The sequence below is a fragment of the Perna viridis genome, chromosome 7 (genome assembly GCF_037379345.1).
Source record: "Perna viridis isolate PV_CMFRI_1.1 ecotype Kerala chromosome 7, ASM3737934v1, whole genome shotgun sequence".
NCBI lineage: Eukaryota > Metazoa > Mollusca > Bivalvia > Mytilida > Mytilidae > Perna > Perna viridis.
The window spans coordinates 39,439,204-39,511,292 of record NC_142451.1 but is presented as its reverse complement, the minus strand read 5'-3'; the positions used below and the strand labels follow the sequence as shown (position 1 = coordinate 39,511,292).

Here is a 72,089-nt window from a genome sequence, read left to right as displayed (position 1 = left end):
ACAAAAGTCTGCGTAGTTACGGGAAGCTCTGGCATAACGTATGATTTGTGATGAAAACTCCATACACATGTACTAAGGGATGTTGCTACACATGAAAGGAAAGTTGACAATTCTGAATGAAAAGTCATCACATTTGTCGTAAGGTTTGGTCAATAGTTTTCCTTTACCATCGATCACTTAGTGTTGGTCAAGATATGAGTCTATGTCTATAGTATCCTTTATTTCAAGTTCTTTGGGGTAGATGCGATGTATCAAGCCTAGAAATTAGGATTGTTTAACGATAGTACGTCATTTATATATCGGAAACTGAGATTATAGGATCTAGCCAATGTTCTTTCTTTCGGATCAGATCAGCTATAAAGTCAGCCTCATTAGAGTGTAGGAATAGTAAATTGACCATTCGTATATCTAAGTTTTTATTTGTCAATTCAGTGCATTGTTGGTTCCAAAACAATGTCACGTTTGTGACGTCACAACAAAAACTTATATTCAGTCAGTGACCGTGAATCTATTGTAAATGTATGGTCCATTAGGAGGCCCCAGCGTAGGAAACTATCTAATCATAGGTGGTTCGTGAGGAAGCCAATATGGCAACGTTTTTGAAGAAACATTTGGACCCACCTTTTTCCAAATTTCCAGACTGCTACTGATTAGATAGAAAATCGAACCTGTCTCCTTGAAGATCATATAATGGTAATGCAACATCAATGAGCCACAACTAGGTCAGTATAAACTCTGCAACATAAGAATAATAATCGTTTAATATCTGAATCAAATGAAGTGCCAAAAAATTAGTAGTTTTTTTTACTTTTGTTTTTAAAAAATCGAAGCAACGATGTTTCGTGACTCTCACGAGGAGTATTCACAATGAAATCTTCTGATTTTAAAGATTTTAATGATTCCATTATCGCGTAAATCTCTGAGGTAACATTTTTTGTACCTATTTGAATTATCATCTTTTTTACGAATATACACGGGATTTTAGGCCCGTCATGTAAGTAACATTTATTTTCACCTTCTCGTAAGAATTACTTCCCTTAAATGTTGGGATTTTGTGAATGAGCGTCAGTATCTTCCTCACGGAACTAAATAACTTGATTGAACTGAGTCCATCAGTTTTGGGGTTTAAGTATTTAGCTAGTGGTAAACATTTTTGATACATTGCAACCAATTGTATTGGAACTACACAAATTTGACACGAGTAGTGTATACATAAAATTCCTTTGACTTTTCCAACTTAGGCCAAATCTTACACATTTGCATATTGAAAGAGTGACTGAGAAGTAAATAACAATCATATTATTCCAGCAACGGTGCATAGCTAGTTCGTTGTATAAAGCAAAAGACCTTATAATTCAAAATCTTATGAAAAATGTTCCAACAAATATATCAATGCAAAATCAGAAACTGCCAAATGTACATATTATATAGGGTGTATAGGAACCATTGAACAAACTATGACCTCTGTCTACATATGTATCTCTATTATTTTCTGTTTTTTATCTCGAAAGTAAAAAAGAAAGCATGATGAAAAACTTAGACTGGATATGCTGCATACTGCCTTATATGGTATATTTTCTAAGCGTGACCATTCACGCGTCTTTGTTAATATTTTGTGACTGTTTTCATTATACTGGTCACACAATGTCTGACCATGTACATACAAATAGCTGAACACAAGGTATCAAAACATGACGGACATATACGATGGATTAACTTGTCTTCTTTTTTTCCTCTATTTTGCGTTTTGTACCCCTGAGTACAAGTTTGCTCGACACAATCCTCTAAAACCAGTATTTTTCAAGCTCTGATATACTTTTCTAAGTTTATCTAAATTTTGAAGTATTTCTGCTCACTTACGATGCGTTATTCAGTGGGTCTAGATAAGAACATTTCTAAGAATCTAAACAACTGTATAGACTGCATATATTTACCTCTTTATTACGATGTTCAGATAATAGGATTCCTTTAATCGATATAGTTATATAATTAGCCTAAGCTTTGGCGAGCAAATTTATCATGTTAACTGTTAAATAATAATAATAATAATAAACAATGTAAGCGCCAAAGGGTGCAAAACAGAAAATGTTCACTTGTCCATTAAGAAGGTATTATTGCTATCCATCATTGGCGCATAAAGTCAGCCTATTCAGTTTGAACAGCTTTGTCGTTTTCATTCTCATTCTCATTCTTATCCTTGACCACAAATATTTGCGCCAGATTAACATTACCACAACACACCCTACAACAAATATATAAAAACAAAAAAGGAAACACAAAAGCTACCACTAATCCGATGAATGAAGATATCACACAAAGTACTACAATTAATATCATGTTCGTTTTGTAAAGTTTAAAGACATCTACAACTAAGTTTACTATATTGAGACAGATGTCTACTGAAGCTGCCACAGTTAAAAATATTGAAAAATACTTTGTAAGAAATAACAGTAAGTAAAAATAATATTTTCTAATCAGTTTAAGCCGTATTATAAGCTTTGACCTCAGTTCTGTGTTCTAAACACAAGTTTCCGTATTACCAGGATAAATCCGCCTGTCTGAAAAAACATCACTGATTTTTATATCACCACGACAAACACCAAAACAAACAAAGAAAAATAATAATGGGAACAGAAATGCTACCAATAAACCAATAAGTGCAGAAAGAACAAACCAAAATATAGCAAGTCCTATCCTTTGATAACCTAATATTTTGCAAATATAACTGTTTAAGTATGCAAAGTTCATTAAAAAGTCAACTGCGGAAAGGACAGTCACCACAATAGTGGCATCATTCATTTCATAATTAGACAATTCTAGTCCGTAGAAAAGTATGAAGAAATCAAAGTCGATTTCAAATAATCTGTAATACATCATTCGTGTTATATCATTTTGTTCCTCTTGCAGAATTCGCTGATATTGATTTGTTTGATCACAATTTTGTTGATCTCGATTTTGTTTATCTTGATTTGATAGATTTCGATTTCGTTGATCTAGATTTCCTTGATCTCGATTAGTTTGGTTTCGATTTTGTTGATCTCCATATTGTTGATATACATCTGGATTTATCGCTGCAATTAGTGTAGCTGCTACATAACCAAACGAGGTAAGCCAAACGAGAGAGATAAACAATCCTAAGAGTGTCGAATTTTCAACGAAGGTCTCTCTATTAGAAACACATAAATATATCAGAACTTCAGCATTCGTACAAAATCCGATTATAACTCTTATGACCAGGATTACACGTTTCGGTATTGGGCATGTCTCTATTAATTTTACAATAGTGGTACATGCTAAATCAATATAAAAATCCTCCATACTAGGAATCGGTTTGAAATAAGAATCTTTGTTGAATATGTTTATATATATCGAATCACAAATGCTTTGAGTTAACTGGTATTTGGCAGATCTTCTTAACTGTTATCTTGATAAAAGAAGGAGAAATACCAATTTAAAATGCACGGTAACATTGCATCTAGTTATACATGTAAAACATTATATTGCATGTTTTAATAAATCTTTAAATTAATGTTCAACTAATCTTACTCGACAACAAAACTATGTCACAATGTTCAATATAAGGAACGGATAACCCATCACTCAAACGAACTTTTGACTAACCATCATTTCGACGTATATGTCGTATATGTCTGCACGAAGTTTGTATCATTGGTTACCGTCTTTCCGGTTTAAACATTGATATTGCAACTTGTTTTATGGACATTCCTTTTTGACTTTACCCATTTTTACTATTGCACAAAGTTAATCAGTTCGGTAAATTTTATATTATTCTTCAGAAACCTGTCTAAATTGTTTATAAGAATCCTCAACCTCCTGGTACAGGAAATTTATAATGAATTATGCTAAAATATATAATAGATATAACAATGACCTGTTGATTTATTTGGCCTAATTGTTAATTGGCAATTTCACAACAAAATGTTCAGTTGCCGATAACCTCCCTAACTACAGTTTGTACATTTTTTACAGGAAAAGTTATATTATCAAAATAAGGAAAGTGCATATTATAATGAAAATTAAATGCCAAAATCTATTTCATGCGTCATATCAATCCAAAACACCAATATCAACCCAAAGTTCGTTTTAATTAGTAATGCCGACTTGAATCAGGTATATATGCATATCTGCATTTCATTGTTTGTTGTAAATTACATTGGCATAATATAACGAAAATAATACTTCTATAATTTTATAAATTTTACATAATACATTTGTTTTGTGCCTGATGTATTTGCAATTCACATAGTTAACATGCAAAAAACATTAAAGGTATGTTGTGTCCACACTAGCTGTATGCAACTGCAAACAATTTACCGGGTTTCTGGATTGTAACCAACAAATCAATAATATTAAGGATGAGAATAGATCCACAATAAATCAGATTGTAGTTGATTTTCATCATTTCATAAAATTTCAGAAGTTTGAATGAATTTTCGCCATTTTCATCTTTGTAAAGGTTGGATACATTTCAATGGATCGGTCGACTGTGTTCAACTAATTAGATAAAGGGTAAGGTGACAGCAATAAGCGAGCTCATTTAATTTTAAAGGAATCGTTCTCATGTTATGAAGACTGACATTACTAGTACCAATATAAACCTATTCCAGAAGCCTAATTGAAGGACGTCTAGTGTGGTACAAAAAGTCCGCGTAGCTCTAACGTACGGATTGTTCTATGGCAAAATCATACCCAGGTACTGAAGGTATGTTGACACAGATGAAAAAAAGTTGCCGACAGGGAATGATAATACATGACGTTTGATCATGAGTTTTCTTTTTGTACCACTGACTTCTAAGAGTATGTCAAAATATGAGGTTGACCTTATAGTGTATGTAGTATTCATGGGGGTATTAGCAATGTATAATATGGCCAAATCTAAGACTGTTTAAAGACATTTTCTCATGTATATAGATGATGACACTTATATGAAAGGATCTTGCAAAACTGTGTTCTCTTGTTTGGATAAGAACAGTTATGAAGTCAGCCTAGCAAAAGCGAATAAATAAGTAGCGACAATTTGTTCCATTGAAATGTCGAACGTCTGTTCAAAAAAACAAGACCATCACACTGGACAAGGACAAAAATGTTGGGAAAAGAAAATCCAACATTTTGACAATATTTTCGGTATATTTAGAAAATGATTAGTATTTTTTGTATTATGAATCATTTTTCGCAAAGCATGGGTAATCTCTACCACGTACTACTGTGAAAGTACTTTAAGTAGTGGATACCAAAATTCGTAAATTAGGGAAGAAACACAAGTTCGTGGATTCTTGAATTGTTTTCAGTATACATATCAATGGAATTCTCATTTTCGCCGCGAACAAAATTTCGTGGTTTGGCTTTTAAGCACGAAAACCACATAAAACTGATATCTCACAAATAATAGTACTTTCACAGTGTGTATTTGTATCTATGTGTTCTATTCTTTATATTAACATTTTAACATTCATAGATAAACAGAAACAGTCAACTTACATACATAATTAAAATGTAATATAACAGGTGAATGGTTTAGACAGTCCTATAAATTAATTGATAAATCACTTTCCATTCGGGCTTCCTTTTTTTCCAAAGATAATTCAAGTATTCGAACGACAAGTCAAAGAATATAATTCAAGAACAGTGACCAAACAAGGGAAACAAACACACACAACATGAAACGATACGCACAAGGAAATTAAAGTAAAAGAGCAGCCATTTAAATCATGGAGTATGGACTAGTATCACCGATAAGTTTAATGTCTTCTGCTATTAGAAAAAAAAACACCCGACAAGGTACTCCTAATGTGTAAAATTGATACATCAAGTGTAAATCGTTTTTTATATATAAAAATGAGGCACAATGTAAAAATCAGAAACATGCATGTCAAAACCCAATCGATCGGGTCAATAATTTCACTTAAGGATACTTTCTTTATTTGATAAGACCGTTATTTGATCTCTGCATCACTGAATTTGTTCATGGAATTTTTAAAAGCATGTTTCAAAAATGAGATTTTTGACAGTTACCTTCATTTGAAATGTTAATTTACGATTCATTTCAATGCAATTATAACTCATTTTACCAAAATTATATGATTTTGTCCTTGATTCTGATAGTGCAAATAATCAAATAGCACTTTCATAATGATATGTTTTTTTATCCTATGTTTTACTCACTGCCCGAATTTAACAAAGAGTGTCACTAAAATTGTATCTCTATCACTTAGAAAAAAATTAGAATCAACTACATTTCATTCGCAGTAGATTATAAATATAAATTTAAAAATATAAATTTTAAAACATTACATTAAAAGGAAAATGCTATGAGAAAACATGCTTATTAAACGATGTTTCGACTTCCTTGTATGAGATATGGTACATATATCGTTCGTGAAGTTTTAATGTAATTGGCAAAAAACAGAGAGATAATAATGCTTGATTGTTCAACGTGATCATACAGACGGATTTTATTTAAAAACAAGTTGACAACAAGGTAACCCCGGAAGTCATAATAATACCCATGCACTGATTTAAAGTCGAGTTTATGAAATGAATGATTAATAACCAATATCTGATTTGGCATGGTGAATATTGGCACACTTTAAAATCTATGTTCACGTTGCACGATTTAAGAGTGAGGAAGATGATTTAAACCTGTCCTCTGTATGTCTTTGTGAATTTAATGGTAATTACTCCGGCTAAACTTATTTCGCTTTTAATATCTATTATTAATTAACTAGAATATATTTGACTGAAAACGGGTAAAACTGTCAAATTAATCATTCAATCCTTAAAGGCCAGCACGGATGTCTTTCGTATTGACCCAATTTTTGCTAACCCATCATTAGCATATTCGAGTACCTATAGACTTTCCATCGAACTTTGCGATAACTCTAGAGAGTTCCGTGAGGTATCGTCTTTTGGCGTAAAAAGGGAAACAAAACGAAGGAGCAGTCGCATCATTAAATGTACTGAGGATACAATGGATGCTGTAGTCGAAGACTATTATTTCCGTCATGATGATTTTTCTGATACGGGGGCAGAGTACATTGGAGAGATCCGGCAGATTTGTAGAAATGGAACAAAATGTGATAAAAACGATACAATTTAAAAAAAAAACATTTTGAATGTTTCAGTTTCTGGCATAAGCGTAGGAAAAACGACTTAGCCTAATGGAGTAAAAGAAAACATTGACAAAAAGCTACGATACATTTTAATGCAAATGATTGGCTTTTCATATTACCATTATGATCATGAGCGGCACGTAATAAAATCTGTAGAACGTAAAGGTGACTTTGGGGGTTTTAACTATGGAACCTTACTCTCAAGTTAAACATGAGTATAGAGTAAATTACGTCGATGAAATTTTACATTTTTTTCTTCAAAGTGACCAAGGCAGTTTAGGCAACATCAAATCATATTTTAAACCAGTAATTAAACGAAAAAGGTATCACGACGTAGTGGCTGGCTGAGGTAAAGATCTTCGGTTAGTCATATTGGACTTCAAATGATATGTTTCGATTGTCTACTACTACTTGCATTGAGTTAGACAAATTTTGTCTTTATGAACATTTCAAGGGTAGACATGGACAATATATAACTGAGTAAAACAAAATGAGCCTTTCATTAGATCTATCTTTTCTATTTCTAAGAAAAGCGATATAACAGTAAGAAAACAATTTTGCATTAATTGATATAGCTCACATATATAGCATTTTAAAAATAATACAAAGTCAAGCAATGGAAATATATAAAGGCATTTTTAACTTGCTCATTTTATCAGTGGAACTTTCTATCTTATGTTTTTAAGATGTCGCGTGTACCTACAAGTGTGAAATTACAACGTGTTCAATTCATGCGAAGATTCAGTGACAGTTTTAGGGAAGACTTATTAAAAGTATACAGCCGGACGACGGATGGCAAATGAATTGAATAGCTCACATGAAACTTCTCAGTTGAGCTAAAACAACTTGCCGAATAGCCTGTATTTTGTCATTGTTTTCAGGTTTACATCACAGTCAGTAAAAGGAAGTCACAAAAACAGCTAAAGCATAGGAAAATTTAACATAGGAATTATGACCGCATGAAGTATCGAAGGCATGTTGAAAAAAATATTTAATTTCAGAAATAACACATAGTCGTAGCTCAAGAAATCGGTATAAATCATCTCAGAAATTTTTGGTTTTAAGATAAGCAGCTCCTTCACAACATACGGCAAATAAAAGAATACAGAGATATTATTGAATTTACAGTAAATGATAATAGAACACAAAAAACATAAACCGGTTTTAACTGATTAAAACTATATCACAACTAAGGTTACGAGCTATTTGTAGAAAAACAGACTGAAACGACGTATTGTTTAATAAAATCTCTGTATTATTCCATATCCGTGTTATACAATAAAAAGTAGTGCTGTTTTTATTTATTTTTTGTTTGTTTTGTTTTGTTTTTTGAAAATTTGATAAATATAGAAGGGTTTGATAAAACAAGAATAATAATGGCGTTTGATTTAAATTTTTCGGCTACCAAAATGATTCCTTAAATCAACAATACTGGTAGATCAGTAATGAATCAAAATTCCATCCCCCCAAAAAAATAAATAAATAAAATAAAAGTAAATACCTTCAAAATAAATTGACATTATGTTTATGATTACACGAACATGTAAACAAGCTCCATAGAAATGATAGAAATGTAAAAGGTTGGTGAAATTTGTGCGATGGAAAATTTCAAAACCCCAAAAAAGTTGTGACAAACAATTGATGTGTTCCCTAGCCGAAAAGGTTACAGAGGTGAATATTAAAAAAAATTAAAGTGCATACAAAATACATGTAGCTCCAATTAATGGGTGTTTTGAATGACGAAAATGTAATGCCATTAAAAGCAGCAAAAACATTGAATTTATCGGTTTACTCCCAAAATCCTCATTTAAATCTGAAGTACCAATGGCATATTTTGTGTACATCCACAAAGTAAAAAAAAAGTACCAAAAATAAGACCTATGACAATTACTATTAATTGGTTGTTCCAAATTGTAAATCTCATTTAAAGATCTCCGTACAAATTCAGTATATCAGACATCCTTGTAATTGAATGACCATTTTAATTTCGTCATTGATGTTGGTTTACATCTTGGTCATAGCAATCATTTAATTGACTTTAGTTTTTTAGTTTATTTTATTTTCCTTTGGGGTTAAATAAAAATATTCTAATACTAAGATATAACATTTAAAATATCCAGGTCAAGCGAAGTAAAAATTGCTTAACAATTTTGACCTCGTGTCTGTGTTCTAAACACAATTTTCCGTATTAGCAGTATTACCCTGGATGTTTGAAAAAAAAATCAGTGATATTATTTTTATCACAACAAACACAACAACAAACACAGAAAAATAGAAATGAGAACAGAAAGGCTATCAATAAACCAATAAGTGGGGAAAGAACAAACAAAAATACAACGAGTCCTATCCTTTGATAAGCCAACATTTTGCAAATATAACTGATTAAGTATACAAAGTTCGTTACAATGTCAACTGCGTAAAGGACAGTCACCACAACAGTGGCATCATTCATTTCATAGTTAGAAAGTTCGAGTCCGTAGAAAAGTATGAGTAGATCACAATCGATTTCAAATAATCTGTAATATATCATTCGTGTTATTTCATTTTTCTCCTTTTGAAGAATTTTCTGATTTTGATTTTGTTGACCTCGATTTTTTTAACTCGATTGTTTTGTTGAGTCCGATTAGTTTGATTTCGATTTTCGTAACTTCGATTTGCTTGATTTCGATTTTGTTGACCTTAATTTTGTTGATTTCGATTTTGATGAACTCGATTTTGTTGAATCCGATTAGATTTTCATTACCTTGATTTTCTTGATCTACCTTTGGACTTATCGCTGCAATAAGTGTAGCTACTACATAACCAAACAAGGTAAGCCGAATGAGAGAGATAAACAATCCTAAGAGTGTCGAATTTTCAATGAAGGTCTCTCTATTAGAAACACATAAATAGATGAGAACTGCAACATTCGTAAAAAATCCGGTTATAACTCTTATGACCAGGATTGCACGTCTCGATATTGGGCACGTCTCCGTTACTTTTATGAAAAAGGTTATGTTAAATCAATATAGAAGTCATCTATACTATACCCGTCAAGGATTGTACGAGTTTAGATATGAACACTTCATACGCAGTAGGTGAAGGAATGTTGCCACAGATGAAAGGAAAGTTGACAATTCTGAATGAAAAGTCATAACATTTGTCGTAAAGTTTGGTCAATAGTTTTCCTTTACCATCGATCACTAAGTGTATGTCAAGATATGAGGCTGACTTCACATTGTCTGTAATATACTTTATTTCAAGTTCTTTGCGGTAGATGTGATGTATCGAGTTTAGGAACTAGGATTGTTTAACGATAGTAGGTCATATAACGGAAACTTAGATTAACGGATCTAGCCTATGTTCTTTCTTTCGGATCAAATCAGCTATAAAGTCAGCCTCATTTCAGTGTAGGAATAGTAAATTGACCATTCGTATATCTAAGTTTTTATTTGTCAATTCAGTGCATTGTTGGTGATTTTATATAACAAGAAAACGAAAGTTTAAGCAAAACAAAACAACAATTATATTCAAAACGGACAAAATTCCGGCAATTCCAAAAACAATGACACATTTGTGACGTCACAACAAAAACGCATATTCAGTCAGTTACCGTTAATCTATTGTAAATATATGGTCCATTAGGAGGCCCCAGCGTAGGAAACTATCTAATCATAGGTGGTTGGTGGGGAAGCCAAAATGGCAGCGTTTTTGAAGAAACATTTTGGACCCACCTTTTTCCAAATTTCCAGACTGCTACTGATTAGATAGAAAATCGAACCTGTCTCCTTGAAAATCATATAATGGTAATGGGAAATCAATGAGCTACAACTAGGTCAGTATAAACTCAGCAACATAAGAATAATAATCGTTTAATAACTGAATCAAATAAAGTGCCAAAACATTAGTAATTTTTTTTACTTTTTAAAAAAAATATCGAAGCAACGATGTTTTGTGACTCTCACAAGGAGTATTCGCAATGAAATCTCCTAATTTCAAAAATTTAAATGATTCCATAATCGTGTAAGTCTCTGAGGTAACATTTTTTGTACCTATTTGAATTATCATCTTTTTTGCGAAAATATACGGGATTTTAGGCCCGTCATGTAAGTAATATTTATTTTCACCTCGTAAGAATTACTTCCCTTAAATGTTGGGATTTTGTCAGTGAGCGCCAGTACCTTCCTCACGGAACTAAACAACTTGATTGAACTGAGTCCATCAGTTTTGGGGTTTAAGTATTTAGCTAATGGTAAACATTTTTGATGCATTGCAAAAATTTGGATTGGAACTACACAAATTTGACACGAGTAGTGTATACATAAAATTCCTTTGACTTTTCCAACTTAGGCCAAATCTTACACATTTGCATATTGAAAAGTTTATAGCTCTGGGTTTTGTAAATTTGTTTTGTAAATTTTTATCACTGTCTTTTCAGGTAGAAGACTAAACTCTCTAGGAATGCCAGTTATTGACTTATCATGCATGAAATGGTTGTACATCTGACAAACCTTTATTTTTGATATGAACTGTATTGGTTTACAGTGTAGATGCGATTATAAGTATGAAATTCATAGAAAATGGAATGTTGTTATTGACCAATTTAATTATGTTAGTTTGTTTATTTTGTTGTGTTTAATTTAACTTTTCTTTTCATACTAATCACTTATGCATATATAGTTTGAAAGTGGATGGCACAGTGGCAAATTTTAAAAAAAAAATATTTTGGATGGAATTTACAGCTGATATTCTTATCCATGTAGTCTTGCTTTCACAACCATCAAATCATTATGAGGCTCAGAGGGAGCAACCATTTGACTTTAATGGAGGGGGGGGGATCAATGTATTTTTACTGCTAAAATAGAATGGTTACAAAATAAAGTGTATCTAAGATACAAAACAAAAGATGCATCAATGCCTAATAATTCTTTATCCACAAGTCAAGATTAAATGGCCTCTTCCTTTTAGTATTCTTAATACATTTTTTATCAACCATTTTCAAATAATGATGTGTACAACGTAAACAATAATTAAATACAAGTTACTGTGATTTCGATGGAGACTTAATAATGAATAGATTACCATGTTTAAAGACATTACAAGTATGGCTTTCAGTTTACAAATATCGTTCACGTTTTCTGAGATAGCATGGTTCTGAGGAGTAATTTATCAAGAACATGTAAGTGCACATAATATGATACAAATTCCTATAAACAAGCCGTTATTGTAATCCGTTAAATGCAACAACAAGTCAAATATTTATAAATCATTACTTTCAGTCGTTTGCGCTGTACTTTCGGTGATTTTCCCGGTGGGTTTATCTGTCGTTTTTGGCGTTGGCGGTATGATGGGAAGTCCAGCACCACAACAACACATCCGACAACAAACACAGAAAAACAAAAACGGGAACAAAAACACTACAACTAGTCCAATAAGTGCAGATGGCACAAATAAACATATAAATATCTTCAAACCATAATTTGCGTACAGATTCCAAACATATTTGACCAAAAACACAAAGTTGATGAAAATGTCTACCGAGGAATACACGGTTAAAACTTTGGCTACATCTGTCATCTCATAATCAGACAGTTCAAATCCGTAAAAAAGTATGAAAATGTCGTAGTCGATTTCAAACAATCTATAACAAATCAATCGCATGTTAACATTGTTTTCATCGTTTTTATCTGCCCTAAACATGTCATCATTTGGTTTATACAATGCAATAAAAGTAGCCGCTGAGTATCCAAAAGTTAAAAGCCAAATGAGAGTGCTAAACAATCCAATACGAGTTGAATTTTCGTAGAAGCTATCCGCATTACTTGCACACAAATAGATGAGAACTGCCAAATTTGTACAAAAACCAACAAATACTCTAAATTGTAATACATGATATTTTCTCTTTTCCACTGAGGTATTGCAATCACACGTCTGAAGTATCTGCAGAAGGCAAGAGCTTCCAGTATCAATGTAAAAGTCGATCATACTTTATCCGAAGTGGATTTGGTTTTGAAAAACCTCCAATGTTAAATTTAACTTTATACATAGTATCTTATTTGTTGGCGGTTACGAAAAGCAATTACTAAGAATCAGGCAGTTGTAATAACAGCAGAAGTACTTAAAAATATACACTTTCTGAGACGTTTGTATAATATTGATTTGTTGTGACATGCATCATTAATTTGATCCTCTATCCTACATAAAAACATATAAATGAACTGTCCCGTATTACCATACATCGTGTACTAAGTTACAGCCCTAGATTAATCCTACGAGGAGGAATGACCCAGCCAACAAAAGCTATATTTTTATATAGCCTAGCTGGCCGAGTGGTCTAGGGCGCTGGACTTTGTGCAGGCGGTGTTGCCATAGATATCACAGCGGTACGAGTTCTAGTCCCGCGGAGGGAACGACCAAAAATTTGCATCGCAAAACATCGTTGGGAATTTTTCAGACCTATATATATATGCAAATTCGAGATTTGGACATGCTCCATTTTCAACTCCTTAAAAAGCCTTGTCAAAGACTCTTCCATATATGGACCAAATTATTAGTGTATGATTTGCTAAGAATTTACATCTATAATGTCTTTACATTAGTCCTAGTTAAACAGTTCTCTAGCAAAAGAAAATAAAACTGCATACTGGAAACATTTCCCACTTACAGTCATGTACTCAACAAAAAAACGTTCGAAAATCTTATGAAACAAAAATAGAATTCCGGTATATAAAGCACTTTAAGACTAAATACTTCGGTGCTGACTCACAATTACACTTCAAAATCAATATTTCAACTAAATCTTGAATCTAATTCTAAATAGTCACATTCATTTGTAGCCTTGGACAAAAACTGTATACGTGTTATTTGCAGCTGTATTAAATATATCAAGAGGCACTGCAAATATCATTTGGTTTCAGAACAACAAAACTTGTATCTACATTCAACACTGTCATTAACTTTTCTTCAGAATCTGTATTTGTATATATATAGACAATTGGAATTCCGTTCTTTCATACCCCAAGCCAGAAAAAAAGCTTGCCAGACAATCCCTAGCACTACTGGAGTAATAAATAGACCATCCGTTTAGGCCTTAAAATGTTTCCTGTCACCTTACTGACCTTCCTTCAGACCCCCTACTCATAGGTTTTTATTTAAAATTTTGAAAAAAACAAATAACGTAAAAAAAGAAGACAATTGTAAACACACAGGCCATGAGTGTGTTTTTGGTCCTGGATTATCTCTTTTTTTACCACTTCCGTCAAAAAAAAAATACTCATGTGCCAAATCCCTAAAGGGATTAGGCTGTGGATTAGGTCTACTTCTTGTTTAGTCTTTGCACATTTGGTTTTCATTCTATCTTTATGACTTATTTAATTTCAAAAATATCAAATAAAAAAATCCCTACCTACCTACACTACAAAATTTTAGAATACATAAATACTCGAAAACTATTTAGCTCTCATCAATTTACTTGTATGCAACCAATATCTGTCTTACATGCACTGAAAAGTGTTGATTATATCCAAAAGAGTATTTTACTGAGTCAAAGATTCAGCAAATGCAGCTGTTGGCTATACAACGCTGTGTATACATTGTAGAATGCATATTACAAATTGAATCCCTAGGTCAAGATCGACATTAAATCACGTGATAATGCATTGATTTTAATGAATTTAAGGAGTGAACGTGGTCACATATGACAATTAATTTCCCCGAATACACAATGACCCACATTCACTGGTTTGACTGAGCCCGGGGACTGTGTAAACGATTTGATTCTTTACACCGTCCGTGAGAGACCCCAAACGATAGCCAAGGACGTTTAGAAACACCTAAGTCCGTCATGTATTACACATATGAGTGCAAACCGGGTCTATCAGTATTGAGTATATATGTTAGCAGGAAAACGAAAATTAAACCAAGTATAAAAACAGTCAGCTGATTGTCAGCCTCACTCGTATCTTGCAAATGATTGGCTGACACTGTGTTACGAAAGATATTTGGGGATTTTAGTGGTTTATATCCACAAAGACAGTCGAATTATCTCCTAGAAGCAACGATGTTCTAGCTTTATAATGCACTAAATAAAGGATATAACGGATATACAGTAAGTGCTATCCTTTTCAACTTTATTGTTATAGTGTTATTTAACAACTCATTACAGTTATAGCTAACAAATCTGTATAAATTATTTCAGAAATTTTTACGTTTAAGGCAAGCAGTATATTCATAAAATTAGGCCCAAAAATGAATATAAAAATATTATGAAATTTACACTAAATGATGAACTTTTACGGGTTTTAACTGTTTAAAACTACGTCACAACTTAGGTTTACGAGCGTGTTTGTTAATAAGATTCTTTTATTGTTTAGTGTCCGTGTTTTACAATGTAATTGTGAAGTAAAGCAATATTTAGATAATATGATTCCCGTTTTCCTAGGAAGACGGCAACTAAAACTGATCGCTTCTGATTTGTTACCAAAAACGGAAGTCGACAATAGTGTATAGCAATTGGATAAAAGGTTTCATTGGATAACACTTTCGGTCAGGTAATTTCTATTGGATACCATTTTTTCGGACTAGGCAAGGTAAGGAAAAAAAACACCAACAGGTGTTTGCTTTTCGGGGTATAATATTTTTTTTTTTTTAATTTTATTTAGTATATTTTTTCCACCCGTCCACTGTGGGAGTGGGCACAGAGTGGGTAAAACTTCTAAAATGATTTGCATGCTCACCATATGGAGTGGACATATCCATTTTCAGGTTTTGATTAAAGACTACCATTTACTATGACTTAAAATAATTGGACCTGAATTCTGTGAGCACAGCTCACTATAAGACACCCCCAGCCCCCTAAATGAGTAAAGGTGCACAGCTACATTGTGTAATTAAGATCCTGGGAAAGTTTCACTTAATTCCATCCAGCGGTCTAGGAGGAGATGAGGATATAAGGTGCAGACAGATGGACGGACAACGGAATGAAGTGAAAAACACTATTTACTTCCAGCTCCAAGAAGGTGAGGTATAATAATTCATTAGGTTCTTTTATTCAATAATTTTACAAGAAAAATAAAAGTTTTTATTCGAGTGGGAATTGACTGTCCACCGAGGGCTGGTCGAAAAGGCAAAATCCACCTGAGCTGTAGTGTATGTAAATGGCAGTTGTCATGTTTTTTTTTTGTCATTTAAAGTTTGGGCCTTGAAATGTTTCATATTTTTTGGAAAATCCACTTAATTGTTAGGTGGATCATGGCAAGGAAGGAATATGAAAAAAATCAGGCTCCAAAATTTGGTGCAAAAATTAGAACCAGAATGAATTAACTCTAGGACTGAATATTACAATTTACAAAAATTGGTCTTGGTTGTGGGAAAATTGACACATGTAAAAGCATGAAAAAATTAAGGCTAGGAAAAATAAATTCAGGATCTGAGATCACTTCCTTGCCACCAAAAATCAAACCGTTGCTCTTTCTTACAAGGTATGCTTATTGTTGGAAGATTTATTATGACCATTTATTTGTCTAACATGCATAGTTGTCAAATAAGGACAATCAAATCTCGTTATCTTATGTTCAGCATAGGTTTTGCGCTGATTTCTCTCACCACCTAGGTACTGATGAAGTTTGTAATCCCCCCTTTTCCCATTTACCCTATTTCAACTGTAAATAGGACCTACCAAGACTATTCAAATTTTACTTGTTACGTTTATAAGACAACAGTAGAAGTACTCAATTTTCAATTTTATAAGATCAAATATTTCATTATTTGTCGCAAGTCAAGTGTTCCAATTTCTGTTGTCGAATTTGTTCTGCAAGCATTCAAATGAAATAAAAGTTTTCTCTCTACCATGACACCTGAACAGACGACATAATGTAAATATTTATGCAAATCTCAGGTAAATCATATTATCGATTTTTCAGTTTACCTGTATCTGTGAACATAGCAGTGAACTCCCCGGAAGTTTGCCGCAGAACGTAAAAACCGGACCTTATGCGAAATTGTGCCCGGAATCGCTAATGCGGAACCGAGCTATTATGGCATCATCGACTGCAGAAACTATGGCACCCTTGACAACTGCGACAGCTAGGCTCTATCAGAATATAGCTTACACTGGCCGGGTTTTTTCTCCTCATATGTTTAATCCAGGTTATAACTTAGTACTCCGTGGACGGTAGTACATGACAGTTCATTTATATGGTGTTGATGTAAGGGATGAGGATCAAATTAACGATACAAAGACAATATCATTTTGCAATAAGCTTCTTCTGCAAACCATCGACGGTGTTTCTAGGTCAGATTCTTAAGTTTTTACAGCCTTGTCATTTACATTACCCATCTCTACATCGACGTTCAGTATTTTCTAGATATTGACATCACTACACCACAACTGACAACAAACACAAAAAAAAACACAAAAACACACACGCTACCAGTAATCAAAGCAGTGCAGATATCACATAGAATACTGCGACTATTATCTTGTTCGCATGGATAAGTATGGAAACATTTATATCTAAGTTTATAACATTTAGCAAGATGTCAAGATGCAACGGTCAAAAATATAAGAGCTCTGTCATTCCAAATCAAACAACTCGAGTCTGTAAAAAGTATCAGCAGGTCATAGTCGATTAAACAACTTGTAGGATATCATACGTTTGATACATCATTATCCAACCTGTGTTTCCGTGTTGTATAGCCTCCTATGATGGTAGCAGTTGTACATCCAAACCCAGTTAGTCAAAGAATAATCAAAGGAACTAAGGTTACAGCGGTAATCAAAAGAATGTAATACAGGGACAAAGACCAGGCATGAAAAATTGACATACAAAACAAAGAACATAAAGTACTCAAATCATATACAAAGTAACCAAAGCAAATGAGAAACTCGGAGACTAAAAACTGTGAACATGGACCAGGTGCATCGGTAGGGTAAGCGTCCTCTGCTTTTCTACGACAGAAATAAACAAGCTAAGACGAGTCGCATTGGTAAAAAATATTATCTCTATTTACCGCACAAATAAGGACGAGATATCTTACATTGAATACAAATCCGATAAGCACTCTTAGTAGCAATATATATCATATCACACGCATAGTACGCATTCATTTAAATTTATTTAACAGAAAAGAACTTGCAAGATATATGTAGTAGTCCACCATATTTTATTGGTTCGAGGAGAATTGAAGGACACAGCTCCTATATGGAACATTGTTCTGTAAATTGATATCTTTTATATTTAATGTAATATAATAAGGAATAGACTTGACATTTGAATGGGTTTTTTTTGTTGCATAAACTGCAAATTAACAGTTATATTAAATTGCACACCAATAACATTTTATGATAATATTACGCTCCTTTGCAGGTCAATTGTATTTTAGAATGCATTAACTGTTTCTATTTGTACAAACCTAATACAGAAATAAGCACACATTTATTAGAGGGATTAACGATTTTCTGTTAATTAACTCGTATTGATTACAAGACAAACTTAAACTTTCTCTGTTAGAAGTTCTTGTTCACTTATTATGAAGCCTTTAGTACATCTGTACCTTGAGAACAAATCATGTCGTTCGACTTTCCAACTCGTCTTACAAGGGTTATGTATATCTTACCAGTATACCTGGTTTGTGCTATGCAATTTGTTTTGTATATAATGCTTGATGTTGTTTGTGTTTAGTTTTTATTTCTACATCATTTACTTTTGTTACTTTGTTTGTATGATTTTAGTTACTGTATGTTCTTTGTTGTGTATGTCTGTTCTCCATGTCTGGTCTTTGTCCCTAGATTACATTCTTTTGATTACCGCTATAACCTTGGTCCCTTTGATAACATTTTCATGTTTTCAGTTTTTTTTTTTCGTTTAAGACAAAAGTTGACAAAATTTCTTTAGATAACCACCAAACAGTGGGAAAACAACGTTATTCATGAACTATACATAAACTACTTCACAACATTTATTTGCTAAATTCAGGTAATAATCGTGTGAAGTTTTTTTCCTGTGTATAACCAACTATAAAAATAAAGAAACCAATGTGTATTAAACTGTTAATCTTAACTATCTCTATTTAATACGGATTTCATTACTTTGATTCCGCTACTAATTAGAGATTACTCCTTGAAACACACTAATTAGAGATTACTCCTTGAACTACTTATTAGAGATTAATTCCTTGAAACACTAATTAGAGATTACACCTTGAAACACTAATTAGAGATTACTCCTTGAAACACATGTACAAACAGTATATCAAAGTTTTCAATTGTGTTACTAGATTTTTATTTTCTGTATTTTGGAAACCACGTAATTGGTACCACAGCCGGTCCAATTGGCCATCCATTTGGTCAGATTTTTCTGACTACAATTAGAAAGGACATGGAAAATTCACAACAAAGAACATAAAGTTATTAAATTCTTACATACAAAGTAACAAAAACAAATGAGCAACTCTGATTCCACTAAAAAATAGGAGCATGGACCAGATGCAACGGCAGGGTAAGCGTCCTCTGCTTTCCTAGAAACACCCGCCGAGTTGTTCTTAAAAAGTCATGTCCGGGGTAGACGAAAGAGGAAAGGAAAACTATGACACGTTGAACAAACCAGTTGTTATGGCGCACATGGATACTCCGTAGCGATCCACGAGTTCATGATGACGACCATAACACTTCTGTAGTGATGACTTGAACCTTGTAGCAACATAACCCTGTTCCAGAAGCCTATTTGTTAGAAGTCTAGCGTGATACAAAAAGTCTGCGTAGTTTCGGCAAGCTCTGGCATAACGTATGAGTTGTGATGTGAACACTCCATACGCAGGTGCTGAAGTGTTGTTGCCACAGATGACAGAAAAATTGACATTTAAATAAAATGTCATCACGTTTGTCGTAATGGTTGGTCAATATTTTTTCTCTACCATCGATTTCTAAGTGTAGGTCAAAATATGTAGGAGATTGATATAAGCTAAATGCCCTCTGACATATGTTAAAGAGAAACTCAACGTGCAGATTTTTTTGCAATTGAAGACTCAGACTCAGCAGTTTATACATAATTGAAACTTTGTTGAACTACTTATGGTTTTGAAAACAAAAGTACCAATTATATATATTGCACAGGACCCTAGTTTTGGGTTTGCTGCTGCCTTCTTTTCTTTTATTTCAGTGTATATGTTTTTTTTATTTCCTACACTGTGAATAAGGATTGCATCTTTTTTCAACGTATGAGCCGTGCCTATCAACGATGTTATCCGGTGATAGCCCTTTTTTTATCCATTTATATTCTCTATTTCCTTCAATTCAACAGATGATTTTTTTTAAAAAAGATGATAGCTATCGAACTTGGAACAAATTAGATACTTCATAATGGTATTCATAGTGATTAAATAAAAGAGCGGGTATTGTGTAAATGACACTGTTTCTGTAGCTTTGAAATCGAAGGTTGTATTCTGGAGCTGCATAAAATGTTACCGCGTCATTAATATCAATATGAGAGTTATAGTCGATAGCTATAGTCTCTTTAACTACTAACCTTACTAACACTAATAAAGCAAGCTATTTATTTATAGATTAATATCGGAATTATTTATTCCTCAACAATTTCCTTCATTTTCTGTAGACAAAAAAATAACCATGTGTCATGGGTTGCATGCTTATAAAATATAAATGATCTTAATATCATTAAACCTGGTACATAAAGTTTTACATTCATAGATAAACAGTAACAGTCAACTTACATACATAATTAAAATGTAATATAACAGCTAAATGATTTAGACAGTCCTATAAGTTAATTGATAAGTCACTTCCCATTCGGGCTTCCTTTTTTCAAAGATAATTCAAGGGAACCAGTATTCGAACGACAAGTCAAAGAATATAATTCAAGGACAGTGACCAAGTATGGACTAGTATCACCGATAAGGTTAGTATCTTACACTAATAATTTCACTTAAGGATGCTTTCTTTATTTGATAAGACCATTATTTGATCTCTGCATCACTGAATTTGTTCATGCAATTATTACTCATTTTACCAAAATTATATGATATTTTCCCTTGATTCAGATAGTGCAAATAATCAAATAACACTTTCAGAATGATATGTCTTTTTGATCGTATGTTTTACTCACTGCCCGAATTTAACAAAGACTGACACTAAAATTTTATCTCTATCACTTAGAAAAAAACTAGAATCAACTACATTTCATTCGCAGTAGATTATAAATATAAATTTAAAATATAAATTTTAAAACATTAAATTAAAAGGAAAATGCTATTAGCTAACATGCTTATTAAATAACGTTTCGACTTCCTTGTATGAGATATGGTACATATATCGTTCGTGAAGTTTTAATGTAATTGGCAAAAAACAAAGAGATAAAAATGCTTGATTGTTCAACGTGATCATACGGACGGATTTTATTTAAAAACAAGTTGACAACAAGGTAACCCCGGAAGTCATAATAATACCATGAACTGATTTAAATGAATGATCAATAACCAATATCTGATTTGTCATGGTGAATATTGGCACATTTTAAGATGTATGTTCACGTTGCACGACTTAAGAGTAAGGACGACGATTTAAACCTGTCCTCTGTATGTCTTTGTGACATTTAATGGTAATAACTCCGGCTAAACTTACATCGCTTTTAATATCTATTATTAATTAACTAGAATATATTTAACTGAAAACGGGTAAAACTGTCAAATTAATCATTCAATCCTTAAAGGCCAGCACGGATGTCTTTCGTATTGACCCAAGTTTTGTTAACGCCAACATTAGCATATTCAAGTACATATAGACTTACCATCGAACTTTGCAAGAGTTCCGCGAGGTGTCGTCTTTTGACGTAAAAATGGCACTATCAGAATCAACGGAAAAAATCATATAAGTTTGGTAAAATGAGTAATAATTGTATTAAAATGCATTGTAATCAAAACGAAGCAGTCGCATCATTAAATGTACAGAGGATGCAATGGATGCTGTAGTCGAAGACTATTTCCGTTATGATGATTTTTCTGATACGGGGGGAGAGTACATTGGAGAAATCTAGCAGATTTGTAGAAATGAAAAAAAAATTATACAATTTAAAAAAATACATTTTGAATGTTTTAGTTTATAGCATAAGCGTAAGAAAAACGAGGTAAGGATCTTCGGTTAGTCATATTGGACTTCAAATGATATGTTTCGATTGTCTACTACTACTTGTATTGAGTTACACAAATTTCTTCTTTATGAACATTTCAAGGGTAGATATGGATAATATATAACTGAGTAAAACGAAATGAGAGTTTCATTAGATTTATCTTTTCTAATTTTCAAGAAAAGCGATATAACAGTAAGAAAACAATTTTGCATTAATTGTTATAGCTCACATCAATAGTATTTCATATTTAAAAGTAATACAAAGTCCAGCAATGGAAAGGCATAATTAACTTGCTCATTTATCAGTGGAACTTTCTATCTTATGTGTACCTAAAAGTGTAAATTTACCATGTGTTCAATTCATGCGAAGATTCGGTAACAGTTTAAGGGATGATTTTTATTAAAAGTATACAGTACAGCCGGACGACGGATGCAAATGAATTGAATAGCTCACATGAAACTTCTCAGTTGAGCTAAAACAACTTGCCGAATAGCCTGTATTTTGTCATTGTTTTTAGGTTTACATCACAGTCAATAAAACAAAGTCACAAAAACAGCTAAGGCATAGGAAAATTTAACATAGGAATTATGACCGCATGAAGTATCAAAGGCGTATTAAAAAAATATTTTATTTCAGAAATAATACATTATAGTCATGGCTCAAGAAATCGGTATAAATCATCTCAGAAATTTTTGGTTTTAAGATAAGCAGCTCCTTCACAACATATGGCAAATAAAAGAACACAGACGTATTATTGAATTTACAGTAAATGATAATAGTACAAAAAAAAAAAAAAAAAAAAAAAAAAAAATAAGCCGGTTTTAACGGAAATATAACTACATCACAACATAAGGTTACGAGCTATTTGTAGAAAAACAGACTGAAACGACGTATTGCTTAATAAAATTTCTTTATTATTCCATATCCGTGTTATACAATATAAAGTAGTGCTGTTTGAAATTTGTGCGATGGAAAATTTCAAAACACCCAAAAAGTTATGGCAAACAATCGATGTGTACCCTAGTCGGAAAGGTTACAGAGGTTAATATTTCTTTGTTTGTTGGGGTTTAACGTCCGAGCAGCAATATTTCAGCTATATTCAGACAATGATTATGAAATGGATGATATAATGAACATGAAATGAAAAAAAGGATGGGTCACAAGGATATTAGGGTCGACAAATTTTGATTGCCACTGGAAAAAGGTGGGATGGGTAAGATCGGGCAATTTAGCCTCCTGTGGCGGAGCGCAAAGGTTCCTACTCCTATCGAATACCACAGCAGGGTTCTTTAATGTGCGAGGAACGTGGCATCTTTCCCAAAACGGTGCACCACTATGGTTTGCGGTCAGGTTTTCCGTATTATAGCCTGACAACCCCAGCATGTAACACGCCAGAGGTACCCCATTCCACCACCTGGGGCACACATCCCAGTTGCTCTGTGGGCAGAGCGCCTAGCCCCCGACTAGGTTTCTGAGAACTATTTAGTCGCCCTATACGACAAGCTTAGCACTGCTGCAGGCCTATTCTTTTATCACCCGGACCTGCACGGGGGCAGAGGTTAATATTAAAGAAAATCAAAGTACATACATAATACTTGTATCTCCAATTAATGGGTGTTTTGAACGACGAAAACGTAATGTCAATAAAAGCAGCACAAACATTGAATTTTATCAGTTTACTCCAAAAATTCTCATTTAAACTTAGTACCAATGGCATATTTTGTGTACATCCATCAAGTAAGGTAAAAAAAGTACTAAAATAAGACCTATGATAATTACTATTAATTTGTTGTTCCAAATTGTAAATCTCATCTAAAGATCTCCAAACAAATGAAAGATCAGCTTCTTCAAACGTATTCAGACATCCTTGTAATTGAATGACCGTTTTAGTTTCGTCATTGATGTCGGTTTACATCTTGGTCATACCAATCATTTAATTGACTTAAAGTTTTTTAATTGTTTTTATTTTCCTTTGGGGTTGCATAAATATATTCTAATAATAAGATATAACATTTAAAATATCCAGGTCAAACGAAGTAAAATTGCTTAACAAGTTTGATCTCATGTCTGTGTTCTAAACACTATTTTCCGTATTAGCAGTATTACCCTGGATGTTTGAAAAAAAATCAATGATATTATTTTTACCACAACAAACACACAAAAATGGAAATGGGAACAGAAAGGCTACCAATAAACTAATAAGTGCGGAAAGAACAAACAAAAATACAGCAAGTCCTATCCTTTGATAAACCAACATTTAGCTGATTTTGATTTGTTTGATTTCGATTTTGTTGACCTCGATTTTGTTGATCTCGATTCTATTGAGACCGATTGGTTTTATTTCAATTTTGTTGACCTCGATTCTGTTGCGACCGATTAGTTTTATTTCGATTTTGTTGACCTTGATTTATTGATCTCGATTTGTTTGATTTCGATTTCGTTGACCTTGATTTTGTTGATTTCGATTTTGATGAACTCGATTTTGTTGAATCCGATTAGATTTTCATTGCCTTGATTTTGTTGATCTACCTTTGGATTTATCGCTGCAAAAAGTGTAACTGCTACATAATCAAACGAGGTAAGCCAAATGAGAAAGATAAACAATCCCAAGCGTGTCGATTTTTCAGTAAAGGTCTCTCTATGAGAAGCACATAAATAGATGAGAACTGCAACACTAGTAATAAATCCGATTGCAACTCTTGTTACAAGGATTGCACGTCTCGATATTGGGCACGTCTCCGTTACTTTTATAATAAAGGTACATGCTAAATCAATATAGAAGTCATCTATACTATACCCGTCAATGATCGGTTTGGAATGAAAAAAAAACTTTATTTAATATGTTTTAATATATCCAATCACAATTGTTTTGAGTTAACTGGTTATTGGCAGACAAATCTTCTAAAGTTTCACCTTGATAAATAAAGAAAAATACCAATTAAAAACGCACTTAAACAATGTTATATAGATATACTTGCATTTAATGGAACCTTAAATTATGATAATTTAAATATTTTGGGCATTTTAGAAACCCCTTTTAAGAGTCAAAGAAAGTTATAATATATGAAACGTCTCCATGAATTTCTTCAGTGAAGAGTACATTTTCAGGATTACAAACATATAACATATGATCCAATAAAATTTTCAAAAAAAATAGGGGGATAGAGTTTTTTGTGGGCAGAGAACCCTAGTACTAGGCTGAGGTTCTAAGCCTATTTAATCGCCTTTTACGACGACCTCCGCGCTGCTGCTGGTTTATTCATTTGACACACACTTGGTTATAAAATCTCTCATCAAAATGAAGAAAACTTTCATCATGATAAAGAAAATTCTCATCATGATAAAGAAAAACTGTATCATCATAGGGAAAACTGTCAACATAATAAATAAATAATACCCTCAGCATGAGAAAGAAAAACCTCATTATCATAAAGAAACGTTCATCATAGTAAAGAAGTGAACCTGGTCCATGCTCCCAGTTTTAGTGGAATCCGAGTTACCTTTGTTACTTTGTATGTGTTATTTTAGTTACTTTATGTTCTTTGTTGTGCTTCTCTATTTACCATGTCTGGTCTTTGTCCCTGGTAACATTCTTTTGATTTCCGCTAGCATCTTGGTTCCCTTTATTATTCTACCAAAAGAGAGTTCCATACACTGGCATTAAAATCTTGTTATTGCCAACCAATCGTCGAAAATCTTTATAGTCCATCTTTAGAGCAATAAATCATGATTCGTTTTAGATAGGTTTCACAGTATGTACCTGTTAATTGTTAGAAGTAGATCAAACGCTTGGTGATGTCTATTTTTAACCATTTTCAACAACGATGCCATGTCTTTGAATTACATCTCCTTTTCCCAATGAAAGTAATTCAAACTAATGTATTAGATGGTCGAAAATGTTCACCAAGCAAATCGCGACACATAAGTTTAAAACGGTTTATGCAATATCAAACCATGATTTCATAGTCATAGTTCCTGCGTTTGTCGGATTTGTGATGATGTTGTTCTATGAAACTTGGTTAGCCAGAATGGTTGTTTTTTAACACTTATATGCATTCAATTCTATACATATTTAACGTTTCAATCCTAATGTTATAAAATCCCCGTTCTCAAAGATTTAAAAAAGGAGCAACATTAATTAAAACAATTCAATTCAAATTTCAAATAAGACAAATAAGTGTATATCACTCCGCGACATATTGATTCGTAATTGGGAGGCAGAAATGTAAAAATATAAAACCATACTGGATTTAATGAGTGGAAGACGTGCATGGGAATATCTAAGACCACATACTTTCAAGGAAATTTTCTGAATTTTTTTGTTCAGATGATAACGAGTATAAACATTTTTATTTATTTTCTTATTAAAACATTACTGCCTTGTTTTTATAAGGCTTTAAAAAACTATTCAACTAATCTTAGCCGACAACAAAAATAAGTCACAATTTCTTATATAATTTCGCATGACACCTCATTCAAAATAACTTTTGACTAACCACCATTTGGTCGTTAATGTCTGCACCAAGTCAGTACCAACTTTCCGGTTTTAAGTTCCAGTTCATATAAATTGAAGAAAGACCGAAGAAACAAAATATGCTTTTTCAGTCAATATATGCTATACTTTCACATAACCATGATCATTTCTACATTCGAACCCTAGCCGGGGGCTAGGGCGCTCTGCCCACAGAGCAACTGGGTTGTGTGCCCCAGGTGGTGGAATGGGGTACCCCTGGTGTGTTACATGCTGGGGTTGTCAGGCTATAATACGGAAAACCTGACCGCAAACCATAATGGTGCACCGTGTTGGGAAAGATGCCACGTTCCTCGCACGTTAAAGAACCCTACTGTGGTATTCGATAGGAGTAGGAACCATAGGCCTCCGCCACAGGAGGCTAAATTGCCCGACCCTACTCACCTCTCCCTATTTCCAGTGGCAATCAAAATTTGTCGACCCCATTATTCTTGTGTCCCATCCCTTTTTTCATTTCATCATCATTTCATGTTCATTTTATCATCCATTTCATGTTCATCGTCTGAATATAGTTGAAATATTGCTGCTCGGACGTTAAATCCCAACAAACAAACATTTCTGCATTCAGATCTGCATTTGTAGAAATCATACATTCATCTCCCACTAAAACCAACCCAATGAAACCCAATCAATAACGATAAATCTTGCAAAGTACCATTTTCATGTACAAGCTATATATTTTTTTATCTCGTAAGCGCAACAACAAAATGGAAAATTAAGATTAGTTATGTGATTTGTTACTGTTTCTGACCAAGAAATAAAACTAAATTCGGTGTTTTTTTGACATGCATGAATCACCTACCGTCTAATTTTTAAAAAGACCGCTACTAAAACATGATATTACAATTTGTTTTATGGACATTTCTTCTTGACTAGTCATTTTTCTGTTGCCTTACGATGATCTGTTTGGTAATTTTCATATCATCCTTCAGAAACCTGTCTTAATTGTTTGATAACAACCCTCAACTTCCTGGTACAGCAAATTCATAATGAATCATACTGAAATATATAATAGATATAATAATGACGTGTTGCTTAATTTAGCCTATTTGTTTGTTGGCAATTTCTCAACAAAAATGTATATTTGCCGATAACCTGCATAACTACAGTTTGTATGTGTTTGAAAGGAAATTATATATTATCAATATTAGAAACGGTGCATTTGTTTTTACTGAATAATAAATCTGTTTAATATGCCGTATCAATCACCTCCAATCGAGACTACAATACCAACCCAAAGTGCGTTTTAAGTAGCACTCCAGCTAAGAATCATGGAAAAAATGTGATACATAGTTAGAAGGCCTACATATTTTTTTTTTATTATTGACAGAAGTTGACATGTGGTTTTTAATATAACTCATGATCTTTAGAGATGAAATTTATGAAGAATGTACTGTAGAATTCAAACCTAAGGGAGATAACTGTAAATTACACTAAAATATAATAGAAATTGTTCGATTTTCAAAGTGCATTATCTCCAAAGAGCAGGCAGACCGGAATGAATAAGTGTACATTTCATCATATAGACCTTAATAACAAAAATAAAAAAGTAGCCTTTTTTAGGTGTATCACATTTTATCGAATTAGCATGATTCTTACAAAGACTGCCACTTAATTAGTGATTCAGGCACGAATCAGGTATATATGCATATCATTGTTTGTAGTTAATGTCATTGTCATGATATAACGAAAATAATTCATCTATTATTTAATGTATTTACATAATGCATTTGTTTTGTACCTGATGTATTTGCAATTCATATAGTTATTATGCAGAAAACATTTACGATGTGTTTTGTGGGTTGTATATGCTTCTTTTCTCATTAACTATATTCAACGCCAAATAAATCACCGGATTTCTGGATAGTAACCAATCAAAAAATTCATAGTATTAAAGATGGGAATAGATTCACAATAAATCGAAAATCATATATTTTAGTTGATTTCGTAATTCGAAAAAATCTGAATTTTGAATAAACATTCGCCCTTTTCTTATTCTTAGAGGTTGGATACAAATCAATGGATCGGTCCACCTTTTCAATTTATTAGAATGAGGGTAAGTTGACATCTACTTCCATTGTTTTAGAGAACTCATTCAATTTTAAAGAAATCGACCATTTGTAATGATGACTTTGATATCACTATTAGCAATATTAACCTATTCCAGACACCTAAGTGAAGAAAGTCTAGTGCGGTACAAAATGTGTGCGTAGCTCTAGCATAACGCATGGGTTGTGATGAAAAAATCATACCCAGGTGCACAGATGAAAGGAAAGTTGCCGATTGGGAACGGTAATTTAGCACGTTTGATCATGAGTTTCTTTTACCACTGAATTCCAAAAGTATGTCAAAATATAATGATGCCTTATAGTATCTGTAGTGTCCTTAATCTAAATTTGTGTGGGGGTAGATGTGATGTATAATATGGTCAAATCTAAGATTGTTTAAAGACATAATGTCATCCATATAGAAGACATTTACATGAAAGGATCTGGTAAAACTCTGTTATTTTATTTTTTATTGGATTAGAACAGTCATGAAGTCAGCCTCACAAAAGTGAATAAAAAGGTCAGCGACAGCGGAGCACAATTTGTTCCATTGAAATGCCGAATATCTGTTCATAAACACGGCCATCACACTGAAAAAAGTCAAACATCAAGCATTTTGACAACATCGTCTTTGGTATATTTAGATTATGATTGGATTTGTTTTTGTATTTAGAATCGTTTTTCACAAGCATGAATAATTTGAACTAAGTTATACTGTGATTCATTGATTGATTGTGGGGATGAAAGCCCGAGCAGCAATATTTCAGCTATAATAGGCGATGAACATGAAATGGAAGATAAAATGAACATGAAGCGATGATGACATGAAAAATGGGATGGGACACAAGGATAATGGGATCAACAAATTTAGATTGCAGCTGAAAATAGGCAGAGGTGGGTAGGGTTGAGCAATTTCTATGTCGGAGCCGAAAGGTTCATACTCCGAGAATACCACAGCAGGATTTTTTAACATGCGAGAAACGTGGCATCTTCCCCAACACAGGGCACCACTATGGTTTGCGGTCAGGTTTTCCGTATTAGGACCTGGCTACCGCAGAATGAAGCATGCCAGGGGTACCCCATTCCACAACCTGGGAAACACAAGTTTTTTAATTCGTGATTTTGAAGTTTTCAATATATATATATATCAATAAGATTCTCTTTTTCGTTGGGAACCAAATTTCGTGGTTTGGCTTATGCATGAAAACCACATAGAATTGAAACCCCACGAACGAAAGCACTTTCACGGTGTGTATTTCTGTTGTGTTCCATTTTTGTATAGTAACATTAATGTCTAATTATTTTGAGTCGGGATATCAATTGGGTATTGGGAATAGCAGTTCATAGAGTTATATTATATCATATATATATATGTTATAATCCGACAAAACCCTTGAATTGAGGGTTTCAAGAAGATCTTCGAATTTGTCAGCATCCAAAATCATGCACAGTTCTTGGATGCTTTCTTTGACGCTTGGATTTATTTCATTTTTTAGTCTTGGAAAAAAATACACAGATATGAATTCAATTACAAATATTAAGCTTTAATTAGCACCAAGATTAGGGAAATTTAAGATTTCAATCGATTTAAAAAGGATGTAAAAATGTTGCCTGTCGTCATCGTCATTAGAATGCTGCGGTTGTTAAAAACTGGTCAAAACTTAGCATCAGCCATTCATCTTGCTACAAATCAGACATGATCATATCACCGCTTCCGACAACCCAGACAAGACTGTGTACAATACTAAAATAGATTGATTATAATTTAAACAGTGATAATTTTATTTGAGTCCACAAGTCGTCTTATTTGGCCGTTATCGATGTCGATTTTCCCGTCATTTGTTGGTTATAGATATAAACAGGAAGTTTAATGCTAAAATTATTGTGAAGTGTAGTGGCTCATTTGCTTTTGTTACTTTGTATGTATGATTTTAGTTACTTTATGTTCTTTGTTATGTATGTCTGTTTTCCATGTCTGGTCTTTGTCCCTGGATCACATTCTTTTGATTACCTCTATAACCTTGGTTCCCTTGATTACTCTTTCTAATGCACGCATGTATGTGAAGATCTATAGACTTAAGGTTGTTTAGACAGTTGTCAAACTTTTCCTACTTATAACCCTTTTTCCATCTTCATGATTCTTATCTGAAGTTGTACTTACTTTTTTTTGAGGCAATCGGAATATTGTATATTCAGATGATTAAGAAAAGAATATAGATGTTTGTTGGGGTTTAACGTCCGAGCAGCAATATTTCAGCTATATTCAGACGATGAACATGAAATTGATGATAAAATGAACATGAAATGATGATGAAATGAAAAAGGGATGGGACACAAGAATAATGGGGTCGACAAATTTTGATTGCCACTGGAAATAGGGAGAGGTGAGTAGGGTCGGGCAATTTAGGCTCTGTGGCGGAGAACTATGGTTCCTACTCCTATCGAATACCACAGTACAGTTCTTTAACGTGTGAGGAACGTGGCATCTTTCCCAACACGGTGCACCACTATGGTTTGCGGTCAGGTTTTCCGTATTATAGCCTGACAACCCCAGCATGTAACACACCAGGGGTACCCCATTCCACCACCTGGGGCACACATCCCAGTTGCTCTGTGGGCAGAGCGCTCTAGCCCCCGGCTAAGGTTCTGAGCACCATTTAGTCGCCTTTTACGACAAGCTTAGCGCTGCTGCAGGCCTATTCTTTTAACACCGACCTGCACGGGGCAAAAGAATATAGACCACGAACATGGGAACATGATATAGTTTCTAAACTTAAAAATAATGGTTAACTAATTTGTCAAAACATCATTCATTTTGTACAGATAATATTAAATTTTATGTCATTAATGCGCTAAATCTGTAATTAAGAGCAACAAATCTGTCTTCCTTAAGCCTCCTAATTAAATAATTCTTTTGCATAGTTTTACAATGACTGATATTCTCTTAAATCTAAAATTCCTATTCACCAACAGGTTTTATTTATGGCCAAATATATATTTAAAAGTGCTGTTAAAAACTCAATGCATGTAGGTGAAAGTGCTTTGTCAGTCATGGTTAATTTGTCGTGTTTCTTGCCATCATTTTCGACAGATATAACGCCTTTGTCAGGTCACATGGGTATCATTTAACTTTCATGCACTTTAACAACACTTTTATATTTGCCATAAATAAAAGTCTACGCGAGAATATAAATTTTCAGTTTTAAGAAGCAATGTTTTTTGCAAAGGCATATCAGTGATTTTAATATAACGTACGATAACTATGGGTCAACTTTCGTGTTGGTAGCTCAGTATCGACAGATAAGACGCCAATGCATCGCTTAAGCACTGCGGGAAATGATTCGAAATTTCTCTCATGTACTTAGAAATAAAAGCAAATTTACTGCCAAATTCACAATTTATTGCTAAAATAACCTAACAAAAATGTGCGCAATGCTCACTGACTTGATACTCCCACTTCTCCATTTGATAACATGCATATTTTAATCTCCATAAATCTAAAATAAGAGGTGCAACATGTGAACATGTAATGATAATTATATGAAAGTTTCATCCAATGCCGTTCAGTGTTGGAGGAGCACTGGCGGATAGAAGACCCCCCTTACCCCATGTCCTTAAATTCACAAATGACTAAGTCAATGTTTTGCACTGGGCAATCCCAACAATTGATTTATACCAAAATCTAAAATGGAAGGTGCACAAAAAGAACATGCAATAATGATTCTGTGAAATTTTCATTCAATTCCATTCAGTGGTGCAGAATCAATTCATTCAGTAGTGCAGAAGGAGTAGCGGATAAGAGATAGATCACCCATGTCCCAATATTCATAAATGATAAAGTATGTGTTTTGTTTTGCAAAACTCCCAAATTGAATTTGATCAAGATCTAAAACAAGCGATGCACAATGGGAGCACGTCATAATAATTCTGTGAAAGTTTAATTCATATCATTCCATTCAGTGGTGTAGGAGGAGAATCTAATAAGAAATGGGTCCTCCCTGTACAACGTAAGAAAAGAAGACGGGCGGACCGACGGATGGACACACCTCTTTCACTATATACCCTACTTTGAAAGTGGGTGTAGAATAAACATCCTTCCAAATACAACATTTGGTAGAAAATATAAGAACACCTTCAAATATTTCGGCCCGTGCAAGTCCAGGTGTTAAAAGCACTAAGCTTGTCGTAAAAGGCGACTAAATAGTGCTCTGAGACCTAGCCGGGGACTAGGCGCTCTGCCCAGAGAGCAACTGGGATGTGTGCCCCAGGTGGTGGAATGGGGTACCCCTGGTGTGTTACATGCTGGGGTTGTCAGGCTATAATACGGAAAACCTGACCGCAAATCCTAGTGGTGCACCGTTTTGGGAAAGATGCCACGTTCCTTGCACGTTAATGAACCCTGCTGTGGTATTCGATAGGAGTAGGAATCTTTGCGCTCCGCCACAGGAGGCTAAATTGCCCGACCTTACCCATCCCTCCCTTTTTTCTAGTGGCAATCTAAATTTGTCGACCCTATTATCCTTGTGTCCCATCCCTTCATTTCATTTCATCACCATTCATGTACATCGTCTGAATAAAGCTGAAATATTACTGCTCGGGCGTTAAACCCCAAAAATCAATCAATCAAATATTTCGATGATATACTTATACTAAAGATATATTTCCTGCACAACATTTTTTTTAATAGAGCAAATCTTGATAAAAAAGAATGTCCGTTTCTTGACCTTAGTATTCATATCAATATTATGGTAAACTATTCCTGAAAAGAGGGGATACACACAATGGACAAAAAAATCAGTTTTCACTGTAAGTGTATTCCCTCTCAAAACCAAGAATTGGAGGGCCGCAACAAGATATCAAAAGAAGAGCTAACCAATACTTAAGGAATAATAGATCTATATTTTTGATAGTGAATTTAAAATAAATGTTACGAAAATTACCTTAAATGTTTGTGCTTGAAATCTCACAATATATAATGGCTAAATGCATTATGAATCATTCAAAGTTTCAAATTATGATGCATTGAAACAACGGTTACAGTGAATTCCCACTAAAATTCTACTGCAAGTCGTTGTTACGTTTTGTCTACATATTGTTTGTTTATAGTTTACACACTGTTCTTTAGATGAATTCAGATATAAACTATGTGCAAATTCAATGATTAAATATACATTCACACGAAAGTCACAATAGAGAACGATAATTTGGGGCGTAAAATTTTTTTTCTGTGACCCGATATATCGTAAAACAAATTACTTGCTCTTCTTGACGTATTTTATTTCTACTCGTTTAGGCCATGTTTGTAGATTTTGACTTTTGTGAATTACTCCTGACGCTTTCGTATTTTTCCCAACATTAAGATTTCTGTCTTGGAGATCTGAAAAGGGCACCCAAATTGACAGTCGTATGCATTGCTTCTGCATGTCATGTCTTTCTTTTAAAAAAATCTTTACGTCTTATTTCGTTTGAATGAATCATGCTTGAAAATGTTTTCGCAAACACTTTTAATGTAATTAAACTTATAGTTTTCAAATTTTAACTTTCCATTCTTCATTTTTTAAATTTTTTATCGGGTCCGGAATAACAAAAAAAAACTTTTTAAATATGCAACTGAAAGCTTGGTATGACAGCATGTTTGTCAATTAGGAAAATAAAGTAGAAAAATTCCTTTGTTAAAAGATTGTCCAGAAGTATCAGTACCAAACCGACTTAGTGTTGTCATGAACTAATAATAAATTATCGGTAATAAGCAAATAAATACGTTTATTGTAACATTTTCGAATTATCCATAGCCGTTTGTATTTTACGGTAAGTAACTTTACATCAAATTTTGTTTTCATATTGGTATGCTTTTCATTAGATTTTAATTCAACGGTGGTCTTTTCCTTAGTATGACTTAGTCGAGCGTCAGTTCGTCTCCTTTGATCAGATAACATACAGCACAACCTGTCTAAAGAGAACACTGAATATTCCAAAGACCTACTAAACCAGACTCTTTTAAAGGCCGGTTTTACCAGGTCAATTGTATTTTGAATCTCCGAAAACAAAAAAAAGGCGTAAGGTTTAGACAGGTTCCACTGTATAATTGAGTGTAAGTGTTTGTAAAAATCAGGCAAAATTGAAAAAAATCAGAAATATGTACGTAAAAACCCTACCGATCTGACAATATGATTTCACTCAAGGATGCTTTCTTTAGTTGAAAAGACCAATATTTGATTTCTGCATCGCTGGATTCACTCGGCAATTTTTCAATATAATCGTAAAGTTTTTGACAGAGTTTGTTTCAGCTGTATTCAGACGATGAACATGAAATGGATGATAAAATGAACATGAAATGAAAAAAAAAGGATGGGTCACAAGGATAATAGGGTCGACAAATTTTGATTGCCACTGGAAAAAGGGGGATGGGTAAGGTCGGGCAATTTAGCCTCCTGTGGCGGAGCGCAAAGGTTCCTACTCCTATCGAATACCACAGCAGAGTTCTTTAACGTGCGTGGTACGTGGCATCTTTCCCAACACGGTGCACCACTATGGTTTGCGGTCAGGTTTTCCGTATTATAGCCTGACAACCCTAGCATATAACACGTCAGAGGTACCCCATTCCACCACCTGGGCACACATCCCAGTTGCTCTGTGGGCAGAGCGCCTAGCCCCCGGCTAGGTTTCTGAGCACTATTTAGTCGCCTTATACGACAAGCTTATTCTTTTAACCCCCGGATCTGCAAGGGGATTTGACAGAGTTATCTGACCTTGAAATCTTTATTTTCAGTGCATTTCTAGGAAATTGTAACTCAACGATCCAGTATGATATGGAAAATCTTGTCTGCTTTTCTTGATTCTGATGGTGCTAATGTTAAATTACACTATTAAAATTATGTTTTTTTTCATACCATGTTTCTCCGACTGCCTAATTCTTACATGGACTGATACTTGATACAGAAATAAATAATATGCACAAATTAATAACAACATTGTTCTCTTCTTGTTGTTTTGCTTTTTATCTCCTTTTACTGGACTTTGTCAGCCATGTGTTTTGTTCTCTGGATTTATCAATCCACGAATCAAATTACCCAGTTTAATGTAATCCTCCTCCGTGTTGAAAACATTTCCACTCAAACGTATATAGATCTGTCCATCAACGAATGTATATAAAGGAGTTATGTTGTGTTGTTCCATGTGATTAACCATCAGAGGAGCAACATGAAGCTGGAAAAGTTTAGAAGACAAATAAATGCATTAGTAAATTATTGTTACCCATTCTATTCCAATACAAAAGTGCAAATTGCATAATTATGAACTTCGAGGATCCTAATAGATTAAAAATAAAGTGAAGAGAAATAAAAAAAGTTAAATATTAAATTAAAATTCTCAAGCTATACTATCTCATTTTAGAGTCATCCGACAAGAACTATATTCTTTTATGTAAATCTACATTTAATACTAAAGAATTTTTTAAAAAAATATCATATAAGTGACTGGTTCATGAGAAGTTGCGACTTCGAAATTATTTACATGTAATATTAACTCTTTAGTGCAATTACCTCATTTTTAGAAACCTTTGAATGTAATTATGAGTCTTCATATTTTTCATTTCACATCTACATATGATGTCTAACCTTTCCAAGCAATTCAACGAAATACTTTGAGCAGTGAAGGAAGAATTGTGCTAAAGAAGTTTAAACGCTTCAAAGTAATTTTAAATACATATGGCCTTCTTCCTATAAATTATCTGAAAATTCATTGAGCGGTTCAAGAAATGGAATAAGACACGTGTAAAGACAGACTGGTTCCAGTATACCCTTATAACTTTCTATGTTATGTCGACAGGTTGTTAAACTCTTTGTTTCCAGTCGACAAAAAAAATAGATAAAATTAGAAAAAAAAGATAAAAAAAGTACTAATAAATAGACACGGTGGTCAATTTCTTCCGACCAATATAACCGACATTATATCTTAAGTTAATAACGAAGGACCGATACTGTCAAAATTTGGTTATAATTGAGTAAATATTTTTAGAGGAAAAGATTTGTATAGAAATGTCAACGATGACTACAACGGACGCCAAGCAACAACAGCAACTCGCAAGTATATTTTGTCTAGATGAACTGACACGTATATTGGAATAGAACTCTGGACGTTCCCATTATAACACTTACATAATCTTTTCGTCCTTCGAAAACACCTACTGAAGGTAAGCGAATCATTCGCATGTATGGCACCTCCATGGATTTTGGAATCGGAAGCGTGTTAGTTCCGCAAATTTGTGTCAAGTATTTAACAGCATTGTTCAAAAGTGGCTCCACATATTCTCTTATTTTTGCCTATTGAGTAAAAAATCAATCGCTGATATAGTCAGAAAAAAATTTAAACTGATACGAGATGATCCTATTTAAGATAGTAAATACCATGAAGATGCAATCGTTGTATTGCTAAATATCAACTAACCATACCCCACCTAGTATAGTGAGATGATATCGAATAGCACCACAATAAACTACTTACAAAGTACGCATTACCTATACAAAGCCTACACACCTTATTTAAAATTAATCCATCTACTGGGACACGAGATTTGTGGCTTAATTCGGAAGGACAGACAAGGTGATTAAAATATACCATACCGTCATTAAGTTGGGGTATACAAATGTAAAACAAAACATCTCTATTTCCCTCGTTTCACAATCCGCTAATAAAATATAAAGTAAAATGTAATTAAAGGATAAAAAATCAGACGCTTGTCTACATTCAATTTTTTTTATCAGAAGAACAAGAAAGGCATCCACTTTTACAAAATAAATGCATTGCAGTATAATATGTTGAAGCTTAAACGGATTCCTGAAAAACTGTAAACCTATCTTAACTTGACACTTTCAGAAATCCCCTTCATGTAAGTCTTAATGTATTTCCAACCTGAATAAAACCACACCCTTATCTTACCCAAACATAATAAACAATTAAAAAGACCATTACAAATCTGGACCTGCGCCACCGCCATATATTTGTTAACACACAAGTGTCTTCAAATGGTCAATAAACACCAAGCAAGTTAAAAATCTAGTGTTGGTTACAAAATCTTTACAGGTAATAACATAATGATAAAATATACTGCTGAAAAAAATTGCGAAGTTCAACGTGCTAAACATCAACGAAATACTTATTAAATTCCTCCATAATAGAAGGTGCACATCTTTAATATATATATAATCATCATGCAAAGTACAGAGTTGTTAATTTTCGTTTATAGATAACACTAAGTAGGTACCATTTATAACATACAGTGACAGAAAGGGTACCCTTAAGCGTGAAATCTAGCACCGGTGACGCAGAAAAAAAAGTCCGATTTATAAGGGTTTCAATGTATTTCAGTTTGCTTACTTGACCCCCAATACTATTGTAGAATTCAATCGCATCTTTTGCCACGATGAATGGACTTTCATCTCTTGTTCCTTGGTAGAAGAAATTCTTTTGGAAATCTTGTTTGTGGCCGTACGACACAACTACGGGTTTGATAAGTTTCTGGTATTTTTTATCGATGTATAGTATGGCACAACCTCTTGGTGAATACAACCATTTATGTAGCGTCCCTGTGTAACAAAATAATAGTTAAAATACAGCAGTGTTGGACCTTGGGCTAACATTTTGCGGTTCGATAATCCTAAAATAAAACTAAAATCCATTGCCGACCCTCGACGATTTGACATAAACACAATACCTATTCTCGTTATTTTATATGTAAATAAAGAAGACGTTGTCAAAACACAACCGAGACCATCCAACTGACTATTAACATACAACTAGTCATAAATGTACAAGTAAACACAAGTAGGGAAATATTAGAATATAAATACAAACAGAAAAAAAGAAAAGAACTTTAGTATTCACGCTTACAATACCCAACGTGCAATCTGGCCAAGTAAACACTAACAAGCTATTAAAGGCCACCAATCGGTTTTTAAAATCAGCAAATAGAACACTCCTTTAACATTTCTACGGTTGGCTCCTATTGGAATCTATTCTGTAAAACTAATCAAATAGAATGCAAGAAATAGTGTGATGAAATCATCATTTCCTACTGTGACGTACTACAAACGTTTGTTTGTTTGTTTGTTGGGGTTTAACGTCAGAGCAGCAATATTTCAGCTATATTCAGACGATGAACATGAAATTGATGATAAAATGAACATGAAATGATGATGAAATGAAAAAGGGATGGGACACAAGGACAATGGGGTTGACAAATTTTGATTGCCACTGGAAACAGGGATAGGTGGGTATGGTCGGGCAATTTAGCCTCCTGTGGCGGATCCCTATGGTTCCTACTCCGGGAGAATACCACAGCAGGGTTCTTTAACGTGCAAGGAACGTGGCATCTTTTCCAACACGGTGCACCACTATGGTTTGCGGTCAGGTTTTAGGTATTATAGCCTGACAACCCCAGCATGTAACACGCCGGGGGTACCCCGTTCCACCACCTGGGGCACACAACCCAGTTGCTCTGTGGGCAAAGTGTCCTAGCCACAGGCCAGGGTTCTGAGCACTATTTAGTCGCCTTTTACGACAAGCTTAGCGCTGCTGCCGGTCTATTCTTTTGACACCCGGACTTGCACGGGCAACAACACAATTTAAGATGATGCCATCATCAAAGAAAAGGATTTATTTTAGAAGCTGTCCATGAATAATTAGGCAGATCCTTTGATAAAGGGTGGCACAGGGTAATTTTATCCCATTGATATTTTTTTCCAATGTGATTGATATGTCATATGTATGTCAAATAAGATATGGTTTGTTTTAAATCGAGAATGAATTGCTTTGAAAATGATTTTAAAGTTCCCGAGCAAAGCAACCAAATTAGAGTGAGCAGTTATCTTCCTTCCTTCAATCAATTCCAATGCTTTCCATACAAAATATTTCTCTCTAATCATTTCAGTTAATAAAACACCGAATTTCAACTTCGAGAAAGGATACATTAGTGATACAAAATGGATGAAAATATTTTGAAAATAAAATTTGACATGTGCCACCCACTCCCTTGTTTGCATGGACTCCCTCTGAAATGATAAAAATGAGTAGGCCCTTCACTGACAATTAACAAAATTGTACAAAACTAAGACTCAAGCAAGTCGTTATATAAAGCAAAATAAACATGATATAATTTGTCCTTTGGGAAAGGGTATTTCGAGTTGGTACTTTAGGCTCTGGTTTTTCTTTCTTTCTTAAACTTTGAAATACTGACGTAATTGATAAAACATTATGTTGCACGATACATTCACACACTCAACCATTTCTGCAAAATTCAGTTGTACAGTAAACTAGAAGCAGATGAGCGAGGAACCTTGAAAAGAGAGACGCAGTTAAAGTCATCCTGCAAAAGCAATGTACTAAATATTTAAGTACTCCCCAAAAATATATGATGAGAAATCTGAAAATATGTATCGTATGGAGTGATTGCAATATTGCTCTTGAAGAATTAATAGAGAAATGTGCCAAAAAAAAAGATGACACTTAAAAACTACTTCATTAGATACTTTTACCGGAGTAAAAATCAGGTTTCAGTGTTTTGAGATCAATAGGAATCTGTCCCATGGCATGAGCACCGTCGATGAAACTTAATACTCCTTCTTGCTTACATAAAGCTACCAGTTTATCAACCGGCATTTTTACTGTGGTCTGGGTAATGTGATCTGAAACGTTTAATGCTTAAGATTACCAAACGCCTGTCTTCCTTGTTTTTTTGTTTTTTTTTTTTTATATTTCTTAAGGTATTTCGCAACTCGAATTAAAACATCCATTTGAAGAAAGTATAAAGTTTAGTTTAAGACATATTTATAAAAGCACTCTTTATGTTTTCGTTTTAAATGAAAAGAGTTGAAAAATTCAACCTAACAAGGACATTTTCATATCTTAATTTGAAAGAAACACTTTTATAGATGTGTTTTCAATATAGATGACTTTATAAAAAAGAGAAAAAAGAACAAATTTGATTTGAATAATTCGTGAAAGCCTTATTCTCAAAATGCTGCATACTGTAAAAGAAATGCATTACCAATAACAGCTACTTTAATCTGTTGGTATTCCTTTAAGTAGTTTCTGTACAATTCAATTATGTCATCTTCACTGATAATTGGAAATTTGAGTTTCATATGTACCACTTTAACTTCTGAGGAAAGTGTAAAAAAAACGAATATGATACACAGTCCATTCAAACATAAAATTGAGAGAAAGAGTATAAAATAACATAAATGAAAAAATATAAAAACACAACATCACAAGTAGAAATAAACTAAAAGATTATTTATTCAATAAAATTATATCCTAAATTAATACATTCACATATCATGAATCGACTAACATAAACAAATTCATTTTAACCCTAAACCACCATTCCAAGTTTAGTTTTAACATACTAGTATTTTATTGTTCAAGCAGGAACAAAAAGGCTAAGACACAAGTTTCAAAACTTAGAAGAGCCATCTCCGTGACACATATATATATTACACAAACATTGAACAAAAAGAAAAAAAAAAGATGATACTAATATTTACATCATTTACACATGCACGTTGTGTGTGGAAGGTGTTTCAATAAAATGAATTATTGTTGGGGTTTAACGCTCGGGCAGCAATATTTCAGCTTTATTCAGACGATGAACATGAAATGATGAAATAAAAAAAGGATGGGGCACAAGGATAATAGGGTCGACAAATTTTGATTGCCACAAGATAAAAGGAGGGATGGGCAGGATCGGGCAATTTAGCCTCCTGTGGTGGAGCGCAAAGGTTCCTACTCCTATCAAATACCACAGCAGGGTTCTTTAACAAGCAAAGAACGTGGCATCTTTCTCAACGCGGTGCACCACTATGGTTTGCGGTCAGGTTTTCCGTATTATAGCCTGACAACCCCAGCATGCAACATGACAAGGGTACCCCATTCCACCACCTGGAGCACACATCCCAGTTGCTCTGTGGGCAGAGCACCTAGCCCCCGACTAGATTCTGATCACTATTTAGTCGCCTTTTACGATAAGCTTAGCGCTGCTGCAGGCCTATTCGTTTAACACCCGGACCTGCACGGGGCTCTATAAAATGAAAACCTTTTTGTGCTGTAGCAAAATATTCGTAAATTTAATTACAATAATATCTAAAATTTACTCTAATTTCATTTATAGCTCAAATACTGACCTTGACTATTCAGGGATTCTGATACCTCGTTACAAACGTGCTTAACAGGAAGATAAGTGTATTCTGTGCATAATATTATGTCTCCATTCGAAAAGTCTAAGGCTTTCAGTACAGTAGCTACGGCTAAAATATCAAAGAAGCGTCAGGTGTAGAAAACTGTAATGACAAGTCATTTAGAACGTTCCACTGCTTACAGGGTACAATTTACCACCAAACATGAGGTAATAACTCAAAAAAAAACGATGCATTTCAAATAACACTAGTAATTGTTTTATGCCTTTTATATCTGTACAGGAATTATTTTAATTATCATTATGATTGTTAACAAAATATATTTTAAAAAGTACAGCGTTTTTTAACAATATTTTAAACAAATTAAAATACTTTCATAAATAATTTTACAGTGCAGGCTTGAAATTAAATGTTCAGCATTTCTTTGTTTTTCGGCATCCCATGACACAGCAGAATATCAATAATCTTTATATCATAACCTTTTATTGTAAAACCAGTAGTTAGTTTCATAGTACTTTATACGTTTACTTTTATGCCTTTAAAGATTTTAATAAATATATCAATAAAGTTTTTTTTGTACTTTTAAACATATAGATAAATTTATAATAACAGGTAAGGTAACAAATTACATCGTTTCACAAAAAAAAATCTTAAATGTGTGTCAAGGTAAAATAAAACCTTTCATCCTTAACAATTAGGTCTACACTTGGATTTCTATAACACTTCTAAGGATAATGTGACTATGTAAACCTAATACTTCTTTACCTGTTGTCACGTTTGGTACAAACACGACATCTTCTTTGTCGGCCTTGATAAAATTTGCAACAACTCCCTTTGAATCGTCTACTTTACTTCGTAGGTTGTGCCATGATAGATCAGGGAAGTCAAAAGACTCGCGAATACATCTGCATTTTTAATTATAAAACATAGTTACATGTGTAATCGTGAAAGTAGAGCCCTATCGTACAGCAAATTGATTTTTAATACCATTCAAAATCGCTAAAACTAATGCCCACCCATATAAAGCTGCATACCTTATTTGATTGATATACTGATGGTGTTTAACGCCCAAGCAGCCATATTTCAGCTATATCTAGATGACACCATATTTGAAACCTGTACGGCGAAAGATAAGATTTGTTTTTTTAATTTTTTTAAAAATAATTCTACATTATAAATTTGTACATGAAGTACTACGTGCAGTACATCTATTGACAATTGTAGGTAAAATTCACCGTGCATTTTTATAAATTGTTTAAATAAACACCTGAATCTTAAGTCAATTTCACTTCAAAAAGAATAAAATATAAGATTTAACATGAAATTTATGTTCAAGTTACGTTGCAGAAGAGCTACTTGGCTTTTATTTAACTAAAATAACAAAATGAGGACAATTTTTATCTATTTGCCCATATAAAAACCTCTAATATACAAAAAATCCCCAATGCATTTTCGTACAAAACTAATATCATGCGACATACACATTTTAAAATCTTTAACCAAAATTTCAGAGAATTTCACCGTGTAGTTTTTTTTTAATGTTTAAATGATCTTGAGGTAAGGCATTGGATATTTTTACATCAATGGTTTAGATCATGTAAATATTCAAAAAGGTTACTAAATATAAAATTATGATGACTTGTATTGAAGAAACAGCATTGCTGGGTACATCATGGAAACAAGTATTACATCTACAAGATGAAAACAAAAACCTTGAAATCTTATCAGGAATTAAAAAAGGTTTCATTTTCAACACTAAAAGATAAAGTATTTATAAAACTGGCATGAGCAATCAAGGGACCAAAATGAACATGAAATGATGAAAGGAAAAATTTGATGGGACACAGGGAAAATGGGGGTCGAAATTTTTATTGCCACTGGAAATAAGGAGAGATGTGTAGGATCGGACAATTTAGCCTCCTCTGGCGGAACCCTATGGTTCCTACTCCGGCACAATACCACAGTAGGGTTCTTTAACGTGCGAGGAACATGGCATCTTTCCCAACACGGTGCACCACAATGGTTTGCGGTCAGGTTTTCCGTATTATAGCCTGACAACCCCAGCATGTAATACGCCAGAGGTACCCCATTCCACCGCCTGGGGCACACAACCCAGTTGCTCTGTGGGCAGAGCGCCCTAGCCCCGGCTAGGGTTTTGAGCACTATTAACTCGCCTTTTACGACCAACTTAGCGCTGGTGCAGGCCTATTCTTTTGACACCCTAACCCGCAGGGGGCTGAGCGATTTGCTTTAAAAAAAAAGTCAAGTCAAGGGTAGACGAAAGAGGAAAAACAATTATGACACGTTGAACAAATCAGTTTTCATGGTGCAGATTGAACACCGTAACGATCAACGAGTTCATTATGACGACAAGAAAACTTCTGTAGTGACGACTTCAATCTTGTATCAACATAACCCCGTTCCAGAAGCCTATTTGTTAGAATTCCAACGCGATACAAAAAGTCTGCGTAATTTCGGTAAGCTCTGGCATAACGTATGAGTTGTGATATGAACACTCCATACGCAGGTTATAGGTTGGCCGTACTGTCTCATGACAGAGAATTTTGTTTTTTAATTATAATATTTTATCTAAAGGAATCTTGCTTTGCAAAAGAAAGGGTCATTTCAAACATTTTCCCAAGATAAATATATCCATGTAATCAATAATTTCCCAGTTTACATAAAGCAGAGTTGTTGGAGGCAGAAGTTTAACCCTTGCTTGGAATTATTTCCCTTTAACATCAGTAGCACATGGAAGCTTAAGTATAAGGAATTATGCGAACGTTCTAGTGATTAAAACCTTTAAATTTAGATTATTTCCCATACCCTAGGTCTACTACCTTAACGCAATACATGATTTCAAACCAAAGTAATATAACGCGCAAAAAACAAAACATTGTTTAACAAAGTATAGGGACTGTATCATTCCCCTGGATTATCTGATGAATATATGAATAACAGGTATAATAGAATATTCCAGCAATTGAAACATATCACTACTTCAGTTTTTAAAATTTCAGCACATTTTGGTAAATGGCGAAATGACAATTCCTCATATTTGAAAGGGAGTAACTTCAAGAATGAGTGTCTTAGTAGGCATCTGATTTATTTGTATAGCTTCTAATTAGGTTTTCCTAACCAATTGACAGTTTTTATCGAATTACCTGTTTTATTTTATCGAAACAAAACTTCAAAAGCATATTTATTGTCTCAAGATATGTTAACAACTAATGCGTTTGTAAGCTTTATCATCATATATATATATATTATGACACTACAAAAACATTATTTATGTTTTTTGGGGAAATTACTCGAATAAGGCCATTCAACTATGACAAAAGGAAACTTTTATAGGTCTATCTGTACAGATTATATTATCAATGAAAGGTTCTTCCATCAATAATCGTTTTCAAGATATTGGCTAGAAGCAGCAAAAACTTGATTTTTTTGCGTTTCAAGGGTTAAACACCTAACAAAGAGTCGTTCTAAAACTTTGATCTAATGGCGATGTTTCTGGGCTGCATCATATGAACCGAATATCTTCGTTTTGAAACAGTTTTTCAAGATTCTGTCGATTGATTAATTGATTGTAGAGGTTTAGGGTCGACAAATTTTGATTGCCACAAGATAAAAGGAGGGATGGGCAGGGTCGAGCAATTTAGCCTCCTGTGGCGGAGCGCAAAGGTTCCTACTCCTATCGATTACCACAGCAGGGCTTTTTAACGTGCGAGGAACGTGACATTTTTCCCAACACGGTGCACCACTATGGTTTGCGGTCAGGTTTTCCGTATTATAGCCTGACAATCCCAGCACGTAACACGCCAGAGGTACCCCATTCCACCACCTGGGACACACATTCCAGTTGCTCTGTGGGCAGAGCGCCTAGCCCCCGGCTAGGTTTCTGAGCACGATTTAGTCGCCTTTTACGACTAGCTTAGCGCTTTTGCAGGCCTGAAGATTCTGTCGAAAAACTGCAAAAAAATGTTATTAACGCCTTGCGTTACACACTAAATTTGGTTAAAATCTGTTGAGTGGTTTCAGAAAAGATTTTATATGACTTTTAACAACACGACGGACGCAAGATCGACAAAGCATCAAAAATAAAAGGGAAAGTGATAACACAAGCTCAGGAGCACCTGAAGATCTAGGCGTTTTTATAAAAGAGTTTTTCTGTTTAACAGACACTAAATTTTCACTTGCAATAATTTTTCTTCATCAAACATTAACAGTGCAAGAAACCAAAAATTTAAACATTTTCGTACGAACGTTTACCGTCAACTGTTTCTACGATTTTAATCTAATATCTAATGAACGACCAAATTGTGTTTGTTTGTTTGGGTTTAACGTCCGAGCAGCAATATTTCAGCCATATTCAGACAATGAATATGAAATGATGATGAAATGAAAAAAAAGGATGGGACACAAGGAAAATAGGGTCGACAAACCTTGTGAGGTATGCGATACCTTATTTGCGCATCCTGGACTCTCTTTGGTACAACTCCAAAAGATCCTTGGTTTATAAATGTTACACCATCTTTCAGAGTGAATTCCTTTTCTCTTATATCTTTTCCAAAATTTGTACCCACCTCCATGTTTTTCTTAATCTACAATGATTGGAAACTATTGAATTACACAGATCAAGTTTTTGCAGCTAGTCTTTACACAATAATTAGAGCATTAAGGTGCACCGAATCTGTACCGTGAAGAGCTTTAAAAATATACACTACAAATTTGTAGTTGTAGCCAAACTTGACCAGTAGTAACCCAAGTTCAATAAGAAAACAACCGCATTCTGACATTACTCTACGTATCTCTACCGATCAAAGTAAGACTACAAATAACGCATTCAAGCATGACGCAAAGGGATCGCTCGTTGTCGTTATCACAGTTAGTTAGCATTTCTAAACTAAAAGATTATTTTTCAATGGATTATCGTGAAATGGTTATTTCAAAATAATCCCTACATGTACATATATAATTTTTAGGTGTGCCGATGGAAACAAATAATTGCGCTCCGAAATAGACTTGTTTAGACCAATGTTGAAAGGGTAAATATTTCACTTTACAATGAGTCAATACATCCTAAGTATAACTTTTCGGAATTATATTTCTTCTAATCTTGGTGGCATTGAGAGGCATAGATGAGAATATACATTTAAAACAAAATGCGCGTGATGTATAGAGAATATCTCCGTACGCTTAAGAGTAGCAATTTAAAAGTACACAATTGTTTATTCAACATAACTTCAGAGAAATGTCTAAATTATCGGAGCCTTTATTTCGAGGATTTTCTTCAATATTACACTAACAAGCTATTTTGTTGAAATTAATTGTCGCATAAGAAAATTAGTAGTAGAAGCTTATTTAAAAGAGTATACCATGTATTCATCAGAACAGAACCATACATGGACGTTCCTTTCCTTAATCTTTATAAAAAGAAAAATCCCATGGAATGCAGTCCATGTAAGATTCATGCAAAACTAGGAAAAAGTGATTCGTTTATTTGGGTCCAGAAACTTATCCTACAGTGATAAAAGCTTAAATTGATCTGGGTCACGGGAGTTATAAATTGACTGGTTATAAAAGAATAAAGTATGGGAAAATTTTAGTGCCAAAATTAACCCTATATAACACGTTAAAATATATCTCCCATAAACAGGTGCCACTCAAGTTGTTAACATTGAAGGATTTGGTTTTTTTTAACACCAAACTGAACAGATTATAAAAATAAACCACCGTAGTGCTTTAATGTTTGAATTGCCCTTTGCATCGTCCTTACCTGGACTGCTATTTCTTATTATCTGTCTACATGTTACAATGTTTGAAGAGTTCTGCCACTGAACATATTTTTCCAACATTTTTTTTAAATATACAGAGACCTTTACCATTTTCGACTCGAGAATAAGGACTAAGGTGCTAAAAAAGGGTGACCACGAAAATCTAACTGTTGTTGACATGTACAATTCAGTTAATAGAAGACAATTTGACTTTTGGATTATGTCTGGTGAAACGCCGTAATCTTTCCTAGATTTGCGCGGATTAATTTATGAGCAAATGCCGATCCATAGAAATAATATTTCAATGAACAATAGGTTATTAATTACTTTAATTTGGTTAAAGCTGCACTAGCTGCAAAATTTCTTCAGTTCTGACTCTAATGAACTTTACTGGTTCAATGATTGATTGATTGTTGGGGTTTAGGCTAAAAACCACTAATTCCACTTCCCATAGGCTTCTATGCTAATGTCACAATATTCAATGGCTTCTCTGGACTTTACCTTAACTTTAACCTGCAGAGGACTATATATCAGCATGATTCTACATATGTCAGCTCACAATCCTCAGAATGGCATGTGGGGTTAGCAGACTTGCAGTGCAATACTGGTCACCGGAAGTGAAGGGTCTATAAATAGCATGGGAAATCCCAGTGTTTTCACAAGATAGGGGTATATTTAAAAATCAGTATGGAGATTAGGCTTCACATCACAAGAAGCAAAATGCACCTATAAAATGTACAGAAATGTTTTTCCTTTCAGAAACTGTTTAAATTTTTTAAATAAGATGAGAACTTTTTTCACAGCACTATGAGGAACAGGGGTAATTTCTGCGTAGGACTATTTTTGCGTACGTTCCAAATGCTCATTGGTTGAATTGGTTGTCTGTAACCTTTAACGCCCGAGCAGCATTATTTCAGCTATATTTAGGTGATGAACATGAAATGGATGGTAAAATGGGCACAGGGCAAAATGAAATAAGTTTGTAGTAATGAAATTAAAGCAATAAATGCCGTTAATACCTACAGAATATTGTGAAAACGTTTTTTTAATCAAAGAAGATCGATAGCTCTGATCTATTTTTTTTCGCCATTACTTCCGACGATTATTAGCAGGCCATTCACCTGGGTTAAAAATTCTTTCACCTTGGTAAAACAAATAACAATAACGGATACAAAGGTAAGCACGTATCTTGTTTAAATTTAATTTCATCAGTTTTCAAATAAAAAATGACAACTACTAACCATATTTGTGCCACATTTGATCACAATACGTAAATTACAAAAGGATCTATGCGTTATTTTCGAACTTTTTTCTTTTACGGCTGGAGTCCGTCGGTCTTCCTTGTCGTTGATTAAACACTTTCACTTTGCAATCCGACTTTCTTTTAAAAATCTACCCTTACATCACATGCGCGGATTAAGGTCACCATGAAGTTACATGCATATGCGTTTATCTAGGTCGACTTTTTGTCTAGCAAGACAATACATGTATCGACACCCATTTCATGTATTTAATTCATTTTATCGATGAATATCAAATGAAATTATACAGGAAAAGTACAATTTTGTAGAAATAATTAAAAGTTAAAGCATATTTCAACAGAAACAAAAATAAGTAATTCGTTTTGTGGGAGAAGTTCTATAGCGTAATGAAGTTAAATATATGAAGAAATAAAGTAATTGCGTCAATCGAGAAATCCAATTTGTCAAACGCTAGTTCTATCATGAATTTATTATTAAATAATAACCGGTCCCTTTATGTCTACATCCTGATATATGGAGTAAAGTCAAAATGCGGTTCTATAATACTGCTGTAATATGACATGCAGGCTTTTGTGCATCTGATACTATCAATTTACAGTGGTGCATAACTAGTATGTTATATTGTGCAAGAGTCCTTATCATTTCGATTGTTTTGTAATAAATATACATGTACTTGATTTTCAAAAATTGATTTTAAAATTAGCGAAGCAATAATATATAATGGAAAATTGGTCAATAAAGAATGACAACAAAAATTGTTTGTTTACTTAACAGACTTATTTGAAGATGGTAAGAGTTAGGGAACAATTGGTTTTTGCTATCTCTTTTTAAAGGGAATATGTAGATTTTATAGAATTCGAAAATAAACTAGGTCAAATCAGCAGTAAAACTGCATGCAAATTATGTATGTAAATTTGTGATGCATATCTCCTTTTCTTAAAAAGTGGGTATGCTGATTATTTGAAATTCAAAAATAAACATGATCAAACCAAAAGGAAAATTGCATGCATATTAGGTAAGTAAATCTGTAATGCATATCATCTTTTGAAAGTGGGTATGCTGATTGTATGAAATTCGAACATAAACTCGGTCAAATCAACAGGGATATTGCATGCACATTATGTAAGCAGATCTAACCAATAAAACATTTCGTGTTTCCCAAGCATTACATGGGACCTTCGTGCCAAATGGACCTCAAATGTATCATTTCTGCAAAACTGGGGAACATTTAACTTCATCACATTTGTCATTTTAGGCGATATTAGCCACATGGGTCGACAACTAAAATATTTCAATGATGATAGCCGAGGGTTCGTACGGGTCCTTGAATCCTTGAAAAGTCATGGAATTTCATTTTAAAAATTAAAGGCCTTGAAACATCATTGAATCCTGTATTTTTTGCCAAAAGTCCTTGAAAAGTCATGGAATTTTATTCAAATAACATTGTTTTATTAAGTGTTGAAATAAGCAATCTACAGTCTTCTTTATCTCACGTTCAGGAAGGTAAGTCAAGGGAGGATAATTTGTAAGTGTTCAGGGACCTGTTTTCGGTTGGGAATGTCATAAAAGGAACAATATTTAACCGATGTCAAAACATCATGACCTTATAAAAAAAATGCCAGGCACCCCCCCAAGTGGGTTGAAAAAGAAAAATACAAGCCTTGGCTTCGAAGGGGAGGTAGTGCAGGATGGCCTGGTGCACAATCTGTGCAAGACATTGACATTTCAAACATGGGTGAATCTGCGCTAAAAAAGCCACATTGAAAGTTAAAAACATAAGGAACTGTTCTAAGGTAAATTCAAATTTGTCTTTCAAGGATTGGTCCAAAGAAATATAGATGTCTACACCTTCCAATGGAGCTATTCAAAATATTGAAGATTATGCTACCATTAGCAGTGATGTAGTAAAGGCAGAAATTACGTGGGCCTTACATTCAGTGAGAGGTCACTTTTCATTTAAAAGCTATGCTTACAATAATTTGGACTAATAAGTATTCATCTTACCGTAGATAATGTAGACTTGACAAATATTTGATACAGACTACAAGGCACTATTTCTATACGGTAAAATCTCGTAAATTAAACGAGAATTGCATTCACATGTTGGTATTTAAATAAAGGTACCGGTTTCGTTTAGTTTTTCCGGTGTGTTCAGATTCGACTATGCATATTTTAAAATGATTTTTGAAAGTCATGCATTTTATTCAGTATCATTTATCACCATTCAGTTTCATGATTTGGACTAATAAGTATTCATCTTACCGTAGATAATGTAGACTTGACAAATATTTGATACAGACTACAAGGCACTATTTCTATACGGTAAAATCTCGTAAATTAAACGAGAATTGCATTCACATGTTGGTATTTAAATAAAGGTACCGGTTTCTTTTAGTTTTTCCGGTGTGTTCAATAATCCATAAGTCCGTATGGCAATCTACATCGTCATTCAGGTTAGTTAAACTGATTGATTGATTGTTGGGGTTTAACGCCCGAGCAGCAATATTTCAGCTATATTCAGACGATGAACATGAAAAGTATAATAAAATGAACATGAAATGATGATGAAACGAAAAAAGGATGGGAGACAAGGCTACTAGGGTCGACAAATTTTTATTGCCACTAGAAAAAGGCAGGGACGGGTAAGGTTGGGCAATTTAGCCTCCTGTGATGGAGCGCAAAGGTTCCTACTCCTATCGAATACCACAGCAGGGTTCTTTAACGTGCGAGGAACGTGGCGTCTTTCCCAACACGGTGCCCCACTATGGTTTGCAGTCAGGTTTTCCGTATTATAGCCTGACAACCCCAGCTAGACCTAGGTCTTATCACTGCTATTATTTTCTACGTCTACCTCTGATAATAAACATTGGATGTGAAACATTTTGCAACAAAAACAATGTTGGGCTGGTACGACAACATACTTGTCATGTATAGTAGAAAATGTTTTTGCTACATTGGGGTCTTTGAAAACTGATGTTGCCTTGGCACTCATTGACCTACTTTTCATTGAAAATTTTCATTCATTTCAAAATTAAAGACCTCACGGCTTTTAACCACTTTGACAGAGAATCAATGTCTTCTTGTCGTTTTATCCATTTTCTTGCATAGCCCTCCACGGCATCCATAAGAACTTTAAAGCTATAATTCAAATTATGGAGCGTAGTTCACGGTACTTGAGACCTTCAGAAAGGATATTACGCAGAGATTCGTTTTCGATGATGGTTAAATCTCCCGTAACGACGTGACCAGAAGGACCATATTTGAATGGAGAGTTTTTGCAAGAACAGTCAGGTAGTTTAGCCTTGAAGTCCTCAATCTCCAGGTTCTGCAATAGCCTTTTATAATTGAAAATTTTGGATGCAGTGGGTGAAGTATAGGAATATGAAATACTTGGTATGGATTTGTCTTTGAATTATGGGGGAATTTTGTTGGTAACGTCTTTGTGATGAAGGATGTTAGCCAAATTAATTGCATCTAAAAGAGGAACCAGTCTATTTTGAGTTAAGAAGATAGATCTAGGATAAGAGACGAAACTCTTTAAAATCATTGGAACGTTCGTGTTCAGCACTTAATCTAAATAACTTGGATTAATTTTATTCTGCTTCAAACAAAAGCTTGAGAGGCTTTGGTGAAATGAAATATAATACAAACATATCACTGATTTCATGAGTTATGTCTGTTACCCAAGGTCTACCTCCTTAAAGGACTTTAATTAAATAACTGTTAGAAAATCTAGTAAGGATGCAGTTGATAATGTAGTATAAAAGAACTGAATAGAATGAAATTGGTTTTATGAAGTTATAGCAATGTCCACCCTTTGTCCTTCCGTTACAAAGAATGGCACATATCTTTTATTCATTATTTCTCCTTCATTACTGAATAAAATTAAAAGAAACTTGCACTGAATCTCTATTACATGTTTCCATTGTGCGACTCCTTTTTTTAGATTTTGATGCAAATCAATTTTGAGGTTACAAAACATGAATGTTTGGATATGGGGTGCACATCTCTTATCAGTTACTCTTCCGTCACCACTAAATGCAATTTAATGAATCTTCCACAGAATCTTTATTACATGTTCGCATTGGGCACCTCTTATTTTAGATTTCAGCCAAACAAATTTGGAGGTCTGAAGGTGGTGCATATTATAAAATGGAGGAGTCGAGTGCCAATTGCTCTAAGTTTTATTTCTAGTTTTAGCTTAATATGAGGTAAAGTATATGGTGTAAACGGATAATGTTTACCATTTAGGTGTCAGTCCCTGTAAGAATCAGGCAGTAGATGAAACATGGTATAAAAAAACATTATTTTAATAGTATAATTTGACTATTTGCACCATCAAAATAAAAAAAAAGACAAGATGTTCCGTATCATGCTGGACCATTGAGTTACAATTTCATTGAAATGCACTAAAATGAGCATTTCAAGGGCAGATAACCTCATAACCAAGATTCTGTTGAAAATTTTCTGCGCAAACAAGTGATGCAGAGATCCAATAATGGTCTTTTCAAACAGAGAAAAGATCCTTGAGTGAAATTACGTTGTCAGATAGGTGGATTTTGACGCGCATGTTTCTGATGTTTTTCCCATTTTGCCTGATTTTTACAAACACTTACACTTAAAAGCTGTAAATCTTTGTGATCATGAAGAAATAAGATTTTGTCCGATTATACATATCACGATATATGAATATAAGTTACTTAATTCCATCGGAGTTGTCTCTCTTTAAGCGACTGGCCCTGTTAAAAAATTGGATAAACAATGATTTAAAATAATGTATATATCACCGGTTATCACATTTTAAGACTCATTGAATATTACAATAAAAGCAATTAATTTTCTGTTCTGAAGTTATTAAATTGTATTGAAAGTTGCGAATAAGGAATGCTATTAAGGTTTATTGCAAAGCATAATAACTTCTCTGAATTTCAAGACTTCCTCTGTTCTTGTCTAATTTTTTGTCAGATCGTCATTTTAATGTAAGGGTAAACTCGACTTTTTCTGAGGAGAAGGAACAGGAAATGGGAGTTCCTCAGGGAAGTATTCTTTCTGTCACTCTATTCAGTATTAAAATTAATAGTTTAGCCCAAGTTTTGAAGGACAATATTGACCGTTCCTTGTATGTAGACGACTTTTTGATCTTCAGGAGACAAGGGGACAAAATCTGAGTAATATTGAAAGGGAGTTACAACTTTGCCTCAAAAGAATTGAGAAATGGGCTTTAGAAAATGGGTTTAAGTTTTCTACATCTAAAACTGTTGGTATGCACTTTTGTCGAAAGCGAAAGCTGCATCCGGACCCAGATCTCTTTCTTTATGGTAATAAAATGAAAATAGTAGAAGAAACAAAATTCTTTGCTTTACTTTTTTATAGTAAACTTTCTTTTCTTCCCCATATCAAATGACTTAAATCTAGGTGTCTTAAGGCACTAGATATTTTAAAAATGGTATCCAATACCGATTGGGGTGCTGATACCTCAATTTTGTTAAATTTGTATAGATCTTTAGTTGGGTCTAAACTTGACTATGGATCTATTGTTTATGGTTCCGCCAAAAAATCCTACCTTAAAATTTTAGACGCTGTTCACCACCAGGGTTTGCGACTTTGCCTTGGTGCCTTCAGAACCACTCCTATTGAGAGCCTTTATGCCAAGGCAAATGAACTATCCCTTGAAGACAATACGTTTGAAATTAGGTCTTCAATATGTAAGTAAACTTATTGCCTACATGAAAACATGAAAGTAAAACTCCTGCTTTTGGAATTCAAATAAAATCTCACTTGGAAGCAATTTGCCTTCAGACCAATGCAGTGACACCTGTTGTTACTTCGAAATGGCCTCCATGGGAGCTTCCACATCCTTCTTTCATTTTTGATCTGCGTGAATATGAAAAGTCCGATACCAATCCTTTATTTTTACAAAAGTTTTCTGAAATTAAAGCAAATTATCCAGATTTTTCGACGGTGTATACAGATGGCTCAAAAGATGGCGATAGCGTTGCATGTGCTGCTGTCCATGGTGACAGAACTGCAACTGCAACTGACCGATTGCCATCTAATCATTCACAGTTTATTATTTGTTCTGACTTGTTGAGCAGTCTTTTGGCAATTAAGAGTCACAAACTGAAATACACTCTTATTTTACAAATTCTGTATTTTATTCATCGACTTCGAAATTTGATAAAGAGATTGTTTTTCTCTGGGTAACCAGTCATGTTGGTATTCAGGGGAATTCAGTTGTAGACAGGGTTGCCAAGAAGGCATTAAATGAAATAACAAAGGACGTTAGTTTGCCATACACCGATTTTAGACCTTTAATAGAAAATATATTTTGAAGATGTGGCAGGACCGATGGGACGGTCTTGAACACAACAAACTCCATTCCATAAAACCCGATCTAGGTGTTCATCAATCCAGATCGGGCAATCGCAAATAGCAAGTGGTCATGACTAGATGTCGCATTGGACATTCTAGATCTACAAATGGCAATTTGCTTATTGGCAATCTCGACCTGAGTATATCCCATGTGATTGCCCTTTCTCTATCAAACTTCTTTTAGATTGTGTGGATTTTGCCAACACCAGGCAAAGTTATTTTGACTGCGCCAATATGTTTGATTTGTTCAAGACCGTTTCATCTAAAAACATTATTGATTTCTTGCGGGACATCGGTTTATTTAATAAAATCTAAGTTTGATACCTTCCTTGATTTTTCAATATTTCAAATGTTTTATCGAAGTTATGTTTCTATATGTATTTTATGTCTTTTTGTTTTAATTTCATTATTTTATGAAGAGACTTTGATCTTGCTTTTAATATTTTCTTTACATTAAATGTTCTTGCCGTGATATGGCCCTGGTCGCCGAAACGGCATTAAAAACAACAATCAATCAATCAATCTGAATTTTAAGGTTCACATTTAAATTTAAGATTCATGTACTGGTAATTATTTAAATTAAGAAGCAAAACTATTTTCTTTTTTATAAGGGGATCAAATATGCGCATGATGCAATTGAAACTATTGACAGTGTTCCTTTAATTTGTAAAAGAAATACATGTACCTGTTGTGACGTTCAAATGAACAAAGGTAGAATTTGTCTTTTAGGAAAACGTATCATGATTAACAACGGTCACAACTAATTACTCATAACAAATACGGAATGACCAAAAGCATGTATTATGCATCAGTAAAACATGCATTCCTTTTGTATGTGATGAATGTACTGACCACAAATTACAACGCTTCTTTCACATGAAACATCAGAAATGGAGTCAAACTTAACTCACCCTGCCACGCGCCATTAATTAAGTGAAAGTATATTCCCGAACTGCACCGAATAACCCTGGAGACTTGTGTGATCAGAAGATATAAGTTAGTTTCTGATTTCAGACACCAGCCTACCGATTGTACACTGTAATATTATATATACTAATGGAGAGAAAGGGCATGTCTTTGACCAAACATCGGTATTTTGTCCTTTATATTTTTCTGAAGACCAATTGACAATACAAAACACCTTTCCACATAGATTGTTCTTATAATTCAACTCACGATCTGTGTACTTTTGTTCTTAGACCATATTTTGAAGATATAAATGGCCATAATGTACCTATGTTTTTAGCTCTTCTTGTTTCTGGTTTGAATACTTGCATTAGCTTTTATTCTTATCGTCGTTTTTTTCAAGTATTCATTGAGCATTTGTTATAGATTTTCGGTAGAAGGTATTTTTTCTTTGTAGATACATCCTTCCTTTCTTTTAATTTTAACACCATACTAAGGGGGAAAGCATATCTCGAGGATTTTTGTACACTTAGTTTTTTCAAATCTTAAATTTTTTGTTCGTATTTCAAGACATATTTTTTTTTATTAAAAGGCATGTAAGAGTAATTGCAACTAGTTAGTGCGACTTCGATTTAATATCAAATAATGAATGTAAGCTAAAAACTTGAAAACGTTGATCGTATTTTTTTCCTTTTGCATTCTTTTACTTCTCTTTACTTCTCATACCAAACAATTGTTTATTTAATAACTACTTTATCTTTTTGAATGCTTGTGTACTCTGCTTTCGTTTGAATACAAGTATTTTGCTGCTTGTGGTGTCCCCTTGTTCCTGTGAGTCTGAACATTGCTTATTCTGTTTTTATTTGAACATTTTGGTTAACCTCTTTGTCCGCTTTTATTTCATGTTTCCGTCTGTCGAGATTTAACAGTGGTTGTTTGCCCTTGATTTTGAGTTATTATCATGGTATTGCTATACCTTGAAATATCTTGACTCCACATTGAGTATGGATGATCTTGTATATTATCCTTGCTTTGATATTTGCCTATGGATTTTTTCACTATTGCTATACCTTGACATGCCCCGTGCAGGTCCGGGTGTCAAAAGAATAAGCCTGCAGCAGCGCTAGGCTTGTCGTAAAAGGCGACTAAATAGTGCTCAGGTCCCTAGCCGGGGGCTAGGGCGCTCTGCCCACAGAGCAACTGGGCTGTGTGCCCCAGGTGGTGGAATGGGGTACCCCTGGTGTGTTACATGCTGGGGTTGTCTGGTTATAATACAGAAAACCTGACCGCAAACCATAGTGGTGCACCGTGTTGGGAAAGATGCCACATTCCTCGCACGTTAAAGAACCCTACTGTGGTATTCTCCCGGAGTAGGAACCATAGGGCTCCGCCACAGGAGGCTAAATTGCCCGACCCTACCCACCTCTCCCTATTTCCAGTGGCAATAAAAAAATATTGACCCCATTGTCCTTGTGTCCCGTCCAATTTTTCATTTCATTATCATTTCATGTTCATTTTATCATCCACTTCATGTTCATCGCCTGAATATAGCTGAAATATTGCTGCTCGGACGTTAAACCCCAACAAACAAACAAACAAACAAACTATACCTTGACATACTTTGATTTTCATGTAGCATAAAGGATACACATCTATGTTTTTGATTTCATTTTGCTTATCAACATGCTATGGATGTCATAATGTACTAGTGGATCTTTAAAGAGTACACCATCTACACCATGAGAACCAATATGCATGTTCGAAGTAACATATTTTCTTTTATCTCTCCTTTACTTCGGACGTGATATTTTATGAGCAATTTGGCGGATATTACGAAAAATAGCCGAGGAAAATTACCGTAATGATGCACCTGGCCTATGCACTGAGTTTTGAGTGGAGTTCAGGTTGCTCATTAGCTTTAAAATAAGCATCTTTGTGTGTTATATTTTGGTTATTTCATGTTCTTAATAGTGTATACGTGGTCGTCCTTAGGTCCCGTACAGGTCCGGGTGTCGAAAGAATAAGCCTGCAGCAGCGCTAAGCTTGTCGTAAATAGTGCTCAGAAACCTAGTCGGGGCTAGGCGCTCTGCCCACAGAGCAACTGGGATGTGTGCCCCAGGTGGTGGAGTGGGGTACCCCTGGCGTATTACATGCTGGGGTTGTCAGGCTATAATACGGAAAACCTGACCGCAAACCATAGTGGTGCACCGTGTTGGGAAAGGTGCCACGTTCCTCGCACGTTAAAGAACCCTGCTGTGGTATTCTCCCGGAGTAGGAACCATAGGGCTCCGCCACAGGAGGCTAAATTGCCCGACCCTACCCACCTCTCCCTATTTCCAGTGGCAATAAAACAATATTGACCCCATTGTGCTTGTGTCCCATCCCTTTTTTATTTCATCATCATTTCATGTTCACTTTATCATCAATTTCATGTTCATCGTCTGAATATAGCTGAAATATTGCTGCTCGGATGTTAAACCCCAACAAACAAAAAATATGTATATATATAATGCAAACTACAAAGCCAATTAAATAGTTCCGACTCTATCCGACAACTATCCTGTCCGTTCTGGACAGTCTGCCACTATCTGGTTTCAGATGACCCATGGATTTAGAATATATCTTTTACTAAAATCCGTTTTTGCAATGAACATATGAAAATTCAGTACTTCCGAAAAAAAATACCCCAACAAATTTTACTCCTGAGTTTCTTAAATGTCTTTTTAGATTGATCAGTGTCTTGATTAATTAAGGTAGAAGAAATAATGGTTTGCAGGGTACATGTAAAATATTTACATATTTATTAAATACTTCCAAGCAGTCTTTGTACTATGTATGCTACATCTTACGAATTTATTAACCATATATCATTCTCTCCGGAGCTTGGACAACGATAGTTATTAATTGTCTATTTTTTACATGCGTTGCATTTATCAAAGATCCAAAAGCAATTTTTTCACACATTTTTATTTTCTAAACCAGATACCAACACTGTTCTCTTCGATGAACTCTTCAATCTATTATTTTGCCTAAAAAGAAAAAAGGAAAACAAATATAATATTCATATTTCATAATTCATCTGGTTCAAATCCAGTAAACTCACTGTGATACATTGGTACCCTTTGACTAATTAAGGAGGTAGACCTAGGGTAAGGGGCACAACTCTAACAAATATTTGGAACGTTTGTATTAAGCATTTTACATCAATTTCCTGTAAGCATCAAAGTAACTTGGGCTGATTTCATTCTGTTTCCAGTGAAAGCCTGATGTGCTTTGGTGAAATTGAATATGATACAAACATATCACTGATTTCATAAGTTATGTCCCTTGCCCTAGGTCTACCTCCTTAAATCAACAAAATCAAACTTGATATGAAATATTTAACTTGGTGGACAATTTCCAGACTTAAAAATCCGTAATGTGGTTGGGCATATAGTAAAGGAAGTAACACTAAAATACCGAATAGCATGGGTATACTTATGTCAGTTTAATTACACCGTAATCTAGGGACAAAGACAAACAGGGAAAACAGACACACATAACAAAGAATATAAAATAACCAAAATAATACGTACAAGGCAACAATAGTAAATGAGCAACTAGGACTCCACAAAAACCTGAGAGCATAGACCATGTGCACCGGTAGGGTAAGCGTTCTCTGCTTTTCTAGAAACACCCGCCGTGTTGCTCATTAAATGTCAAGTCGGAGGTAGACGAACGAGGAAAGGAAAACTATGACACGTTGAACAAATCGGTTCTCATGTTGCAGCTACGACCTGTGCAGGTCCGGGTGATAAAAGAATAGGCCTACCCTACAGCAGCGCTAAACCTGTCGTAAAAGGCGACTAAATAGTGCTCAAAACCGTACCTGGGGACTAGGGCGTTCTGCCCACAGCGCAACTGGGATGTGTGCCCCAAGTGGTGGAATGGAGTACCCCTGGTACAATTTTCTTGTGACAATCAAAATTTGTCGACCCCATTATCCTAGTGTCCCATCCCATTTTTCATTTCATCATCATTTCATGTTCATTTTATCATCCACTTCATGTTCATCGCCTGAATATAGCTGAAATATTGCTGCTCGGGCGTTAAACCCCAACAATCAATCAAACAATCATGCAGATAGATACACCGTAACGATTTGATAAACTTACAAACGAAAGCTATATTCTACATCTTAAGATATTTGAATATTTTTTAAAACTTTCTATAGAAATAATTTATTGTATATAATGAAAACATAAATGATAAATAACTTTATTGAAAACTATTGAATGCATTGACTTCTTTTCATTATCTACGCTAAACAGCTCAATTATACATATATCTATATTATCGATATACTACGTGTGTAGTCAATGACGTTTGATCAATAAGTATGGTACATTTGTAATTTTTTTGGTTTTAAAAATGCATGCCTGTAAATATGGTGAAATATTTTATACAAAAATATTGCTGTTTTATTTGTATACACCTTTTAAAAATTCTTTTCATTACAACACCGGTTTTGACATTCTAAAAGGTACGAATAGTCATGATTTTCGTGAATTATTTAACATCACTAATTCAGACTACGAATTAAATGTTAAAATTTTCGTAAGACCTTTGATGCGAAGTTAGTCTACGAAATAAAATTTGGCTAACCACGAAAGTTTAAACCTTCGAATAAAAAAGTTCTTCAAGATTTATTTAAGGAATCAATGCTAAGGACAAACATCCAATAAATAAACGGAACTTATTCATTAAATTCACAAAATTTTAAAAAATCATCAATAATAAAATGGTTAACCTCAAATTTTCCCAACGATAAGATCTAGCGTTAAAAGAACATTTTATCCACTGTGACTGTAATTTTCACACGTCTTTAGACCATTTTCACCATGTCTGCATACTTTTCAATATTTTGCACTAAAGGGTATATACACGATCTGACAACCCTTAATTAAATTGGTCACTCCACTGGGAATAATTGTAGTATGTGCTGACTTTAGTGTAATACAGACAATATCAGTGGAGTCAAGGCATCTGTCTTGGCTGAGGTTTAAAGGCCAGCGTAGAAGTGCATGATAATATGAAACCTATAGAAAAGACCGTATGAAATAAATTGAAAATTTAAAGTTTAAGTTTAATTTTTGTACATCTCAAAACTTAGTCGCTGTCAAGAAAAATCATGAGCATTTAATATAAACAATTAATTCCCATATATTTGTAATTAATACTCTAATTGGCTCAAAAAGCCGAAAATACATCTAATGGTACGGTCATTGAGCGTAATGAGTTTTATACAATTTGGCTTTTAGTAGGGGAAGACAAATGAGTTTCTGATTGTTTGAATTTTTGCATCACTTATTTCATAAAATATGAAAAATTATTTTCTTTTCCTTTTTTTTTGGGGGGGGAGCTTTTTTGTTTTTGTTTTTTTTTGTTTTTTTTGGTTTTTTTGTTGTTGTTGTTGTTTGTTTTGTTTATTGTTTTTCTTTTCAGTATTTCGAACTTCAAAATGATATTCAATAATTCAAGTTATAGATACTATTTTGTATTAATATTATAAGATATTTAGAACGTTATTCAATTTGGAATTGAGGATTTAAAAAAAACTAATTTTTAAGACTCCATTAGCCGTACTACAGTCCACGCGTGAAAGCCAACTAAACGCAGTTTAAATAAAGCCTTCATGAAACATGTATGCACACGTAGTTTTTATTTTAATGTCTAAACTGCTACATACTAGACTGGGCCTAATGTTGACAATGATGGAAAGGAAATGTTTTAGTAAATTCTGTTTCTAATGTAACAATATTGACATTTTTGGCTATTATAAAAACTTCTCCTTGTCAAAGACAAATGGGAGAAGTAAGGACAAACAAGGAGAAGTGATTGTTTATTTCTTTCTCTATATTAGGTCCTGATACAAGAACAAGTGTTGATGTAGAATTGTAATTGAACGCAATAGTGTATGGTAGATTTGGTGACGTATTCCTGTTTTGTATCATTCACGGCACAATTTTGATACCCAACAGGCAGAAAATACCTAATTTTCTGATGATCCTGTTTCTGGATTAATTATTTTTTCATTGTTTCGTTTTTTTGGTTTTTGTTTGTTGGTTTGTTTGTTTGTTTGTTTGTTTTTTTTTGTTTGTTTGTTTGTTTGTTTTTGTTTGTTCGTTTGTTTGTTTGTTTGTTTTATGGGAGGGTTAAATGTTGCTGATTTTCATTTGGTTTATGTGTTTCAATGCGGTTACTGTATTTTGTTTAAGGGTTCAATCTTTTCTTCTACTCCCTTTTTAATTTGGTCTTGAATCATATTCAGCTATTGGGAATGAAGAAATAACCAGAGTACAACTTCTCAATTGTAAATAAGACGTCAAACGAAAATTCAGTAAACTTCTATTATTTTTTCTGTAAAGTACCAAATATTAAAAATAGATATTACAGAAATTCAATACATAAATATTTGAATATTAAGAATTGATAAACTTCATTCGACTCTAGATATAATTACAATTATTTCATTTAAATACGGAAAGAGCGATGGTTTAATCAAAATTGCACTTATACATGTCATACTATAGCTCTTTAAGAATACGTTCAAATTTTCCCAGTGAAATAATATTTTAAACAAAATGACTGAACCGTATAGCATTACAATGCAGTTTCTTAGTTAACATGGTATGGAGTATACAAACAAAAATTGATCTATGATAAAATTTTATTCATCAATTTAATACACATTTCGTAACTATCAAATAATTTAAAATGTTGTATATGCCGCATGTATTATGTATTAAACTTTATATTAATGCTACCTTTTAATGATAGAATATGCAGTTTTACATTTTCTCACAAAAATTCATGGGAAGATATTTATCATTTCCTCTAAATAAAGATGTCTCATAAATGTAAATCCGTTGGAACAAGTCAGCGAGGTGTGACAATACAACATAAAAGGAATATGAATTGCAATTTTAAAGATTTTATCAAAAGTACAAGTCGTATTATCATTTTTCCACGTACAATCACTTAATTCGAAACTACATTACTGGCAAATGATAACATAATTTACATCCCTAAAATTACTGGTATAACAACCTTACAAAATTGCTCAATTTGTTAAAGCGACTAAATAGGTCAAATTTTAACAATTAAGGGTCACCATTTACCAAATTCTCAGCTCATTATCACCAATTTGAATATAATATAATGTTAAATCAGAAATTATAATACCTTATATTCAATTTCAGAAAATTACCCATGTTTAAACCGCTATAAGATGTCACGGTTGATATTTATATAATTTTCCTTATACCTCTGTTTAGCTTGTGAACGAGCATGAAATTGAGCACACCTGTCTATTCAGAGACGAGATATCGTATCTATGGGTATGAAAAAAATAAAAAAATATATATAATAAATTCAAGGCTGAAATCAAATATTAGATCTACTAACAATGTATAGAATCGATAATTGAAGCATTAAGAGGCAGTAACTAGATGCAGTTATGACGATAAGAATTTTCCTACTTTTTTCAAATTTAGCTTTTTTTTCGAAGTTGCCACTGTTCTGTGAAATATGTTCAAACACTGTATTGATAAATTCATAATTTAAATAATCCTAACTATTACAAGTGTTTTTACTCAACATATCCAATACCTAGGAATATGGAATAAAATCTGATTGAAGTTGCATTAGCCAGATACGATTTATTTGATATTCTAAATAAACTAGGCGCTAATACAGTGTATTTCTAAGTGACAACGACTTCGTGCTTCTGTAATAAATCTACTTCCCTATTTTAAACTGAAGGTGCCAATTATGTTTGTTAATGAGATACAGTTTCTTTCAAAGGTACTTATTATCCTTCAAGTCCGGACAGCTTTTAATAAAGTTACTTTCGTAAGGTCTTTTTTCCTGTCAATTCTGTCTCTTAATTCACCGAGTTCGTAACGTGCGCAATAAATGATAAAACAGATCACGGGTCGAAGAAACCTCAATTTCTGATGGACATAAACAGATTTGATTAAGTTAAGTGAATCAGAAGTGATATGAAAATATTGAATATCAAATCAAGTTATGTAAATAATAAAATGATACACTGATTGATCGGGTAAAGGCCAGAAAATAAAATGATCATCTCGATATAATTTCATAGAAATCTCATTATGTTATATTTTATTTTGGGTGGGGAATGTTTTTAATATTTTATTTTCGTTATTTGTGAGTTTAGTTGGTGTTTTGTTTTGTTTTTGTGTTTGGTTTTTTTGTGTTTTTTTGTGTTTTTTTGGGGTTTTTTTTATGTAACCATAAATTTGATACAGCCATAAATTCTACCTACAAAAAAGAAAAGTTCCGTTGTCACAAAAAGTCTTGAAAATTAAATTTTCGATACAACTTAGCCATGGCCTATCAAATCCGAATAGTTTGAGACTATTCTAAATTTATGGTAACTGCAATCAGTCAGAGTCTTGAAATTTTATTACTTTACGAATGTTCTAACGCTGTTCTTACAAAACTCTTGTTTATTAGCTGTATCAAAGATAACTGCCCTTCTTTTTGTTTTTGTATTTTGGGGGAGGGACTAGGGTTTGGATCTCAAGACTTAAGGCAAAAACTTTATTGTTCGAAAAGTAAACAAATGGCCTATTATATGTTGAAAATGAAATGTCAAAAGTGTTTTCAAACGGACATTACAGTAACTTAATGGTGTGAGGGAAAGGGAAGTCAGAAAAGAAGTGGTAAATACTGTAGACAAAAAATATTGAAACTAGGTATGAATCAGATAAAAAAAAATACCCTGACCAAAATTATTCACTGACCAACTTATAGAATATGTAAGAAATTGGGAAGTTTGCTTTCCAGAAAAAAGACGTACGAGACATGAAATAAATTAATGGACACCATTAACTAAATCAAAATACATCGGGAGTGGTTGTCGAATTAATGCTTCCTGAGGTCGGGATGGAGTCGTCGAAGATTTTCGAGATATAAGATAATGTCGTCGAAAAATTGTTAATATTAGTAAATACCCTGTTACTATCTATATATAATGACATATTTTTTATTTAAAGGCATATTATCGAAAATGTATAAAGTATAGTCACAGTTAATATTGTGTCTCCTTCTCTGTAATTTTTTTCCTTCTATCCACCTTCGGTGATCATACGTTAAATTGAACCATTTTATTCATTTCTTTTAACTCGTTTGACCTTTTCATATTTTTAACACTTATTAAATAAGTAAAAACGTAAATACGTTCAATATGACTGAAGTATCATAAAAAGTTTGTAATGACCGTGTATTGTTTAACTGAATTTAAGAAATGTATAAGAAGGGTCTTGATCGGTTGTATTCGTGTTAGTACTCGATTTTGTATGGGCAGAGGTGATCGTAGAATCAATGCGATATACATTCTGAGTTCTGCGACTCGTTTAGCGTCGGTTTTTCTCATGATGTCCCATGCAATATTTTGTTTCACTGATGTAATATCCTCTCCCGAGTAAAGTTTTGATTCATTGCAAACCTAGATCAACTGTTCAATTTGAGATTTAATCATAGCAAATTTAAATACACTTTACTTATCCGATATTTGTAGTTGTGATGTATCAGTTCAAAGCACGAACATTTTTTTGAATATATTAAAACTATTTTTAGTGTCTCAATTCATATTATAAGATTTCAGCTCAAACTAGGTCACAATGACAGTATCCCTTTACACCAGCAATACTTGTCTTTAAACAGCCTCATTCTTTGAACTGCTTTTCTAAACACTTTTTGTTATTATGTTGGTTTTTAGTACTAAAAAGCATGGAATTATAAATTTGAAAGGCATAACTCAACTCATATTTTTCTTTCAACAAAATTTCAATCACCAATCAAGTGACATAAGACACAATATGAGAAGAATAATACAAAAAAAGATTAGTTGAATATCAGTTGAAGAGCTTTGAACAACTTTAATAAGCGTATCACAATGAATGCAGTAATCAAAATTAGGGCATATGGACATAGTAGAATTTTAATTGTTATTGCCACGCTTTTTGCAAATCTTGTTTTCCGTCAGAAGAGCAAAGTCATTTACCTGCAGGAAATGCGGAATTGTTTCAATCTGAAGTAAAAGACATTCTTGTTCTTCTCCAATAATATTATTTTAAGACAAGTGTGAGCATATGGAGACACTTAGCATCAATGATCTTTCACAACAGGGAAACAATGGCGTGAAGCTGATCTTTAGAAAACCACCTTGGCTTTCAACATCAAATCTTAACGACTTCTATTCAAATGTCTTGAATCAAACTACTCAACTAGAAACGATTGCCTCTTGCTTGGTGAATATCAAATAAAAATGCCATAGTTGACAAAAGACCATTTTAGTATTAAACTATTTGGCCTGGAAGCAACCAATATATTTCTAGATGTGACATTAAAGATTAAATTTGCATTAATCCTTGCATTGTTTTCACTTGCTATAGAGTCTTAATGAATTTGTCTCCATCGTTAATGAAGTGTTTGATGCTGAGAAATCTGCACTTTGATTGGCATTTTCCGTGTTACAACACGGCTAATGAAGTATTGAGGAAAACCAAAAGAATTAACAACATTTCACTGCAATAAGAATTTATCGAGTGATTCTAGAACTTCCAATCAATTCATCTTAAATGTTATTTCAAGAACATCTTATTTTTATTTTAGTTTTAGAATTTTCATATCCCTGACCAATTTTGTTAACTTTAGTAACTAAAGTTTTGATATGAGCTCATAGCTTTCTGTAAGTCCTACTTCGTGATGAAGGCTTGTAAAATGTAGGTTTAGTTAGGAATCGAATCAACGATGAAAAGACCCCAAAAAATGCTATGTCAAAAGAGAGAAAGAAGCAACATAGAACATAAATATCATTCAGCAGGTGGTACCAAACCAATGACGACATTAAAGCAGCACAAATGTCTTTTAAAAAAACAAATCGGTTGCTTCAAACTAAGTTGTTTCTACTACAATTTTTTCATTAAGGTTATTGGCATTTTTTCAACATTGTTTTAAGGAAAAATGCTGAATGAGAACATATTGTTATATCGGAATGGATGCAAAACTTGTTTGTTGGAACCAAATAAACTAGGAAATCATAATACAATACAGACAGACAAATTGATTTGTAAAATAATTTTAAAAAGTAATTGACACGGAGAGAAAGACACAAAATGATTTGGAAAGAAGGAACCCATGCTTAAAGAACATGAAAATCAGACCATGTAAACTGTAATTACATAAAATCAAAAACCAAATCAAAGACCGAAAAACATAAAATTATGCAACCTATATCCCTGTGTATAGTGATTATTGTTACATGGGAGAGACATAAACCGCCGTTTAGAAGGATGTGAATTTTTTTTTATTTATGACTCATTCAATAACCAAAAAAATAGTAAACATTGATGAAGCATCTAAATTGTTCTTCTTAAATATTTGATTTATTTTCCTGAAAGAAGGGAAAATGCAGGCGAAGAATAATTAACGACAACATTGAGTAAATTAGAAAAATAATATTCCAAGTTTGCCCTTTTAATCTTTTTAAGCGTATTTTTAGAAAAAATCTTTTTTTTAATTTCAGTATTCCTTGTATATAATTTTTGTATTGTTAGATATGCGAAATATAATCTGTTTGATATCACATTATAAACATTTTAATAGTGTAGGAACATATCTAGAAAATTTTATAGATGCAATGTTTTAAATCTAACCGATGAATTGACAATACGAAAATAAAACTTTTGCAAAAAAAACACATATATCAAAACGAACATTAACTACATAGGGCGATATACAGTCTTCATAATTTTAAAGAGTAATCAAGGGAACCAAGATTCTAACTGAAATTAAAAGAATGTAACCCAAGGACAAAGACCAGACATGGAAAACAGACCCACCCAACAACAAAGAACATAAAATAACGAAAATAATGCGTACAAAGCAACAGAAGTAAATGAGCAACTCGGACTCCACTAAAAAATTGGAGCGTGGACCAGTTGCACCGATAGGGTTTAGCGTCCTCTGCTTTTTTCTAGAATCACCCGCCGAGCTGCTCCGAAAAAATGAAGTCCGGGGTAGACGAGAAGGGAAAGAAAAACTATGACACATTAACTAAATCGGTTCTCATATTTAACAATATTCTGTTGCAACAATGTACGTTTTTATACGTAATTTTCTTGAATCTTAGCCACCCCTGTTTCATTCGCACTGTTTTGAAGAAATATGAGGTCCAGGCGATGGTGTCGAAATTCTCATAGGTGTACAACATGTCGAAAGATATTCTGTCCACATAAAAAAGCCATTTTATTGGCGACAAAAAAAACTTGGACATATAAGATATAGCATCACATTTTATATCTGTTCTGTCCAGAAATAACTCTTCTTTTTTCTATTGACCAGTTAAGTACCAGTCCATATAAAATCCAAACCCTACCTATGGTAAGGTAATTCATGGTGAAGAAAAACTCGAATTCACTTTTATTTCTTATTCAGAATCAGTTAAAGACCACATAACCAGTCATAGTTTTTCATTTGGATGTAGCGCTTTTGAGATAAAATTTATATAGATTGTACATGAAATTAGCATTTTGCAAGAGTTATCGTTCTTGATTTTGTTCTACTTGGTTAATTTTAGTAGGAGGTCAATGTATGATTTTCTCAAAAGTACAAAAAGGACAACTCTTATGTAAATATAGCATATGTATATTGAAAAAAAAAGGATTGTTTTTTGGTAGGCTTTTCTTCATCATGAATTACTTTCATATGGACAGTGTCTGAATTTAATGTGAACTGGTACTAAATACAATAAAAATTTCACGCAATTTCAAATGACATTATCTATCAGTTATTGCTAGATACACATTATCTTGCCAGGTCCACCAACTTCATGTTAAAGTTTTAAATATAACTCATGCAAACAAGACAAGTTTTTTTTTTCGAAAAGTTACGATAAGTACATACTGTTACGTTATTCATTATATGTATTGATTTTTAAAGAGAAGACTATATTATTCGTTATTTAAATGATTATTAATTACTCTTGAAGAAAGTTTAACATTTTTGGCGTTTCCAAGAAGTGTTGGTGACCTCTTATTACATTTCGTTTCATTTAGTGATGTGTTGGTATTTTTGTGTAAAAGAAAAAGCTCAATCAATAATAATGCCTGTTCGTTATTTACTATTGTATCCTTAACAAAGGTAAATATGACTCCTATTTTTTTTCCTCGAAGAAAAAAAAACCCTCCCCATTTTATGAATTTCTGGATCTACCACTGAGACTAGACCTACAACGCTGAAAAAAATAATAATCTACTTCGAAGTATAATACATATCGCAATGTTTTTATAGTAAATATGACTGTCATCTTATGTACATTTACAAAAATCATTTTGAACACCAGCAACGAAGAACAGTAAACATAAAGTGAAAATGGAAAGTAACAAACAGTAAGCACAAACAATATGCGTGTTGAAAACGGTCCATTAATGAAATATATTTTGTTTTAAATTATAAAATAAAAATCATAAATCTGTATTCACTCCGAACGATTTCCATCAAGAAAATATGTAGATAAAAACAAAGCTTTCACAGATTATGGGAAATCCGTAGCGTGGGAAAATATCATTTGGGTCATTTCTAAGAAAAAATATTTCAGATAATTTAGCTTACCGTTATTTTAACACCCATATATCCTACGCCATTACGAGGAAAATCACAGAATTTAAGCCTTATTTGAATATATCCACAACATAGCAAAACATTCTAAATTCCAACTAGCAGAGTTCGTCTTGATATTTATATATGTGGTAATTTTGGGGAGATTATAAATTACTTGGTAGGAAATAACTACCCCGAACAGTAATTTACCCTAATTAACTACAAATCAAACATAAATGCCCTAATTTAGTAATTTATTCTTCATAGTAAAAACCAAAGCAACTTTTAATTTTTTGTAGATAATAGCATAAAATAGACTATTTCTTTAAAATAATAAATATCATTAAATATAATCAAGATGTAACGTTCATTACAATTTGACTGGGTATTTCTCTGATTTTTGGATTGATCCTTGCTAATTAGGTAACAAAGGTATAATTTTCCCCCTGAAAAATATCCACTCTCTTTTCTCTTAATGAATACACCCTGTTATTTAGCGGAACTGAATGTTGCAGCGACAATTTTAATTCTATGCTACTAGAAAATCAATGTATTCAATTCATGTGTAACTAAGTTCTTTGGATTCTGTTTAAAATGTAGGTTTTTGTTTACGTACATATAAGAAACTCCTTGTTTTCTTCTTTCATTATTAAAAGCTATAGATTTACGAATATAAGGTTATGTGTTATTAGAAAACAATATTAATTAAGGATGTTTCAGAATAACAAGGTTTTTAAATGGTTGTGAAACTTTAAAGATCTTTCACGTTAGAACAATATAAGAAGAAAATATAAATGGGTCAGTGTATTCGTTTTTGAGATATAAGTACAAAAAATTATGGCGGGAAAGAGATTTCTCTTGATTTTTCATACGTTTTTATCTTAGTAGGTTTTATCTGTTAAAATCACTGAAGAAATTTCATAAAAAAATCCCAAATAACATTTAACGGTGAGTTTTATGAAAATATATAAAGACAAGTGGTCACTGGGCAAAATGTTTTGAAATGGATAAAAAACAAGAAGAGTCCGAAAATCTTACTAAAAAGGACCAGTGAACAAGAAAAAATTCAGACATTAAAATTGACCTAAAACAAGTATGTGGCAGAGTTCTGCTGTAATGGTAAGATATGTTAGAGTATATTGATGTCGTAGTCTTTGAAACATCTAATAGTCACCAAAAAAGTAACATTTATTTCTACTGATATAGAGAAAGAGGTAATAGGAATAAGCACACCAAAGTGTATACTTGGGTTTCCTTTAATAAACTTTTAACCGAATTTGTGAAAAAAAATCATCAATGTTATGTTTCTGGCCACACATATCTCAATTATTTCGTTAATTTTAGAGGTTTTCCTGTGTAGACAATTTCGTTTTCGTCATTATTCAACAACAAATTATATATTCTTGGATCATGGTATTGGGTAGTCATTTTAATAGTAACAAACGCAACTTGTTACCGGAGATTGCCGAAGGAGATAGACCTAGGGTAAGGGAAATAACTCTTGAAATCAGGGATATGTTTGTATCATTTTCAGTTTCACCAAATCTTATCAAGCTTTCATTTGAAACAGAATGAAATCAGTCCAAGTTACTTTGATGCTTACATGAGATTTATGTAAAATGCTGAATACATGTACAAAGATTCCAATGATTTGTTAGAGTTGCGTCCCTTGCCTAGGTCTACCTCCTTAAGTCTTTTACGTGTATATATTTTGGTTTTGATTTCTTGTGTGAAAATACGTGTAAAAATGTTACTTGAATAATTCTGCGCCCTCTATCGGGAGTGAGCGGAATATAAAGACTGAATTATTCGGGTTAGTAAAAATAATTGTGTTAATTCGACTATTTTATAGTATTTGCCTTGTTTAAAAAATCTTATCGAAGTTTTTTTGTCAAGATGCAACTTCTGATTTCTCATCAGAAAATGATCAACTTAGTATTGTTTTAGATGAAAAGGACTAGGTCACCGTCACATGATTAATAATGAATTGTCACCTGACATCAGGAATCGTCCGCCATTTAACATGATTCGATTACAAACGGTTATAGCTTTCGATACATAACCTTTTTCTTCAGGAAAT

General features: G+C 33.5%; 1 protein-coding gene and 2 long non-coding RNA genes across 3 annotated transcripts in view; 2 read left to right on the top strand and 1 right to left on the bottom strand.

Annotated features, from left to right (window-relative positions):
• The window catches only part of LOC148612652 (uncharacterized), a 7,965-nt gene extending 7,795 nt beyond the window's left edge, over positions 1-170 (top strand). Inside the window, exon 3 of the long non-coding RNA XR_015923942.1 lies at positions 1-170. This exon is cut by the window's left edge and continues 1,333 nt beyond it. This is a non-coding gene — a long non-coding RNA (uncharacterized LOC148612652).
• Positions 171-1,780: 1,610 nt separating this feature from the next.
• Positions 1,781-5,037, top strand: LOC148612651 (uncharacterized). Its single transcript, XR_015923941.1, has 2 exons — positions 1,781-3,106; positions 4,439-5,037. It is a non-coding gene; the product is annotated as an uncharacterized LOC148612651 (long non-coding RNA).
• A 30,478-nt stretch (positions 5,038-35,515) lies between these two features.
• On the bottom strand, positions 35,516-46,612 carry LOC148612650 (uncharacterized). Its single transcript, XM_088590538.1, has 8 exons — positions 46,483-46,612; positions 42,784-42,923; positions 42,007-42,129; positions 40,872-40,985; positions 40,360-40,509; positions 38,204-38,412; positions 36,985-37,149; positions 35,516-36,034 (listed from the first exon to the last, which is right to left on the bottom strand). Exons 1-8 carry the CDS (start codon positions 46,608-46,610, stop codon positions 35,849-35,851), a joined length of 1,215 nt encoding a protein of 404 aa, XP_088446664.1. The 5' UTR covers positions 46,611-46,612; the 3' UTR covers positions 35,516-35,848.
• Positions 46,613-72,089: the final 25,477 nt, after the last annotated feature.

What these genes read in the sequence shown, in the direction of transcription:
- LOC148612650 (XM_088590538.1), bottom strand. Translation starts at nt 46,610, where the DNA reads ATGGAGGTGGGTACAAATTTTGGAAAAGATATAAGAGAAAAGGAATTC. An exon ending in GTCCAGGATGCGCAAATAAG is followed by an intron (nt 42,924 to 46,482) that starts GTATCGCATACC and finishes TTAAAAATGCAG; the next exon opens with ATGTATTCGCGAGTCTTTTG. An exon ending in AGAATCCCTGAATAGTCAAG is followed by an intron (nt 40,986 to 42,006) that starts GTCAGTATTTGA and finishes CACTTTCCTCAG; the next exon opens with AAGTTAAAGTGGTACATATG.